At 34.8% G+C, this 72,089-nt stretch overlaps 2 protein-coding genes across 4 annotated transcripts in view; both read right to left on the bottom strand.

Moving 5' to 3' along the window:
- LOC109792158 (beta-glucosidase 12) overlaps positions 1–5,223 on the bottom strand; it is an 11,858-nt gene extending 6,635 nt beyond the window's left edge. The window contains exons 1-4 of the mRNA XM_083062226.1: positions 4,795–5,223; positions 4,244–4,313; positions 875–933; positions 712–787 (exon numbers count right to left, since the gene is read on the bottom strand). Of these exons, the coding sequence (XP_082918352.1) occupies positions 712–787; positions 875–933; positions 4,244–4,313; positions 4,795–5,040 (451 nt within the window). The 5' untranslated portion in view covers positions 5,041–5,223. The remainder of the gene's footprint in view (positions 1–711; positions 788–874; positions 934–4,243; positions 4,314–4,794) is intronic.
- Positions 5,224–29,824: 24,601 nt separating this feature from the next.
- LOC109816788 (plant/protein (DUF810)) lies at positions 29,825–60,018 on the bottom strand. 3 transcript variants are annotated; one of them, XM_020381908.3, is made up of 27 exons: positions 59,805–60,018; positions 59,374–59,457; positions 59,095–59,270; positions 58,926–58,990; positions 58,192–58,522; positions 57,184–57,250; positions 56,929–57,082; positions 54,888–55,055; positions 54,634–54,744; positions 54,256–54,465; positions 53,758–53,859; positions 48,905–49,126; positions 48,227–48,301; positions 48,029–48,109; positions 47,447–47,629; positions 47,194–47,349; positions 46,409–46,501; positions 44,718–44,789; positions 43,858–43,975; positions 43,046–43,230; positions 39,869–39,950; positions 33,428–33,532; positions 33,236–33,342; positions 31,342–31,419; positions 31,173–31,268; positions 31,001–31,096; positions 29,825–30,269 (listed from the first exon to the last, which is right to left on the bottom strand). In XM_020381908.3, the coding sequence occupies exons 2-27, from the start codon at positions 59,379–59,381 to the stop codon at positions 30,096–30,098; spliced, it is 3,315 nt and encodes a 1,104-aa protein (XP_020237497.1). In that variant the 5' UTR covers positions 59,382–59,457; positions 59,805–60,018; the 3' UTR covers positions 29,825–30,095. The 3 variants fall into 3 exon arrangements, with proteins under 3 accessions (XP_020237497.1, XP_020237499.1, XP_020237496.1); XM_020381910.3 differs by having other exon boundaries at positions 59,374–59,439; XM_020381907.3 differs by having other exon boundaries at positions 59,374–59,424; positions 59,805–60,017.
- Between the last annotated feature and the right edge of the window lie 12,071 nt (positions 60,019–72,089).

The raw sequence follows: 72,089 nt of genomic DNA, 5'->3' as shown, positions 1-72,089 counted from the left end.
TAATTATGTCGTTCAATTGATTTATAATTTGATTTTTTATTAACTACAATTTTTTTGGACATTTTTTTAAGACATGATATAAATTTTACTATAAATTATATTTTTGTAATATATATATATATATTACAAAAATATAATTTTAAAAAATTAATAGAAATCAAATCATACAGATTAATTAATGAGCTGTTGATTTATTTCTTGATCCATTAATTAGTGATTCATTGATTTGATTCATGATCTATTAACCTAATATTTTGATGAATTTGATAACCAAACATCAATATATAATCCTTAAGCTTAATTTACAAAGATACACAATCAATTAATAAACTTTTTTTACTTGCATATTTATTTTATTGTTTTCCTTTGATGTTTTTCTTCATTGTTTTCCTTTACAAATTCTTATATTTACTTTCATGCAATTAATTTTGTCTTCTTATTTGTTCACCTAACTAAGCGTTTTCCGAACTTAGGAGTCCATTAGCCAAAAATTATATTCCCCTTTTTGCTACAAATTCATCTTATCATTTATTTTCAGATTGTTGAAGCAAGTTAGCTAAATTTTCAAATTAATTATTCTCACGACAACTCAATCTAAGATTTAAACAAACGGACATCTATTTGTACAAAAATATCTTTTTTGGTTGCATGATTAAGGAATGCTAATGAACAAAATTTCAAAAAATATATATATAATTCCTTGTTTCTTACTAGGAAGTATTCTGGACCAAGAGATTGAGAACCTATAAGCATCCATGTTCATTTCCTTCATGATTTCAACGTCTTCCTGTATTATTAGTTATGAAAAGAATCTCAATGCTTTAATTTTATCACTTTATTAGGTAATGTATCAGAATGATCCTTTTTATCATACCTTATAACGATGATATTGATCGCTGGAAACGTCTCCATTACTCCTGTCTAGTATCTTATCTGTCACATTCAAACAAAATATGAAAGATTTTATAACCAAACACATGTCTCTAACAAATCAAGGCTATATTAGGAAAACTAAATCAAAACTATATTACAGTATTTATAGAAAGAAAAAAAAAACTTTCACTATCAATGCATTTAAATTAAACTCAAATAAGAATGACTAAGGACTTAATTCATATTTAAGTTTCAAGGTTAAATAAGTTTTTCGTCTTTTAACTAAACCCTAAACCCTAAACCCTAAACCCTAAACCCTAAACTTTTTATTAAGTATTATATCATTCAATAATTTTATATTAAATGTGAATTTTGAAAATTCAACCGTTAGATTGAAAGTTCATATCTCTTATAGCTTATATATACAAAATTTTATATTAATCCAAAATGATTTTATACTTCATTCTTTTAAAAACAAAATTGACTTAATATATTCATTTCAAAATATGTTAAAATATAAAGACTTTGATTACCTTCAAGTTCTTGTTCAATTTTAACAAAATTTGATATATACATATAAAATAATATGAACTTTCAATCTTACGATTAAATTTACAAAATTCACATTTAATATAAAATTATTGAGTAGTGTAATACTTAGTAAAAGTTACATTAGTATTATTATAACTCTCTTCTAATTTTTAGTCCCTACAAATATTTTACCGGTTAAATGTTGACATGTCTAACAAAAGTATATGTCAACACAATACATCAATCACGTAGTATAAATATACGTGACATATCTATAAAAATGACATGTAATACCGTGTAATATTTATGTTGTGTAATTGTCATATGGATGACATATGTCATGTTTATATGTAATTTTTAAACAAGTCAACACTTAACAATTTTAATTTAGCACAGGAGTTAAAACAACTACCGACGAAAAATAAATGAGTGATTAAAATTGGGAAAATTTTTTAGAATGACTAATAATTAAATTATAAAATAGTTAAAGCACAAAATGTCGCACGTTGGATCTCTAATCGGTTTTCACAGTATGCAAAGTGTCCTATTAGATAATACTTCTTAAAAGTCTCACATTACTAACCTGAATCTTCTTAAAGTGAACATCAACCAAACTAATGTTAATTAAAAAACACCTAACCTTAACAAGAGTTTCATCCTAATCTTCGATCTCTTTCAAAGTTTGAAGCATCTTTGAGCCAATCACAAGTGGCACGAATTTTGGCCTTTCAATGATGAAGTGGCAACACCAACCACACTATACTTCATCTTAAAATTATTGTTCACCAAAAGAGGGAGTTAGATTCAAATTTTGAAGGGAAGATGAAGGCGAGGATAAAGCAAGAGGGGGTGGAAGGTGGGTCGAGGATGAGGAGAAGGTTGTAAGTGGTGGAGGTAAGAGAAAACAATGTTCAATATGTTTCCCCTTTTCAGAGAACAAACCCCTTCAATATAATCTACTCATTTGTTTTCCCTTACCTTTCAATTTTGTCCCTCATAGTTTAAAAGAACATGTTGACTATTATTAAAAAGGAACTCATTTGAAAATTATTAACTTTTAGAGACAAAAATAAATTTTAATAAATTGGTGCAAAGACTAATTTTAAAAGTTTAAAATGTATGTTGATTATTATTTGACACAAATTAATTTCAAAGTAGTTATATTAACTTTTCGGGACTAAAATAAATTTTAATAAATTAGTGGGAGGACCCATTTGAAAGTCTTCAATTTAATCTATTTGATGTAATAACACTTCAAATTGGTCTGGTTGAATAAACAGATAGTTGTTAGTGTGACACTTAATGATGTCAATTAACAATTATCCACATTCTCATATGGAGACCAACTTGAATAACTTTCATGAACCTTTTTTTTTTTAAAAAAATAAATATCTTTTTTTAGGAATTAAGTAATAATTGTGACTTTTTTTAAAATTAAAAAAATAAATATCATTTTCTAGGAATTAAGGTGTAACTGTTTCACACTTGAAAAACCAAATTGAGGAATCTAAGGGGAAAAAAAGGATGAAAGCAATTTTTTTAATAAGCACCCCAACAAATTTTGTAATTATATATAAATCAAACGTGTTTTGAACATAACATTGGTCTCGTAGGAAAGTTACCCCGTTCCCCCTTCTCTCTCCCTAATATATAATTTGAATCACAAACTAAAATCATTAGTTAAAATAAGTGTGTTTAGACATAAAATTGGTGTTATAGCAAAGTCCACCCCTCTCCCCCATTTCTCTCCCTTTTATAAAACTGAGTCACATACTAAAATCAATAGTTAAAATTTTTGTTTAAACATAAAATTGGTCTTATAGAAGACCTCTTGATAGAGCCTTGGTGTGCTTAGACTCCATGGAGAATTTGAGACACTTCTTGAAATTTCTTGAGGATCTTGAAGGATAGAGTTCAGTCAAGAAGGAGTGATATAAGGATCAAGGTGAACCAAGCTTCTTAAGTAGAAGAAGCTCAAGCCTAGAACTACAAAGAGAAAAGCTCAAGGCAAGGAGGAGAAGGAATTCTCCTTGGTGACTCCAACTAGAGAGAATTTAGATCTTAAAGAAGATGAAATTTGATCTCATTCAATATCCAAAGTGATTCAAATTACACAGTCGTAGAGAATGTATAAATCTAGGAAGATTATGGAAGAAGTTAGTCTAACCTTAGGTAAAGATAAACCATGGGATGGTTTAAATTAACCTTTAGACACCCAAAATTCAAATTTGGGTTCGGCCATGTACTTGCTTCATTTGGATGTGATTTAGCTTGCATTTGAGAAGCATCTGAGTCATGCCATGTGCGCCACTCCACTTGGTTGGTCACATGATTCAAGTGCTTTCAAATGTAACCTAAATTAGATGCAAATGAAGTTACACATGTGCAAGCTTAATCCTAAATCTATAAATGGCCAAAAATTATAAGACCCAAATTTCCTATATTACTTAGCCAAAATACAAGACTCACAAACAAAATTACAAGCCCAATGACCCAATCCTAATCTACATGAGCTTTCAATGTATAGCCCAATTAAAGAATATTATGGGCTTTTCTTGATAATTGACTCATTCCTCCTCCAACCTCTTGACCATATCCGTAGTAAGTGGGCCCTTGACCAATGTGCTTCCATCACCCCTCCACTTTCTGTCTCCTTATATAATCTAAATTATATACTAGGGCAAGAAGCAGATCGAGATTGGGAAGCATCTATCTCTATTCTATCCGAAAATTTATTATATATTAGAAATTAAACTCCTTTTCATATTTATCAATGTAGTTTAATTAGACACATTTTATAGTGGACATTGATTGTATTATTGACAAAGGGAAAAAAGACCTGGGTAATTATGAGTGTATGTATCCCATATACTTGGTCCTCTGCCACCAACATTTGCTGCACCTTCACACTATAGACACAGCAAATATATAAATATAGAATCCGGTTATGATTGAATAAATTTATGAAAAAAATTAAATAAATTTCTCCATCAATTAAAATCAATTTATACATAATTAAAATTGTTCTATTTAAAAAAATTAATATAAAAAATATTTTCTTTTCAATAATCATAATATTAATATAAAATATTCATCATCAAAAGACGTAATTAATCTCTGTTAGAGACCATACATAAAAAGTATTTTTCTTTCAACATAATTTATTTTATACTCAAACTAAAATCTTAAACAGTCTAATTAAGAAACACAAGTCATTATCACTTATGTCAATCAATATTGATATACGAAAAAAATTCTACAAATTAGTTTAGATATAAATTAATTTTAACTTATAATAAAATTTATTTTATTTTAGCTTTTTCTCCTAAAAGTAATTAAGTGTTGTTAAGTATGTTTCAAAGTTAAAGATTATTGGAAAATTTATGGTACCTGGTAAGCAGATGATGCTGTTCCAAATATAAAACCTTGTGGGAAACTGCTCCTGTTGAGGGATGAACTGCTCCTAATATCATTGTTGAACAACGTTGCACCTTCGACAGTGACTGTTGCTGCTGAGGCAAGAATCAGCAAAACACCAGAGAGGAGATGCAGACACAAGGCCATAATTGCAAGCTTCAGACCCACCAAACAATTTTCATAATTTTTGATAATCATGATTTGCAAACTGTTGTGCATCAAATGCCCCTAAGAGTTAAGCATTATGATGAAAAAAGGATACTTTATGTTAGCTTCAAAAGGATTAAAGGATTAAAGGACCAAGTTAAAGGATGAGCCCTAGGCATAAACTTTAAAGTCTTGAATCTATACTTAATAATACAAAGGATTGGTTTATTTGGTGTTATTTTTTTTCTTTTTAATTTTATCTTCAATACTAAGAAAAATTTTAAAATCATACAAATTATTTTTTTTATTTTCTCTATCTTTTAACAAAGGTATGTAGAAGCTTTTTTCTCACTAATATATTATAATAATGGCACGATTGATTTTCACGAGATGCACGAGGTTTGTTTTTCTTTGTATTTGTGTCGTGGCAGTTTAAATTAATCTATGAACCAGCCATGGCAAAACGTGGCATGTAGCCCACGTGTCGGATTCGAATCATGTTACCCCTCAAACTAGTATTTTCCAAGTCAACACTAAACAAAATCTAAGTGCCAACCACGAGTTTAAGTTGGATTTGGTTAGAAAAAGTTGCCTAATTCACATATGAGAAAAATTAGTCTTGATTTACTTATAAGTAGCTAAACAAAGTCATCACAATTTATCATGAGTTAATATGTGAAAAATTAGTTTTGATTCACTTATAAGTAGCTCAACAAAGTTATCACAATTTATCATGAGTTAATTTGGGATAAGACGGATTATCTCAAAAGTTGATTCATCTAATATATTTTTTTTATTTTTTTATTTTTTTAAGATTCTTAAATGTTAATTCTTCAATAACCACAATAATAAAGATTTAGAAAATGAAACACAAGAGTTTACAAATTGCTTTCAAAATGATATTTACAATTCCAAATCCATATAAAAATTTTGTCCTAAAAGTCTTCTGCCCCGATGTCACAATATCAAAGCATACCCCTAATTTAACTGTTGGCATTTTATATGCCACTCGCAGCCGAATCTTCTTCACCTAAAACATCCACAAAATTGTACGGTGAGAAAAGAAAGCATTTATATGTAAAGTACATACAAACACACAACATATCATTTCATTATAACTCGATACTTAACAAAATATTCATAAACATTTCAATGTATCATAACTTTATCAATCGTGCATCATCATCACGTCACAATTTGCAATCACAACAATCATCACAAATCTTGCAATCAACCCTATGCCAAGGTCACACCTATAACATCTCTTGCCCAAGGTCGTGCCACCCCCGACATAAGTATTAATTGCCTCACACATCCCACCCTATGCCAAGGTCACGCCTGTAGCATCTTTTTGCCCAAGGTCGTGCCACCCCCGACATAAGCATGAGAAATCACACATCCTACACTATGCTAAGGTCACGCCTGTAGCATCTCTTTGCCCAAGGTCGTGCCACCCCTAGTCATAATGTAAGGAACTACAATCACATCACATCAATCCATCACAATCCACATAAATCTTACAATTAACACTATGTCAAGACCACGCCACAACTGACACAAGTAATACGGGTTAATTGCCTCACTCATCCCACACCATGCCAGGGGTACGCTCGTCCTTGTAGCATCACTTACCCAAGGTTCGTATCATCCCTGGTCATTAGTGCGAGGAACCACAATCACATTACAATCCACACAATCTCTTGTAATTAACTCTATGCCAGGGCTGCCATATTTAACATAAGTGATGCGTGTTAATTGTCTCACTCATCTCACACCATGCTAGGGGCACGCTCGTCCCTGGAGCATCACCTCCCAAGGTTCGTCTCATCCCTGGTCATTAGTGTGACGTACCACAGTCACAATCATAATCATATCCACACAACATCTCATCTCATATCACAATTCCATACTACATACTGATAAGTTCACACAATGCAACGATTCACATACCCATCAAGCAATTCACCATGAATACTCATTATAACAATAATATAACAATAATATAAAACTCAATTAATTCTCCATTTTAATACAATATTAAATCAATAGAATTACCAATTTAATATAACATTCATAAATGTAATAATAATCAATAGAATTATCAATTAATATAATTTTAACGTAAACGGTAAAATCCTCAATATTCCAAAATCTAGCTCATAGGCACTTTTCTACCATTTCGTTCTCTTTCCCAAATCATCATTCTTACAAATAAATCATATATTCATAGTCCTAAATATATACAGAATCAAATGAGACCAATAATTCTCCAAACAGAAATAATTATAAAATTTCTCATAATCCTAAGGGCTCTTCCTCTACCCAATTCCCTCATGTAACTCTACGTATAAATAATCTCCTTTTTTTCCCGTACCTGGATAAACAGCAATTGAACTAAAACAAGGATCTCTTGGTCTCCTCCTCTAAGTGTCCCTTGGTCTTCAGAGAGAAAAAGAGGGAAAGAAGAGAGAACAGAAGAGAATAGGAAGAGAGAATGAGAAATGTGAGAAAATGAGAGGTGAGGCCTCCTATTTATAGGAATTTGCCTCACCCAACCCGGAACGGCCCGTTCCAAAAGTGGAACGCCCGTTCTGGGCCCGAAAAATCTACGCAAGTTTTTGCACTGGAACGGCCCGTTCCAAAACCAGAACAGCCCGTTCCAGGACTCATCCAGAACGACCCGTTTTCCTTCCAGAACGGCCCGCTCTTCAACCAGAACGGCCCGTTTTGGAATTTGGAACGCCCGTTCTCAACTACGTTTTTTAGGAAATTTCTTTATTCCAGAACGGCCCGTTTCACTTTTGAAACGGCCTGTTTCGGGCAACGAATTGGGCCCACGGTCCAGTAAAAATTGGGCTGTTACAATACTCCCCTCCTTTAAGAAATTTCGTCCCCGAAATTTTTGCAATGGTAGACTCCTCGCTTCTTACTTTCCAATTCTTATGCAACCTCACTACCTTATTGATGTACAACTCTATCAATTTCACCAAAGGATATCTAAGGGTAAGACAAGTAAACTTGGCGAGTCTATCCACTAAAACCCAAATAGAATCGATCTCTTAAGCGTCTCAGACAAACCTACAATTAAGGTTTATCCACTCACTATTACAGTTCCAAAATGGGACGTCTAAGTGCTACAAAATTATTAAAGACTTCTTGCATACTAAACACGAGCATACAATTTCTCTACTCCTCTCTTCACCTTAGGCCACCATGCTTCTGCTGCACCACTCTGATACATCCTCCTAAGGTCCCGATACATCTCAGTAGCTCCTAAATGAATGCCCTTCCTCTAAAATCATCTTTCTTAATTGAAGGTTACTAAGCACCCAAATTTGTTCTTGCACCTCAAAGCAACATCGATTCTACTCAGAAAAGTTATCTATACTCCTACCAATCTTTTCCACTTGGTTCTCTAAGAAAGACTCTAACTCCTAGGCTTCTCTAATCTCATCCATTAATTCACTAGTCACTTTTAACATAATCAATTCAATGCTCCTAAGGATAATCTCACACACAAAGCGTAAGTCTCTAAATTCCTCAATCAAATCCAACCCTTAAATCATCAAAAATGATATACCAGAGGTCATCATAATCAAGGCATCTGCCACAATATTGGTTTTACTTCTATGATCATCTCTAAAGATTAAGCACCTAAGCGTAAGTTCACTATGTATACATATCAGATCTTTAATTTCACCACTCCATCTACACCCAAGTCAAACTCTTATCCATTACCTTATCTTATAGCCTCATATCTTGTCACCAAAATTATGCTTCTCCAATTTCCTTCAACAATCCATTTGTTACTCAAGTCATACTTAGTCTCACACTACTAAGGGTAACCTTATAAGCTAAACTTAAATCTCTAATTTGAGCCAAAAGGATTCATCTCTATAATCATAAGGGAAGATAAATATAAAGGTTTCCTACACAAAACATCGATCACCACAATGGCTTTACTCAAATAACAACTAAGTTTGAAATATTAGTCCTCCAGAAATTAAACTATCTCTTTTATCTCATAATTAACTCCTTCAGTCAACAGATAATTAAGGCTCTAATTATCAATAAATACCTCAAACTTAGAATCATATTGGCAGTGTCTCTAAATATTACAACTACTAACTTAAAAAATCATAGGTAAGGTAATTCCTCTAATGAGTTTTCAATTGCCTAGAATCACAAGCTACTACCTTTCCTTCTTGCATCAACACTCCACCCAAACCTATCTTAGAAACATCAACCCATACCACAAAAGGCTTACTAAGACCGGCCAAGGCTCACACTAGTGCACTAGTCGATCTTTCCTTAAGAATTTGGAAACTACTCTCACACTTACTATCTCACACAAAAACAACACTCTTCTTACTCAATCTGTTCAAAGGTAATGCTATCTTAGAAAGTTACTCAATAAATATCCAACAACAATGAGCTAATCCAAGAAACTCATAACCTCGTTAATAGACTCAAGTATCTCTCACTTAAGCACAACTTCTATCTTAGATAAATCTACGTTATACCTCCGCAAGAAATTACATGGCCTAGAAAACTCACCTCATACAGTCAAAAATCATACTTAGATAATCTATCTTAAATTTATCTTAGATATATCTTCACACTTAACTCTTAATATGATGATATCACATCCTAAGGTCAATCTCATTAATACACAAACATTCACTAATTGATCCATAAAGTCATCTATCCTCATATCAACATACATGCATATCAAATCTTATTAGAATACTTACTTTAAACCTTCATATATACCATCCCTAAGCATATAAGAATCAATCATCGTTTACACCATATAGCATGAACCAACCTTACCACATAGCATCATATCACCTTAAACATCCTCTCAATGACAACACCTCAGAGAACATCATATCCAAATCAGTTTCTATCCTTGTTATGCCTAATAACTCAAAACATCATGACAGCATATACCTCCCTTCAAAAATGTCAAAGCAAATGACACACAAAGAGTTATACTCATCAAAATGATCTCAAACCTATTTCAAAAGAAATCTAAGGGAATAAGTTATAACTCTCATGAAGTCATAAGACTCTAACAAAAATCATCTTCTTAGCTAAAAATTCAAAAACCATAACAAATATATTCAGCGCTTACAACTAGACTTTTGATCACCAAAGCAGTTATAACTGAAGTTCTAGACCTCTGTTTTATCTTATTCTAGTTTCATTGGGAAGATAATATCCAAAGCCACCACTTTCATGAAGACCACAAAATCTAATTCTGTCAATATGATACTCATATTGGCACAACAAAACTGTAGCGAAAATATCCCCTATACCATACAGCGATAGTGTACTAACATTCTACAAAATACCTCAACCATTCCAAACTCACTCCTTTCCACCTTAAACTCATATACAAGCTTTCCACTACAATCCTAACAGCTCACATATTCGGTACAAAGGACTTAGAGAATAAAATTCACATGCTACCTAAACCATAAAAGGTTAACATGTAAGCACCAATACTTAAGGAAATTTCCAACGTTCCAACCTCTCATCAAAAATATCAAAACTCTAATTCTCAGATACAACCTCCTTGGATTCAATCGCTACCACTATAGATTTCAGAAATTCCATTAACCGTAAACTCTCGACAAATCAATGTCTCACCCAAATCTAAGGTCCCAATAATTTCTAGTTGCTTAGCAAGGGTTCATCCACTACTACTGGCACATATGCTCGTAATACGAGCGATAGCATTCATCCACTACTTACGTAAGTAAGAAGTATCAAAACCAATGAGTAATCATGAATAACATCAACTAAGCAATATCATGTCTTTCCAGCCAAATTCTGAAAAAACAATACACAACTAAACACAACACCAACAACACAAGGGAAACATCATCATTATCCTTCTCATAATACAAAACATTATTAGAGTACACACAATTAAATAGCAATCAACAAAATCAATCATCATACCAACATATCAATAAACTCCACAATCAATTCATTCTATCATACATCTACCAAACAAGCATAATAGACTCATAACTCACGGTCGATTGGATCGACCTGCTCTGATACCACTAAATGTGACACCCTTACTACCCCCAACACATACTGTAACTTTACAAATAAATGTTTTAAATCTCGGTAAAAGGGTTCACATGAGAAACTTCAAAAATCGTTCTTCAATAACCACAATAATAAAGATTTAGAAAATGAAACACAAGAGTTTACAAATTGCTTTCAAAATGATATTTACAATTCCAAATCCGTATAAAAATTTTGTCCTAAAAGTCTTCTGCCCCGATGTCACAATATCAAAGCATACCCCTAATTTAGCTGTTGGCATTCTATATGCCACTCGCAGCCGAATCTTCTTCACCTAAAACATCCACAAAATTGTACGGTGAGAAAAGAAAGCATCTATATGTAAAATACATACAAACACACAACATATCATCTCATTATAATTCGATACTTAACAAAATATTCATAAACATTTCAATGTATCATAACTTTATCAATCGCGCATCATCATCACGTCACAATTTGCAATCACAACAATCATCACAAATCTTGCAATCAACCCTATGCCAAGGTCACACCTATAACATCTCTTGCCCAAGGTCGTGCCACCCCCGACATAAGTATTAATTGCCTCACACATCCCACCCTATGCCAAGGTCACGCCTGTAGCATCTTTTTGCCCAAGGTCGCGCCACCCCCGACATAAGCATGAGAAATCACACATCCTACACTATGCTAAGGTCACGCATGTAACATCTCTTTGCCCAAGGTCGTGCCACCCCTAGTCATAATGTAAGGAACTACAATCACATCACATCAATCCATCACAATCCACATAAATCTTACAATTAACACTATGTCAAGACCACGCCACAACTAACACAAGTGATACGGGTTAATTGCCTCACTCATCCCACACCATGCTAGGGGTACGCTCGTCCTTGTAGCATCACTTACCCAAGGTTCGTATCATCCCTGGTCATTAGTGCGAGGAAGCACAATCACATTACAATCCACACAATCTCTTGCAATTAACTCTATGTCAGGGCTGCCATATTTGACATAAGTGATGCGTGTTAATTGTCTCACTCATCTCACACCATGCTAGGGGCACGCTCGTCCCTGGAGCATCACCTCCCAAGGTTCGTCTCATCCCTGGTCATTAGTGTGACGTACCACAGTCACAATCATAATCATATCCACACAACATCTCATCTCATATCACAATTCCATATTACATACTGATAAGTTCACACAATGCAACGATTCACATACCCATCAAGCAATTCACCATGAATACTCATTATAACAATAATATAACAATAATATAACAATAATATAACAATAATATAAAACTCAATTAATTCTCCAGTTTAATACAATATTAAATCAATAGAATTACCAATTTAATATAAAATTCATAAATGTAATAATAATCAATAGAATTATCAGTTAATATAATTTTAACGTAAACGGTAAAATCCTCAATATTCCAAAATCTAGCTCACAGACACTTTTCTACCATTTCGTTCTCTTTCCCAAATCATCATTCTTACAAATAAATCATATATTCATAGTCCTAAATATATACAGAATCAAATGAGACCAATAATTCTCCAAACAGAAATAATTATAAAATTTCTCATAATCCTAAGGGCTCTTCCTCTACCCAATTCCCTCATGTAACTCTACGTATAAATAATCCCTTTTTTTTCCCGTACCTGGATAAACATCAATTGAACTAAAACAAGGATCTCTTGGTCTCCTCCTCTAAGTGTCCCTTGGTCTTCAGAAAGAAAAAGAGGGAAAGAAGAGAGAACAAAAGAGAATAGGAAGAAAGAATGAGAAATGTGAGAAAATGAGAGGTGAGGCCTCCTATTTATAGGAATCTGCCTCACCCAACCCGGAACGGCCCGTTCCAAAAGTTGAACGCCCGTTCTAGGCCCGAAATATCTACGCAAGATTTTGCACTGGAACAGCCCGTTCCAAAACCAGAACAGCCCGTTCCTGGACTCATCCAGAACGGCCCATTTTCCTTCCAGAATGGCCCGTTTTGGAATTTGGAACGGCCCGTTCTCAACTACGTTTTTTAGGCAATTTCTTTATTCTAGAACGGCCCGTTTCACTTTTGAAACGGCCCGTTCCGGGCAACGAATTGGGCCCACAGTCCAGTAAAAATTGGGATGTTACAAAGTTCACCAAAAGATAAGTCAGATTTGAATTGACCACCTATTATCCAACCCATGGTGTGCCAAACTGAGCCGACTCAAGTTATCAATTTTGACAACGATAGTATTACATCCCTACTAGTGGATCTATTTATTTTATGTAAATTAAAAAATACAAATATTAAAAAAAATTTGAGAATGAGCTCATTTAATTATAAGCATTGAGATAATAGCCTTGATCCGAAATCCCATTAGAAAAAAAAAATAATAAGTACATAGAAGACGAATGTCTTATAGTGAGGTGGAAAAAAAATATAAGATAGAGAAAAAATTGTTGAGTGACTTGAGTTTGCAATGCATTAGTCATTGACAATGGTTAATATTGTGACACCTTCTACTCCGTATGTCATAACATTTAAATAATATAAAACTAAATAACTTTGATATAATAATTAAACTCAAAATCCATACAAACAGAGAGAATTACATTGTATCTTAAATAATTAAAATAACATAGCTGAAGAATTGCAAAGGAATTAAAAATTGATGTTCTTCATATGAATCAACAAAGCAAAGTCCTAAGTTAGTCCTAACTACTTTTCATTGTCACACAGTATTAGGGGTCAATCTCACTGCCTCGCATACAAACCTAATCCAAAGTGAGATTTCTCACTCTCTCTTTAACTAGATAAGCATTATATGATGGATACAAGGGTGGTTCCCTTCTCTTTCAGGTTCTCCGAACTCAAAAGCCTAAGTCTTTGGGTGAAAATAGAAAAGTGTAAAACTAATCAAGAAAAAAATGTTTTTTTTTTAAACTCAACCCCCTTTAACCTCATAGTTAAAATATTTAAACACAATTACTAATTCCTTTTCCCTCAATTAATTAAATAAAATATTAAAATAAAACCTTTAGTTAAAATATCTTATATTATATTCTAAAATATATTAAATAATTAAATAAATATTAAACAACTCCTATTATTAAAATAAAAATATCAAAATTATTAATAAAATACTTATATTATTTTCTATGAAAAATGAGGTATTACAAAAAGTACACAAGGAAACTTCGAAAGAGGAGAGACGATCTCGTTAACAGATGTTCTTCCAAGATTAGCAAGAAAATCCATACACCTTTTACCTTCTCTAAATAATGAATGCACAAATTTTACCCTTTGATCTTCTTCTACACCCAAGCCTCTAATCTTCTTGTGAACAAATCTAGGGCTCTAAAATATTGTACTCTCCGATCTTAAAATATCACATCATTTGAACAAATCACAAATCTAAGAGTATTAAAATAGTAGTGTACTGTCCGTACTGCAAAGTCGAGCTCCGAGCTCGGCATCACAACGCAAGATGACCTCGAGCACGCGCTACGCGACGTCAGCTCGGCATTTAAGTAGATCATAACTGATCTCAAGGGATCTCGCTCCAGACGAGATCCCTTATCTAATCTTATCATATCTTATCTCAAGATCTTATCATATCTTATCTCAAGATCTTATCATATCTTATCTCAAGCCCAAGGCCCAAAGCAACCCTACTTATACGAGATCCATACTCCCACAAACACTAACTTTAGCATCGGAGTCTCTTTTGCAGGTACCACCCCCATCTTGGAGCATCAACGTACCAGTGAAGGAGGCTCGCCGATCTTACCTGGCAGATCAGCTCTACAGCAGATTTCCGGTAAGAACATTTGGCGCCCACCGTGGGGCTGATCAAGACCAGCTCTTAGCGGCCATTCTTATGGTTTTCACTAGAAGCCATAGCAGACACGTAACAGACGACCTAGATCGCTCAACTACCATGGATAGCGATGCAGCAACATTTAGGAGGCTGATCGACCAGGTCGAACAGATGCGGCAACAACACGCCGCCGACCTACAAAGCATGCGTGCCAAGCACGAAACTGATCTAGCGGCAATGTGTACCGCTAATGAAGCCGGCCTAGCGGCACTACGCGCCGAGAACGAGCGCATTCGCGCCCAACTCCCTCGGCGTCCCTCAAATCAATCCCCTCCGCAGAGTAACCTGAATGAGGACGCAGGGCACTCGGTTTCACAACCGCCAACAGCGGCTAGGGCACCGACTCCCAAGCCTCCCACACATCGGTCTCACGCGCCAACGAACAGGTCAGCGCACGACGTCAGCAACGCCCCCGCCCACGGCACAGGGAATCAGACGACCTTCCACCGCCGTCCTTTCGTGGACGGTATCATGGAGACACCTCTCCCCTTTGGGTGGAAGCCTTTCCACCTCGATCGCTACGACGACACAACCGACCCGGACGAGCATATCGATCTATACACCACCCAGGTAAACCTCTATACTAATGAGGATGCTATACTGTGCAGGGTTTTTCCAACCTCGCTCAAGGGGGCTGCACTCAACTGGTATACCCAGCTACCCGCCGAGTCAATTGACAGCTTCGGCACCCTGGTCAGACAGTTCACAGCGCAGTATGCGACAAGTTGGCCTCATCACATAACGTCAGCTGCTCTGGCCAGCCTCAGACAGAGCGATGACGAACCACTACGGACGTTCATGGAACGCTTTGTCAGCATCTCGGTGAAAACTCAAAATTTGAATCCCGAGGTCGCCCTACACGCCATGCTCATGGCACTCAAGCCCGGACCATTTGTCGACAGCCTATGTCGTGAAGATCCTCGCGACATGGACGAGCTACGCACCCGTGCTGCTGGATACATCCAGATGGAAGAATACTCCGCCTTCCGCGACCAGGTTCGCAGAAAACCACAAGGAAAGCAAGACCAAGGTCAGGCCATAAACATTTAAAGTTCGCGACCTTGATTGGTGGGGTGAGAGAGGCAAGAATAGATCCCTCTGAAAAGAAATTCGGAACTTGAAATGTCACCCACCTCAATTTTTATTTCTCTTAACTTGTAAATTCAGGTGATGTACTCTTTTTCCTCCTCAGCCTCTTTTCCCACTAAAGAAAAGGGTTCTTGGCCAAGGAAGGTTTTAACGAGGCACACCTCAGAAATAATCAACAAAGCAACTCCATTCCCATACATTTTCTTAAATCCGAGGTCGAATACGAACCTCGACACTTCCGTTAAAGGTCGAGTCCGAACCTTAACCAAAACAATTTGCCTAAATCTGAGGTCGAGTTCGAACCTTGATATGCCAAGGTCGAGTTCGAACCTTGAGATCACATTTTCTTAAATCAAGGTCGAATTCGAACCTCGACACTTCCGTTAAAGGTCGAGTCCGAACCTTAACCAAAACAATTTGCCTAAATCCGAGGTCGAATACGAACCTCGACTCTTCCGTTAAAGGTTGAGTCCGAACCTTAACCAAATCAATTTGCCTAAATCTAAGGTCGAATACGAACCTCGACGAGTCTGAAACTTGTCATCTACGAACCTCAACACTTCCGTTATGGGTCGAGTCCGAACCTTAACCACATCAATTCACCCAAAACCGAGGTCGAATATGAATCTCGGAAAAAATATAAGGTCGAGTACGAACCTTAACATCCGAGGTCGAATACGAACCTCGCCAAAATTCGTTTCACTCCAAATTGAGGTCGAGTATGAACCTCGCCAAAATTCGCCTTACTCCAAATTGAGGTTGAGTACGAACCTTGCCGAAATTCGTTTCACTCCAAATTGAGGTCGAGTACGATCCTCGCCGAAATTCGTCTTACCCCAAATTGAGGTCGAGTACGAACCTCGCCAAAATTCGCCTTACTCCAAATTGAGGTCGAGTACGAACCTCGCCGAAATTCATTTCACTCCAAATTGAGGTCGAGTACGATCCTCGCCGAAATTCGTCTTACCCCAAATTGAGGTCGAGTACGAACTTCGCCAAGATTCGCCTTACCTTGCCCTTGATCTAGGCTCACCAAAGGGTAGACAAAAGGTGACTTATGATAGGAAAAGGAAGATAGGCGTGAAGTATGTTTAGGGTGGCGGAAGTGTTTTAGGGTGGTGGTGTATGGTTGCTCAAGTTGGCTCACTCCAAGTGTAGGTGGAGGCCACTCTAGGGTTTCACTCTCCAAGGTGGAGAATGAAGGAAGCTAGCCGAAACTAACCTAGGGACTAAGGATAGGATTTGAGGCAAGAAAATGCTCTCTCAAATTCATATAATCCAAAGTATTTACAAGTGGTGGGGTGTTGGGTATTTATAGGAGGGGAGGCATCTAGGGTTGCATTTGGAGCAATGCATGGCCGAAATTCACAAGGCAAATGCACTCCAAATGAAATGCCAAATGAACCCTAGATGCTACTTGGTGGCCAAGGATGGAATCTAAGGGGTTAGATTGGCTATTTCTAGGTGCATGATAAGTCCATGCAACCTTTGCCCTCCACTTGGGCCTAAGCCTTTCTAACACCAAAAATAGGTCCAATGCTCACCAAAAATGCGTCACCTCCTCATGTAACACCCTAGCCCAAAATTAAAACCCTAATCATCTAAAGCACCCCATAATACAAGGGTAAAATGGGAAATACAAGGAAAATAAATCCTATGACTAAAATACCCCTAAATACAAGGGTAAAATTGGAATAAAGCAATAAATTCTATACTACTCAAATTGGCCATAGCCATGAACCATGTGATGGGTCTCACATGAAGTGAAGTACCAAGGATGGTCCTCCATCATACCCTCCTTCTTGAGAAGGATTTGACCTCAAATCTTTAAGCTCTTCCATTCCATTGATCCTTCAAAAGATGTGAAACCACAATTAGGGAAGTAAAAAAATACTAAAACTTTAGCGATGCAATCCTTAAGTACACAATTTGTTGAATGAAAGTGCTAGGGAAAGGAGAGAGCCAAAGAGGCATCACCATTTAAATTATTGGCCCCATGCAATTCATTCACCAAATCATCTATTTTAGGGATTGGGTGCCTTTTATGCAATGATGGCTTTTAAAAAGGTGCTCATCCTCCATTGCCATCTTTCTTTGGCACCAAAAGAAGGAGGATGGCACAAGGGTTAAGGTTCTTTTGAACCTAGCCCTTTGTCTTCAAAGGAAAAATTCTTTTTTTCTTTTCTTTTCTTTTTGTTTTTGTTTTTGTTTTTCTCTTCATCATCTTTCTTAGCCTTTAGTTTGAGTTGGTCCTCATTCACTTGAGAGGGTGATAGAGGACACCACACAAACTTCTTACCTAAGTGTTGGAAACTTATTTTATTGGTGAGGCCATCATGGATTATGTGCTTGTCAAATTGCCATGGCCTCCCAAGCAAGACATGACTAACCTCTAATGGCACTATGTCACACAAAACATCTTCTTTATAGTTGCCAATAGAGATTGGTATGCTTACTTGTTGGTTAACTACAACACCTCTCTCCTCATTGATCCATTGCATTCTATAAGGTTTAGGATGAGGTTTTGTAGTCAAGGCTAACTTATCAATCAATCTAGTACTACAACAATTTGAAGTTGACCCACTATCTACAATGAGAGAACAAGTATTTTCTATAATTTTGCATTTTGTTTGAAACAAGTTCTCTCTTTGAGATTGTTCAATGTCACTAGGTTGATTGTTAAGAAGCCTTCTAACCAATAGTAAGTCTCCTTCACAAGGTAAAATTTCTTCCTCGGAGTCTATGGCTTCTTCTTCACTACTAGAGGAAGATGAAGTAGCTTCATCAAGGCTACTATAGTGATCTTGGGCTTTTAAAACCATGGTTTTCTTTGTAGGACATTGAGAAGCAATATGTCCTCTTCCAAGACACTTAAAGCACTTGATTTCACTTGACTTAGACTCTTTGGAAGGTGCTTTAAAAGATGAATTTTCTTTTTATTTTTCTTTTTCTTTTTCTTCTTTGGGATAAGGTAGGGAAGAGTGGCCCTCCTTCTTAAAACTCTTGGAATAAGAGGGAGTGGAGTCTTTTCGAAAAGGTTTTCTTGTAAGTTGATGCTCCACTCTTGAGCAAAGTTGAACAAGTTCATTCAAATCCCTATAAGGTAGAAGTTCAACTTTGTCTCTTATCTCAAGATTAAGACCACTTTGAAATCTAGAGATTGTGGTCCTCTCTTCCTCCCTAATCCCAGCCCTCATCATTAGCAACTCCATAGATTGCCTATATTCTTCCACACTAGAGGACCCTTGTTTCAATCTTTGTAGCTTGTCCATAAGCTCTCGGTCATAGTATGGAGGAATATGTCTCCTTCTTAAGGCACTACGGAGCTCATTCCAATATTAGATTGGGGGCTCATGATTTATTCTCCTTTCTTTTTCTAAGGAGGTCCACCAATACATAGCATGCCCTTGGAAGTTAAGGGTTGCTAAAGAAACCTTCCTATCTTCACTTATTCCATGGCAAGAGAAAAGTTGTTCAACTTTCATTTCCCAATCTAAATAACTTTCAACATTATCTTTGCCATGAAATGGGGGAAGAGTGATGTTAGGTTCCCTATTGGAAGACTCCCTATTTCTATGATACCTTGGGGGTCTTTGATAGTAATCATCATTGTGATGACTACTAAAGAAGATATCACTTGGAGGTTGGGTATGATGCCCTTCCTCCTCATGAACACTTGCATGCATATGCCCCTTTCCTCTTGAGGGTTGAGGAGAAGTGACTCTTGGTCTTGAACCACTAGCCTCTCCTCCCACAACTAGTCTTTCAAGCAATCTTTTTATTTCTTCATTATTTCTTTCAAACTCTTTTTCTTTTCTTCTCAATTCTTCCTCTCTTTTTATATTTTCCTCTTCTTTTTTTCTTAGGTACTCTTCCAATTCCCTAAGTTCATCCTTAACACTAGACCTAGTACTACGAGAATTATGACCATGGACACTAGAATGATCACTCATCTTTGATCCAAAAAGGTTTTCACAAAGTTGTTTTCAAAAAGGGTTTGAAATGGTTTTCACAAAGAGTGAGTGATAAAAAGGTTTTCACAAAAAGGGTTTTCAAGGTGCAAGATAGGTAGGAAAAGGCCTAAGTGTACAAAGTGAACTTTCAAGGGGAGGTGGACTACAAAGAATCACTTAATATAACCAAGCCCTATCAAGTAAAAATCACTAAGCCTTTTCTTCTTTTCTTACAAAACAATTTGGCACAATAATAAAGTGTATGTGTGCACGTTACCCCTAGTAGGCAAAAGCAAGCCTTCTAAACGGATTTGGAGACAAAGATAAAAGCCTAAGCAATTATACTACCAAAAACTATAAAACATGCAAAAGGAAAGCACTTAAAACATATTCTAGTCGAGGTCCTAGGTGAAGGTTTTCAAATCACCTTCAAACTACACGAAGCTAAACCAAAATGAAGAGGTTTAAGACTGGCCAAATTACAAACCAAAAAGAATGAAACCAAGGCCCAAAAACACACTAGGCCGAGAAGAAGAAAAATTAAGCAAAATTATGAAAAACACAAGTCTAAGTCTTCAAACTCCTCCACTTGGGTTCCTTCACAAAGAGCAAACTTGTTAGTCCTCTCCAAGTGTTTGATTACTCTTTTTAGTGTAGTGAAATCCCTCCAAAGGCTAGGTTTGGATTCGGTTCACTCCTCCACTCAAATCCACCAAAGGTGTGCTAGTTTGCTAGGAGAAGTTCTTCACCTACAAGTAAAATGAAACCAACCCAAAGAGCAAGAGTCCAAGAAATAAAACTGAAAAAGCACAATTAGGAAGGCTAAACTCAAGGAGAATTGATGGAGACAAAACAAAAGAGGCCAAAGAAAGACAAACTAAAAATTAAGACTCAATCAAAAAAAGGAAGCACACAAAAGATTAATCCTAGAAAGGCACTAGAGTGGATTAGTGTTTATGCTCACTTGATTAAGTCCTTTAGTGATTCGGTCCAGCCAATATTAAGGTCTCAACAATGGTCCAAAAATGTCACAAGTCCAACTCCAAATGCTTAGGTAAAGGGTCCAAGTCCACAAGTCTAGCAACAAGTCCTTTTTGGTCCAATTTTTTTTTGATACTTTTTCTTCTTTTGTTCTATTTTTCATGTCAATTTCTTTTATGCTTCTTGGGTCCAATTTCTTTTCTTTAATGTTCAGCCCATTGTTGCTTAGGTTTTGCACTTGTGGGTGGTGAAAATTAGGTCAAATTTTAGGAGAAGAGATGAAGACAAGTGGCGTGATTTTAGAGGTGTGTAAGGTATCTTTTGAGTGGAAAAAGATGTGTACTATCTAGTACAAGTTGTTTGCACCAAATTTTTCAGCACACCTCTTAGATTCTTTTAGGGTTTCTTTAGGCATAGAAAGATGACCAACTCAAGTGAGAATGCAAGGAGAGTGGGCGGTTATGCATGTGCAAGGAAATGTTTACACATGGAAATCAAAAATCACATAGAACATGCTAGGACTAGGTAGCATGCATGAATGACTCCTAAAAAGAAAGCTATATGTCACGCCTACTATGTCATGCAATATGGCATATTTTTTTGTTCATGTAATCATGCAAAGTGTTTGGCACATACATGGAATTTATGTAGACAAAATATAGGAAACAAAAATGACAAAACTTTAGGTGGATTCAAAAATCAAAAAGCATGTTCATGGCATGTTCATATGAGACTCAACCAAAAATTTAGAAAAGCATGGCAATAACCTAACAATGAAACCTAAAAAAATGGCAAGGAAGGCTCACAAGGAACAAGGTGTGAACCCAAAACTATTCGGCCACACAAAGAAACAAGGAGGCAAGAAATGACCGAATAGAAAAAGACAACAAGAAGACAAGAAGGACTAGATTTTACCCTTGATGAACATGGCTCTTGATACCACTTGATGGCTTCCTCCTTCCATGGTTGATGTAGAGTATGAAGGGGAAGACCTTGCCCTTGATCTAGGCTCACCAAAGGGTAGACAAAAGGTGACTTATGATAGGAAAAGGAAGATAGGCGTGAAGTATGTTTAGGGTGGCGGAAGTGTTTTAGGGTGGTGGTGTATGGTTGCTCAAGTTGGCTCACTCCAAGTGTAGGTGGAGGCCACTCTAGGGTTTCACTCTCCAAGGTGGAGAATGAAGGAAGCTAGCCGAAACTAACCTAGGGACTAAGGATAGGATTTGAGGCAAGAAAATGCTCTCTCAAATTCATATAATCCAAAGTATTTACAAGTGGTGGGGTGTTGGGTATTTATAGGAGGGGAGGCATCTAGGGTTGCATTTGGAGCAATGCATGGCCGAAATTCACAAGGCAAATGCACTCCAAATGAAATGCCAAATGAACCCTAGATGCTACTTGGTGGCCAAGGATGGAATCTAATGGGTTAGATTGGCTATTTCTAGGTGCATGATAAGTCCATGCAACCTTTGCCCTCCACTTGGGCCTAAGCCTTTCTAACACCAAAAATAGGTCCAATGCTCACCAAAAATGCGTCACCTCCTCATGTAACACCCTAGCCCAAAATTAAAACCCTAATCATCTAAAGCACCCCATAATACAAGGGTAAAATGGGAAATACAAGGAAAATAAATCCTATGACTAAAATACCCCAAAACACAAGGGTAAAATTGGAATAAAGCAATAAATTCTATACTACTCAAATTGGCCATAGCCATGAACCATGTGATGGGTCTCACATGAAGTGAAGTACCAAGGATGGTCCTCCATCAGAACCCGAACCTTCACGGAAACACTTACTCAACGAAAAACCAGGGTCGAGTTCAAACCCTGACTTGGCCAACACAAGGCAAAGGCATCATCGCATACAAAATAAACAACAGACATCAAACGAGCGCCTCAAAACGGGCAAAAGGCAAGAATCAAGAGCAAACAAACGAAGCAAGGTCGAGTTCGAACCTTGATATGCCAAGGTCGAGTTTGAACCTTGTTATGCCAAGGTCGAGTCCAAACCTTGAGACTATATTTTCTTAACCAAGGTTGAGTTCGAACCTTGATATGACAAGGTCGAGTTCGAACCTTGTTATGCCAAGGTCGTGTCCGAACCTTGAGACTATATTTTCTTAACCAAGGTCAAGTTCGAACCTTGATATGCCAAGGTCGAATTCGAACCTTGATATGCCAAGGTCGAGTCCGAACCTTGAGATCATATTTTCTTAACCAAGGTCGAGTTCGAACCTTGTTATGCTGAGGTCGAGTCCGAACCTTGAGATCACATTTTCTTAAATCAAGGTCGAATTCGAACCTCTACACTTCCGTTAAAGGTCGAGTCCGAACCTTAACCAAAACAATTTGCATAAATTCGAGGTCGAATACGAACCTCGACATTTCCATTAAAGGTCGAATTCGAACCTTGATATGCCAAGGTCGAGTCCGAACCTTGAGATCATATTTTCTTAACCAAGGTCGAGTCCAAACCTTGATATGCCAAGGTCGAGTTCGAACCTTGAGATCACATTTTCTTAAATCAAGGTCGAATTCGAACCTCGACACTTCCCTTAAAGGTCGAGTCCGAACCATAACCAAAACAATTTGCCTAAATCCGAGGTCGAGTTCGAACCTTGATATGCCAAGGTCAAGTTCGAACCTTGAGATCACATTTTCTTAAATCAAGGTCGAATTCGAACCTCGACACTTCCGTTAAAGGTCGAGTCCAAACCTTAACCAAAACAATTTGCCTAAATTTGAGGTCGAATACGAACCTCGACACTTCCGTTAAAGGTCGAGTTCGAACCTTGTTATGCCAAGGTCGAGCCCGAACCTTGTGACTATATTTTCTTAATCAAGGTTGAATTCGAACCTTGATATGCCAAGGTCGAGTCTGAACCTTGAGATCATATTTTCTTAACCAAGGTCGAGTTCGAACCTTGTTATGCCAAGGTCGAGTCCGAACCTTGAGACTATATTTTCTTAACCAAGGTCGAGTTCGAACCTTGATATGCCAAGGTCGAGTTCGAACCTTGTTATGCCAAGGTCGAGTCCGAACCTTGAGACTACATTTTCTTAACCAAGGTCGAATTTGAACCTTGATATGCCAAGGTCGAGTCCGAACCTTGAGATCATATTTTCTTAACCAAGGTCAAGTCCGAACCTTGATATGACAAGGTCGAGTTAGAACCTTGAGATCACATTTTCTTAAATCAAGGTCGAATTCGAACCTCGACACTTCCGTTAAAGGTCGAGGCCAAACCTTAACCAAAACAATTTGCCTAAATCTGAGGTCGAGTTCGAACCTTGATATGCCAAGGTCGAGTTCGAACCTTGAGATCACATTTTCTTAAATCAAGGTCGAATTCGAACCTCGACACTTCTGTTAAAGGTCGAGTCCGAACCTTAACCAAAACAATTTGCCTAAATTCGAGGTCGAATACGAACCTCGACACTTCGGTTAAAGGTTGAGTCCGAACCTTGTTATGCCAAGGTCGAGCCCGAACCTTGTGACTATATTTTCTTATTCAAGGTCGAATTCGAACCTTGATATGCCAAGGTCGAGTCCGAACCTTGAGATCATATTTTCTTAACGAAGGTCGAGTTCGAACCTTGATATGCCAAGGTCGAGTTCGAACCTTGTTATGTCAAGGTCGAGTCCGAACCTTGAGACTACATTTTCTTAGCCAAGGTCGAATTCGAACCTTGATATGCCAAGGTCGAGTCCAAACCTTGAGATCATATTTTCTTAACCAAGGTCAACCTCGAACCTTCAAACAACAAATTTGGGAGCTCCTCAGAAGCCCCTTCGCTCTTACATCACTCGGGGCTTGGGGGGGCAAGTGTACTGGCCAGCCAAGTTGCCGACTTGTCCCTCACCAACCCATTGACTCAATCAAAGGTTTACCAGCCTGACCAAACAGTAAACTCATCATTACCGAGTTCCTCAGCTCGGCCATGAAACATGGACATCGGAATACCACATCGGCCCAAAGAGGCCACGTCATCAAACAGATAAAAATACAATCTTGTTACCATGCCGCCTGCACGTTCTCGAGAACGAGGCGACAGTTGCAACACATGGCATCTTGACAGGCAAGCATGCGCGAAAGGTCACTCCCCTCCAGCGAGCTCGGTCTTAACTCCTCGACCTACGGTCTTCGGAGCTCGGGGGGCTAGTGTACTATCCGTACTGCAAAACCGAGCTCCGAGCTCGGCATCACAACGCAAGATGACCTCGAGCACGCGCTACGCGACGTCAGCTCGGCATTTAAGTAGGTCATAACTGATCTCAAGGGATCTCGCTCCAGACGAGATCCCTTATCTAATCTTATCATATCTTATCTCAAGATCTTATCATATCTTATCTCAAGATCTTATCATATCTTATCTCAAGATCTTATCATATCTTATCTCAGGCCCAAGGCCCAAAGCAACCCTAATTCACACTAAGGTACGTGCATTACTTATACAAGATCCATACTCCCACAAACACTAACTTTAGCATCGGAGTCTCTTTTGCAGGTACCACCCCCATCTTGGAGCACCAACGTACCAGTGAAGGAGGCTCACCGATCTTACCTAACGGATCAGTTCTACAGCAGATTTTCGGTAAGAACAAGTAGTAACTGATAATTACTTTTTGTTTAAAAAGAATAATTGTTAAATAATTAAAGATAAATAATATAAAAAGAGTAAATTATGTTACCCTCTCATGATATATAAGAGCATTACATTGCTCCCCTCTTATATTAAAATATATAATTTAGTTCATTTAATTTAACATTGTTAATGTAAATTATACTCTCCCCTATAATATATGTAAGTATTATACTATTCATCATTAACATATTAAAATATAAAATAAGATTCACTTCTATCCTTTTCAAATAAAAGTAGTATGTTATCATTCTCCTATTATATTAACTTAACATCGTTAAATAATAATCATTATAAAATTTTAAAAAAAAACTTTTAACATACTTATCCATAAAAATATACTTTTAATCAAAATATATTTTAAAATACTTCTAATCCATTAACCATTATCATTCATTTAGTTAATTAAAAAATTATAAAAATATAAGTAAAGTTAACTTGATTATTAAAATGATAAGTAAAATAGAAACTATAAAGTAAATTATATATGTATACTTTTACATACACTCAATATATATAATATAAATTAACTTATATATATAAGTATTAAATTTTGTAATAATTATATTTTATTTAATAACATATTTTAATAAAAATATAGTTATTTAAAAATTATATATTTAATATACATATTTTACATTACATTAATTAAAAATAATAAATAATACTTTACCATAAAATACTAGTTTATCTAGATATTGTTAAAGTATTATTTTAGTAACATTAATTAATAATGAATTTAATACTGGATAAAAAATACCTTAATACTTATATATTTTCTTTAATATATATAATTAATACTATATAATAAAAATATTATTTTATTTAAATATTTGTAAAAATATTACATTAACAACATTAATTTAATAATATCTTCAAACTTGTTTTTGAGTTTATTTTACCTAGTAAAGATAATAATGAAAAATATCTTTTTAAGATTTATAGTTAATTTTAGCAAGTTTTATTATAATTTTAAAATAATAATTAAATATGTAAATCAAGAGATAAATGGTTAAAATGTAACATATTTGAATTTGTTCAAGTGTTTTGGTAATAATTGTTTTTTTTACCAGAAGTTAATCGAACTTTAATGAAAAATTTAAAAAATAAGTAAAGTATCATACATTGAAATTTGTTGTGCGAGGAGACTTTAATTTTTAACATAAGTGGGAGGTAATGTAATATTTGTATCTCTCATGAGAATGAAATGTAATTTATTCTATAAAAAATTAAATTAAATGAAATAAACTAAAATTTATTTGAAAAGTTGATGTGACATCATTAATTGACATCTATTTATTTTATTGGTACACATTAAATTTTTTTTAAAGATATTGTAGCAACTCCAATTTAAATTAATTTATTCAATACATTATAGGGATGACAAATAAATTTGTACCCATAAATAATGTCTAAATTCATCCCAATTTCAACGGAGAATACCCGATTTAATCGGATATAGATACAGGTACGAGTAATATCCGATTCATCAAATTGGATTGCGAATGGGATGGATATATACATACTCGTCCCGTACCTGTACCCCTTAAAATTTATAAATATTTAATTTATATTTTTTTAGATTTTACTTAAAATTTATATAATTTCTTACTCTATTTTTAATTTATGTCAAATAAATTTTAATTAATGTAATTTTGTAATTATTATTTTATGTTCAAATTCTTGTTTCTTTTTTTTTTTTATATATTTTTTACAAAAAAATAATATTTAATTAATTTTTAAACGAATATGGAGCAGATATTTAATACCTGACGGATACGAGGATGGAGACACCAATTTCATACCCATTAAGTACGTGAACGGGAATGGGTATATGGAACGGGAACAAGAACGAAAATGGGGACGGGTATAGAGAAACTCATACCTATCTCACCTATTGTCATCCCTAATACATTGCAATTTTACATAAAATAATACCTTACCAAAATAATTCTTTTACCCTTTAAATAATCATAAAATTATTTTTAATATTTAAATAATTGTTTGTTTAAAACTTAAAAAATAAATCAAAAGTTGTTAATACAAATAATTCGACATTTATTCTCCTTAACCAAGAACCAGGGTTTGATCCCCACCTTGAGTGTAGAATCAGGGTTTGATCCCCACCTTGAGTGTAGAATCGCAACTAAAAGTATCACCTTAACCTTAATATAAACAAATTCGGTGAGAGAGTTTTATACCTCTAATTATATATATATATATATATATATATATAATTTAGAACGGGCCGTTCTGGACTCCGAACGGGCCGTTCTGGATTCAGAACGGTCCGTTCCAAGACTGAGAATAGAATATTCTTTATTAATTTTATTAAAAATTTTGAAAAATATTTTTTTATGGTAGAAATTTTAAAATTATTTATTTTTATAAAATATAATTGTCTTATAAATAGACTAATAATTTTTTCTTTTTCTCTTTCTCTCTGAAGAAATATTTAAGTGTCACTTTATAATTTTTTGCAACTTATTTAAAATTAGAAGAATAAAATGATAAAAATTAATAAGACAAACATAATAAAATTATTAATTTATTTTCTTTTAGTGTCCTCTAAATTTTTACATTCATTTAAAACAAAAATATTTTATATGTTAATTTGAATTAATTTAACGAAGTATCATATGATTTTTAATTTTTTAAAATTTTTTATAAATTTGATCTATACATGAAAAACTTTTTAATTTAACAATTAAATTCTTAAAAATTTGATATAGAACATTAATTATTAAATAGAATAAATCTATCAAGACTTACTCTTGAAGTAAGTAAATTTTTTCTTCATTAAAAATGAAGATAATTTTACCACAAAATAAAAAATAATTAAACAATAATTGTTTTAGTGATACATTGCATTGTCCTTAATTTTACACTGTATAGCTTAACTGTTTAGCAATTGAAGTTATCAATTTCCATTGACAATATTACCAAATTCAGTGTTTGAAATGCTTTGTATCTTGGGTCTTTTTCCTTCCATGATTCACAACCGTGAACAATAATCATTGATTGTTTATGCTTAGCAGTCTGGAATTAGAACGACCCGTTTTGAAACCAGAACGGGCCATTCTGGTTACACTTTTAGTGAGTACATTTTGCACCCGGAACTTTAGTTTGTAAATTTTACATCTGGAACAGGCCGTTCCGGGTGCAAAATGTACTCACTAAAAGTGTAACCAGAACGGCCCGTTCTGGTTTCAGAACGGGCCGTTCTGGTTCCAGCTGTTTTAAAAAAAAATTGGCATCCACGTGGCATCCACCTATGCATCTACGTGACATCCACATGACCATACAGTTAACTCCGTTTAAATAATTTGGACAGAAGTCCCAAATTGAAACCAATTAATTTATTAGGGACCAAATTGAGACCAATTAATTTATTTGGGACCAAATTGAGACCAAAAATAAAAGTTGGACTAAATTGAAACAAAAAATTATTATAAGAGACCAAAATAAGTTTTTAGCCTATAATTTAAAACCAGAATCGAGTTAGGGAGAGCCAAACCAACTTCCTATCGGGTGGGAAGATTTTCCTTAACTTGCACTGGAGGAAACTTCAACCTTTAAAAATAATAGTTGTATTTTTTGTAACTAATCCACGGGAGTGTTAGTTTGGAAAATAATTTTTTCTATTATTGAAATAAAAAATTTATTCAGTTCATTTGTTTCTTTTTAATGTTCTCTCTCTCTCCTTTTTGAACTATTCTCTCTCTTTTTCTTTTATCACTTTTAAAATTGAGTTACAAACCCAAAAATAAAACAATGTATATTGAAGCAGATGGAATTTGGTTTATTTGATTTTTTTTAATTATTTTTAATACATTTTCATTTTTAACTTTCTCAAGTTTTGTATGTTTATTATTATTACCCAAACAAAATTTAGTGTTCACATTATACATTAACTTTTATAATAGCTATCTTAAAAATTATATCTATCATGATTCTTTATTGATTAACAATGTAAAATTTTACACAAATTCATAAACATCAGCTATGCTATTTACGAAAAATTATTTGCTCAAACACTGTGTACATTGGCTGCATATTAAATTATAAAAAATAATTTAAAGCACCATAGTTTTAAACAGTTTTCGTACATACACAAATTCCTAAAAGATCGCACTTTCTTTCTACTAAACAATTATTTTCACAGTTTATTTGCTCATTCAAGTAGAATAGGCAAAAAAAAATTGCATTATTCGGAAGTTAGGTTACATTCAGTTGAAGTTTTCTTAAAGAAAAGAATCACAGCTTCATTAATTGAATTCTTACAGTATTCACATGGAGGAAATTTTACAAATGAAGATCAAGAACATTGTAGTTAGATTAAAACAAAAATGAAAGGAAAATAAAACAGTTATGCCCCCTAAATATACACCAAGGGGGTAATTTTAATAATTCCAACAAAAAAGGCACATTGGCATCAATGAATATTCACATAAAGCTAGCACCAAAATGAAAATTTTGCTTCTTCTCTTTTGTTGTACAGATTCCTCCTCTAAGCAGAAGAACTGGGTATTTTGTATTGTTTCTTCAGAAACTGAGACGCTTCTGAGTCACTCCTGTGGCATAAAATTCTTAATAGAGTTTTGGAATCAGTTCCTAGTTTGCTTTTGCCACCATGCATTTCTATGCCACTAGCAGATTTCAAGTCTTCAATCAACTCTCGGGTCTGCAAAATAACACAGATCAGTACATACTTTCGCAGGAATCATTGTTACAAGAAAATATTTTCTATCAGTGACAAATAGCCACTCTCAAACTCGAATAAATGAGGGTTGTGTTAGGCATTGGACAACCAACATAACATTAATCGATATAAGAGCTCATCTATTAGGATAAAACTCTAATACCATTTTAAGAAATGAATTATGGGCCTAATCTAACCTGACATAACAGGTGAAAATTGTTCTCTAGATATATATACTATTATGATTTTATAACTAATCAGTCGAAGATCTCTAACATAGGATAAAGCTTTTGTTGTAATAAATTATAGGGTACATCATCCAGTGAACAACCAGTTTACAAGAGAATTTAAATATAATCATGAGTTTGACAATGAAATATAGCAATATGAACACAATCAACACCAAACAAGACCTTATGATATGATATTATTTGTTAGATTAGATAAAATTTTCCAGAAACATTTCATAAAAAAGAAAATAAGGAAAAATAAAATAAACTACTTCATAAACTAAAATTAGCTTTTGCATAGGTTAATTTGTAAAAACTCTCATTAACTTCTTCAAAAGTTTAGTTTTTAATTTTACATCAAGCTAGTTTTTGTTTATGAAAATTTCTTATTTCACTTTTTCCTCCTATTTTTTTTATCTCAAGAACTTATGGAGAAATTTATTCGCGCACGTCCTTGGTAAAAATTTAAGTAGATGAACTAACCTCATAGCCATGCAACTTGATCACATGCCGAACACGTGCAACCTGATTCTCGACAACACCCCGAGGAAGGCCGTCACCTCCGGATATAAAGAATTCCTACAAAAAGCAAAGATCAGATTAGTCTGTAGCAAATTGTAGATGGCATTTGATTCACTAGAGTAGGATAATCTACCTTTAAGATCTCCAGATCTTCCTCTAACAATTTTGCATCACCAGGAAAGAAAACTCTTAATGGTCCCCCATCTAAGATAACACGGAGTAAGCCATCCTGGAATGCAGGAAAAATGTTAAAATCACAATACTAGAGATGAATTTATCAAAAGAAAGGCCAAGATACCAACCAATGATGCCTGAAGAAGACTGGTCACTATGCGATCCCTGAGAGGCTCCACAACAATATCACAAAGTTGGCTAAGTTCCTACAATAAGTCAAAAATGACAAGCAAATGATCAATTACACATGGTAAAAATTTCAAACTTTCAAGTGAATCCACATATAATGTGATGATTGGTGAGTGATGCTTGTTAACAGACGTTTAAAAACCTTTCAAGTGAATCCGCATTTAATATTTCAAGTGGTATTATAATTTCTACATTTAACAACAAATTCTGAAATTAAAATTTATTTTTATAATTATGTATATACACGTGATCAATAATTTTTTAGCCTTCACAAAAATGAAGCCCTCGGCAAAGGCCTCACTGATCTATGTGCCTGATTTTACTTTACTTTCATTTATCAAACATAAATAACAATCTTGTGTACACAATGCATATGTACGAAGTATTTGAAATACGGGAAAGAAATACCATTCAGGTAGTATTTCCAAAGGAGTTGCAAATGGATCCGTGGGTTCCCCAATCATTGATGGTTCTAGAACTGCTAAGCCTACATTACAGGTAATAGTACCTAGAATTACTACTGGAAAAATATATAAAAGATCGTTGGGCCATGCGGGTTCTCCATAATAATTATGACCCATTCCTTTAGCCAATTTAGCTCTTAATACAGGATCATTCAAGTCAGGTTTTTTTTTTATTGGGATAGGTGAATTCTTATAGATCCATCCTCCGAAAGAACCAGATATGATAATTTTTCATCATCCGGCTCGAGCACTAATCAAAGATTTTTTTAAATGTAACATCACACATTCATCATGAACTCTTAGAATTTGGGCTTAGGGCATAACTCAATCTCACAAAATTGCTTGCCTAAGCCTTATAAACTCTCTATAAGTCATATCTTAAGTCGATGTGCGAAACCATCACCCTTGAGGCTGCAATTAATTAAATCCCCAAAAAGACCACAATTAAAGCAGGAGTGGCAAATGCAGGTAGCCCAACAATGGATCTAAGACATAATCTTAGAATTTAGGTGTAGGGCTTAATTCAATTCCAAAAAATCAGCTTGTAAAATAAAAATTCTTCAAGCTCTAGTTATATTTAAGCCATATCTCCAGCTGATGTAGTATTAAACCAGCATCGCTGAGGCTGCACTTAAGGCAGCCCTCAAAGTGGCCGCAATGGGCTAGGGGTGACCAAAATTAAGGCGGCTATCCAACATCAACATAGCATGAATTAGTCATGCAAAGCATAACATTGCATACGCAAGACATTTTTCAAGACTGCTAAATTTCAGTGTGAATGAGAGAAAATGATAACTGCAGTTGGCAACTGATGAACTGAATTGCAACAGAGAATAACTGGGCTCAGCTATTTATAGCTCCCCCCAATGATAAGAGAGTGTCTGTGAGGATGAGCCAAACAGTGACAGATTTAATCACCAGATCACAACCAAATTGTTAGTGAATCCCCTCGTCTACAAGTCTAGCTTTTGTTCTTATTTACTGTACAATCAGGTACTTCACCCTAAGTACTCACTTACAGCCAATAGATACCCTGCCACAGGTTTGACCGTGCCAGACTTAGATCTAGTCTGCATAGGGCGAGTATTTTGTGTTCTACAAGGATCAGCAACAGGTGAGACATATATTATAAGTTTTATGGAGATGCCACAAAATTGTGGCTATAAACATAAGCCTTAGTAGGCTATGCCTACAACCATCTCTGTGTACACCCAAATTTGAATTTAGTGGAAGAGTAGTTAAATGAGATTGATGCAACCTAAGATTTTACTTTTGACAGCATATAATATTCAGAGACTGTATTTGCAATCGAAAGCTATCTAACCCGTATAATATAAAAATGACATCTTCCTAATGAGACAAACGTTACCATATCAAGTGGTTCAATAAGTGCATCCAATCTAGCACCTGAGACACTGGGTTTATATAAGTTGTCCATAAATGGAACTCTCAGATCACAGAAGATGATTTTAGTTCCTGCAAGTTGATAATTAACCCAATAAAGTGATTAGAGAAGTTTCGTTTGTGAGAAAAGAAGAGAGACAGAGTTCCATATTCTCACCTGTGTACTCACAAATGCGGTCCATAGCAGCATTTATAACTTTTCTACTTCCCTCAAATGTATCCTTTTGAGAAAAACTTTTAGACTTCTCATCCAAGGATTTCTCTAATGACAAAAGGATTGTAGTACAAGTGTCAGAAATTAAACAGTTTTCAGTACTCTGATCAATTATTATTATCATCATTTTGAGAAAGAAAGACATAAAAGGAGGAAACAAATTGAATATTGACATGTTCTCATATACATGATAACAATAGGTCAAAAACAGTATTAACTACAAATTTATTATGCATAATCATGGTTTATCAATGTATAGCAAAAATCACATGTTTCATTGATAGATTGAATCATATCACTGCAATTCTGAATCTCTTTATTTCAATAATAGAAATTTCATTAGACAGAAAAATTGTACAACTTTAAACTTTTACAGAAATTAGGGAACAAGACACAATACCAAAAAAGCACAAAAAGTACTTTATGATGAATGCCCCTCACCACCTCACTGTCCATACAGAGCCACATGTTTGTTTAATCCTACCCAATTACAAGCAAAATAAATGTTCATGCAAGGAAAGGAGGAACTGTGTTCCAAAACTTGAAAGGGAGGCCAAATATAGAATTGGCAGGCTAAGAAGACCTGTCAACAAAAGAGTTGTTGGAAAATCATGACATTATTGGAGTATAATTTTACTCTTTTACTTATATGTACAACAGTAGTTCAGGATTTATAGAGAAGTTTCTGTTTTATTATTTTCTATTGTATTTGTTGGATAGAAATCCCAAAATTTATGGGATATTATTATGTTGCAGAATTTCAAGGATTAGGATCTATGATTTATTCTTTATTGTTGTTACTGATTTATAGGGATTACTATTTAATTATAGGAATTGCCTATTATTTGTTTCCTTTTTTATTTCCCTGTTTTACCTATTTATGTACTAGACCAATCATTTGAATAATAAGAAGAAGAATGATTTCTTCCACTTCTGATAATATGGTATCAAGAGCCAATTCTTCTTCATCGTAGATGAAAATTCAATAAAGTTTCATGGCTGATGCGCCACCCACACAACCATCCACACCAGAAAATATTTCGCCTTCCAATAGAAACCTAAACAACCCAGCCCATATGGCTTCATCTTTCCAACCTATTGACCTAAACCCCTCAATTCAAATAACCCAACACAAATTAAATGGGTTAAACTTTCGAGAATGGTACCAGTCGGTCCTTCTTGTCATCAAAGGGAAAGGAAAAATGGGCTATCTTACAGGGACTTCTGCAGCTCCACCAATGACTGATCCTTCCTACAGTAACTGGGATGCAGAGAACTCCATTGTCATGGCTTGGTTGATAAACTCAATGGAACTTAAAATTGGCAGAACTTACCTTTTCTGCAAAACTGCCCATGAAATATGGACCACTGTTCAGGAGATGTACTCAGACCTCCAAAACTCAGCTCTTGTGTCTCGGAAAAATGATCTAAAGACTATCCGTCCTAAAGAGGCCAAGACATGGTGTGATCATTGCCAAAAACCTTACCACACCAAGGAGACATGCTGGCTCATTCATGGAAAACCTGCAGATTGGAAACCTAGAAGTCAGCGCAAAGCTGCTGCCTCTGTTAATGTTGCTGAATCTTCTGCAGATTTAAAGAAACAATATTCTGCTATTTTTTCTGATGAGCAAATGGATATGCTAAAGAACCTACTCTCTCAACTCAAACCTGAAGCTTCTGCACCAGAAAACTCTACAGCAAACATTGCTCACAAAGGTAATGGTCAGTTTTCTTTCTTGTCTAGACAGGAAAATACAGGAGAATGGATCCTAGATTCTGGAGCTACTGACCATATGACAGGGTCATTGGCTGACTTTACGTCATACAAGAAAGTTGATAAAGGTGTTACTATTACAGTAGCTGACGGTAATTCATCAATGGTAGCTGGTACTGGTGACTTAAACCTGTCAGGACTAAAACTAAAATCTGTCCTTTATGTTCCTGAATTAAAATACAGTCTCATATCTGCCAGTAAATTGACTAAAGATCTAAATTGTGCAATAATTTTTTACCCTTCTCACTGTATTTTTCAGGATTTGTCTTCGGGGATGATGATTGGCAGTGCTAAGGAACATAATGGTCTGTACTTTGTATCTAATTCACCATCAAAGTCGGATTCTCCTCAAACCATCTCCCTATCAACCGTGTCAGATTCAAATGTTTTTCTATGGCACAACCGTCTTGGTCACCCTAATTTCAATTATTTGAAACACTTGTATCCAGATTCATTCATCAATAAAAATATTTCTTCTTTTAGGTGTGAACATTGCATTCTTGCAAAACAATCTCGAACTAATTATCCCTCTCATCCCTATCAACCATCACAACCCTTCCACCTCATTCATAGTGACATATGGGGTCCTTCTCGAATTCCTAACATAAATGGCGCTAGATGGTTTATCACCTTTATAGATGACCATACTCGTGTGTGTTGGGTGTACCTCTTGAAAGAAAAATCTGAAGCCAGCACAACCTTTAAACAATTTCATAAACTTGTCACCAATATTTTTGGCTCCTCAATTCACATCCTTCGTACTGATAATGGGCGGGAATACTTCTCTAATGATCTTAATGGTTACCTACATGAACATGGCATATTCCATCAAAGTTCTTGCAATCATACCCCGCAACAAAACGGGGTTGCTGAAAGAAAAAATTGGCACATTTTGGAGGTTGCTCGTTCTCTTATGTTCACCACAAATGTTCCCAACCATTTTTGGGGAGAAGCTGTGTTAACTGCTACCTATCTTATCAATCGTCTTCCCTCCAAACCTCTCCAATTTTTAACCCCTCTTAACTGTCTAAAAAGTTTTTTTCCTTTAGTCAGAATGTTGGAGTCTATTCAACCAAAAATATTCGGCTGTACAGTCTTTGTTCATAACTCAAGTCCTACAAGAGGAAAACTGGATCCAAAATCTCATAAATGTATATTCCTTGGCTATTCTCCCACACAAAAAGGGTACAAATGTTACTGCCCAAAATCCAAAAGGTTCTACATATCATGTGATATCACTTTTCTTGAAAATCAACCTTTCTTTCACAATGATTCGTTTCAGGGGGAGAATATGATTGAACCTCATCATTGGGATCCTTCCATCTCTCTTCCAATTTCTCTTCCTTTACCTGAACCTATACAAAAAGAATCTGAAACAGAATCTACACCAATAACCAGTCAAGGGGGAGAATTAGAAAAGAGGACTCAAAATGAGTTCAAATTTTTTCCAAAATTCTACACTAGGAGACATAATGTTCCTTTGCAAGGTCAATCTTCAGACTTGGAGCCAAATCATGTGGAAGCAATAGACTGTAACACTGAAGGTAATTGTGCAGTTGAAAATCTTAATGTTGAAAATGATACTATGGATGAATTTGACTTGCCTATTGCATTACGAAAAGGAGTTAGATCTTGTACAAAGCATTCTATATCAAATTTCCTCACATATTCTAACCTATCTCCGAGATATAGAGCTTTTGTTACAGAATTGGATAGAGTTCAGATCCCAAACACTGTCTTTGATGCTCTTAAAGACGAAAAATGGAGAGCTGCTGTCCTAGAGGAAATGGCTGCACTAGAAGAAAATAAGACCTGGGATATTGTCAAGCTGCCCAAGGAGAAGAAAGTTGTGGGCTGCAGATGGATATTTACCACAAAAATGGGTGCAGATGGGAAGATAGAAAGGTATAAGGCGAGGCTAGTGGCCCAAGGCTATACCCAAACCCATGGTATAGATTATGAAGAAACATTTGCACCAGTTGCAAAACTTAATTCTATTAGAATTCTCATTTCTCTCGCAGCAAATCTGGATTGGAAACTACACCAATTAGATGTGAAGAATGCTTTCTTGAATGGGAAGTTGGAGGAGGAAGTTTATATGAAATTGCCCCCTGGATTTGAAGGAGAAAATAATGATGTTGTGTGCAGGTTAAATAAGTCCCTGTATGGACTGAAACAGTCCCCAAGGGCCTGGTTCACAAGATTCAGCACTACTATGAAACAACTTGGCTATGTTCAAAGCCAAGCAGACCACACCCTTTTTGTAAAAAAATCCAAAGATGAAAGAAGGGCTATTCTTATTGTGTATGTAGATGACATGGTAATCACAGGTGATGACAATCAAGAAATTGACAATCTCAAAAGTTGTTTGCAAGCAGAATTCAAGGTTAAAGATCTTGGGCAGCTTCAATACTTTCTTGGGATGGAAATAGCTAGAAGCAAGAAAGGTATTTTCATCTCACAAAGGAAGTACACTCTTGATTTGCTTCGAGAAACAGGGAAATTGGGGTGTAGACCTGCAACAACTCCCCTAGATCGAAATTGGAAGCACAAGATTATTGAAGATGATCCTCTAGTTGAAAAGGAGAGATATCAACGCCTTGTAGGAAAACTAATCTACCTATCTCTCACTAGACCAGATATTGCCTACAGTGTTAGTGTGGTAAGTCAATTTATGCATTCTCCTAGGAAGAGGCATTTGGATGCTGTAAATCAGATTCTTCGTTATCTCAAAAGTACTCCTGGAAAGGGATTACTGTTCAGAAAAAATGAACACAGAAGTGTAGAGTGTTTTGCAGATGCTGATTGGGCAGGTTCAATTGAAGATTCAAAATCTACCACAGGATACTGTACAAAAGTATGGGGAAACCTAGTGACATGGAGAAGTAAAAAACAATCGGTTGTTGCAAGAAGCAGTGCAGAGGCTGAATATAGAGCAATTGCTCAAGGAGTTTGTGAACTGATTTGGATAAAAAGATTATTACATGATTTATTTATTCCCCTTCAAGAGCCTGTGAAACTGTACAGTGATAGCAAGTCAGCCATAAACATAGTACATAACCCAGTGCAACATGACAGGATGAAACATGTAAGAATTGACAGAAACTTCATCAAGTCAGAAATGGAAAATGGTACATTTTCTCTACATTATGTTCCAACCAAATTACAAGAAGCAGACCTGCTGACAAAGGCTTTGTTGAAGTCAGATTTTGAGTCTAATATTAGCAAGCTAGGAATGACTAGCATCTATTCACCAGCTTGAGGGGGAGTGTTGGATAGAAATCCCAAAATTTATGGGATATTATTATGTTGCAGAATTTCAAGGATTAGGATCTATGATTTATTCTTTATTGTTGTTACTGATTTATAGGGATTACTATTTAATTATAGGAATTGCCTATTATTTGTTTCCTTTTTTATTTCCCTGTTTTACCTATTTATGTACTAGACCAATCATTTGAATAATAAGAAGAAGAATGATTTCTTCCACTTCTGATAATAGTATTGTTAGTCACATTTATTGTTTTCTATTATAGGCCAATAGCTGTTACAGCCCAACACCTTCTATTAGAAGCTGTTGTCTCTATAAACAACTTGTACTCTCTATTCAGTCATCGGAAAACATATTTTACATTTCAGAAATATTCTTTCTTTCTCTCTCTCTCAACTTCTCTCTCTATATTTCTATAAGACATGGCAGCAGGATGTGGTGACAATCACACTGGAAGAAGAGACAATGGAAAAGGTGACCAATTGGAGTTCTATATTTTTGCAAACCCGACAAAGAATTGTGGCGGAACATGTAATGGAAGATGGTACTGCTTTGATACCATGTTGCAAGAGAGAAAGCAGATGGAAGAGATGCTGAAACTGTGTCTTGACTACACGACAGAATATAGATTTAATGCAATAAATACAAATATTAGAAAATATTCCTATTTACATGAATATGATACAATAGACCTATAATAAAAAAAATCATAATTAAATAAGGAAAAAAATCATAAAACAAATAAAAATAAAATTCTCACAGATTATCTAGGATACTCTAAAATAGATATAAAAAATATATTATCAGATATTCCTCAGATATTTTAACACTACGCTAGTCATCTTCTTCGTTGGTTTGTTCCACCACAATGACTTCTCTAGCATGCCCTAACACAAAAGTCCCTCCATTCTATGATTCTACAGTCTCAAATTATATTATTAAGGGTTTATTTGTAAGTTAAACTTAGTAAATTTTAGCTTGAGGGAAAGCGTGAGAATGTGTTAAAATATATGAAAATTATATCTTTATCATATCCTTTAGGATTAATTTCCTTAATTTTACATCATTTCTTAGGATTACTTTTCATATTTCCTTATCTTATCATGATTTGTTTCCTTAAATAGTTAGATTACGATATGATTAGTATAAATAAGAGCTAATGCTCTAGTTTTATGAACTACTGAAAACACATCAAGACACTGTGATACATCTCAGTTAACATTTATTCCGTGTTTCATTCTCTTTCATCTAAGTTGTCCCCCTCTATATCTAAAAACACTATAATTTTAGTAGTAACCATACAAAATAAATACAGATATAACAGTTCAGCACATACTTATTAGTTTTTCCTGGGACCTTTTACTTGTCCATCGCTCCCAGACGTTATCTTCCAACTTATTCAAATGATTAATTGCATACTGTAAATGGCAGAAAAAACTTACATTAATGTCATAACATAATAAAAAAAGATTCAGCATATGCATCACAAATATAAAGAGAGATATTAAAACAGAAGATTATTTAGGAAGAGTTTTGGCATTCTCAACAAGGACTTTCCCAACAAAGTTGCTACTAAATTTGTTTTAAGGAGAGAATTTTCTCAGTCATCAAGACAAAATACATTTCAATTGATTCAGCGTTACTTTTAGACTCTGCAAATAGTCAAATTTATGTTTTATCTGTGTGTACATTGTAATTTCTATTTCTGCTACAGTCTGTTAGTTATTTAGTGTTGCTGACTCAGCAATGAGTCGTACAGTTCAGATATAAAAGGTTACCCTCTCTGTATGTTTCTTCTAACGAAAGATTTACAATTCAGTTTAGTTTTCTCTGTCTATTTCTCTGATTCTCTGAATTCTATTAGTAACTTTATATACCCAAATTCCTGCTCCTCAGTAAATCCACCAAAGTTTTCATTCCACCTCAATATCTAACTTAGCCAGTTATGCAATGGTCTAGACCACAAACTAATAATTTGACAACACACAAGAGAGGTGGGGGAAAAAACCCACCAACGCATTTTCCAATTATTGAGATTGTGCAAGAGAATATTGTTTAAAACAGTCCTCTAAAACCAGTACATCATTCACTTAACAAAACAAGTGAATGATTTGCTACATTCTTAAGATTTTGCCTGAGAAAGAAGATAAAAGGGCTTCAACTAGCTACATTTATTGTTTCTATATCTTCAAAGGGATTTATTTGTTCTTTCAATTTAAGGGCCCTGTGTTATGATTTAACTACTCTGACCAGAATTCTTTCAATTATCTTCAGATGATTTGTTAAACAAAAAAAGGATTTTATTTATTGAAAAAAAAATTATATTCTTTAAGTGTTTGGTTTCTTTTCGTTTTCTTCCCATTTCTTGTGTTAAAATTTCCCCCTTTTACTTTGGTCTTTAACAGAGTCAAATGGCATCATTTACTGTAATTCATACAGCTGACCTCAGCTAGTGGGCTAAGGGCTATGGCTTTTCTGTTGTATGCAATCCTTTATGATGCAGATATTAGTAATATCAAGAAGATATAAGCAAGAGAATCCTCAAAAAGTAAATAAAAGACCAAAAATAAAAGGATAGATAAAAATAACTAACAACAAACATATAACACAGCATGCCAATCTCTTTGTAGATACCCAAAAAAGGAAAGAAATAAAAAAAAATAAAACAAAAGAAATATACAACACAGAAGCCCAATCTCTATACATCTATAACAAAGACACCCCGCCCTAAAGAGATCATGAGCATAATACCAAAAGGAAGCAAAAAAAAAAATACTACTCAATCCGTTGTATTTTTATATTAGTTATTTTATATTTGGGATTTTAGTTGTGTCCATTTATAGCAATTTGTTTGTGAATGTTCTTATTCTTAATTGAGCTCCATTTATTTTATTAGTGGTTGGTTATCTAACTTCGACCTGAAGTTTTGACAATTCCTATACAAGCAATGTATCCAGCACTATTAGAAAACCCATAAATATTTATTTTGAAAGAAAAATAGCAGCCAAGAGATGTTAAGCTTTTATCAGGTGTGATATCTTTTTCTGATAGGTCTCCTTCAGAAGCAATCTTTTCAATGCATGGTGTGACACTAAATTTGGACACCTCAGAGATACAAACCTTTGTTCACCACATTGTAAGAGACTAACCCCTTCCACTAGACTCCATCCTCATTGGTCTCAGACGTGATACATAAGAACCCCATATTTAATGTATACATCTTCTATTCTGCTTTGGTTTATCCTAAATAAATCCCTGATACATGTACCAAAGTAGTATTGATTTGTTCAACTTCACAAGGTCTGAATACTTGCACTTGTTTCAAGTCATGCATCTCATTCTTTTCATTCACCCATACCCACCTTAAATTCATTATTTCTTGCACAGTTGTACCAGTTTCAAAGTTTTAATTATATTCATGCATAGTTCAAAATAAAAATTAAATAAAAACCTTCAGTTTGAACTACATGGATTATGGATTCAAATCTTGCTCCCACACCCAATTATCTAAACCATATAATATCGGTTAAGCTTATCACAAATAAAATAATTTAGACATTGACAGTATACCTTTCAAAATGTTAATGTCAAACTACTATCAAATTTATAATCCATGTTTTTGACAGATTTTAATGGTTTATGATACACAGTGAAGACAGTACCAAAACTACATGAACTTCTTAAACAACTGTTTTCTCATGATCAGATTTCTAACTATTTTAAAAGCTCCAAAATCAAATTCAGCATTATCTCCTTAAGACTTAACAAGTTGAATATGATATTTCAGAAGAATGGTACCATCTATGAATTACTATGAAAAAGGACAAGGAGGTTCCATCCAACCACATATTTTTCTGTTCGAAAAAGCATGCCATTCTTGATCCTTTATATGGATTTCAAATTTCAATAAATGTTGATAAAGGAAAATGTGCTAGAAAAAATTATGAGAAATAAATACAAAACCTTCAACCCCGATTGGAATATGAAAATTCCAAAAAATAATATGATAAGGAACAATAGCTTAATAAAAAAGGTAGCTTGAAATGAGAAAAGAAAAAGAGATATGGCGTGTTTCGAAAAGCTGTGAAAAGTAGATTATTTCAATAATCAATTATGTGTATAATCGATTATAATCCGAATGGATCTTTTTTTTGGATAAATTTTCTGAAAAGTGATTTTTAGATATTTAATTTCATTTGGATACAATAAAAAATAAAAATAAAAATCAGCTTTTATGCAGTAAATCAGTTGTAGGAGAAAAAAATCTGTTGAAAAACAATCATAAGCTTAAAATTTTCAGATCAAAGAAAACAATTTATTTTTCAGAAAAAGTTGTTAACAAATTTAAGCTGGTGTCCCATCTCCCAAACAACCAGCTTGTTTTTTTGAACAGCTTTTTTCATTGAAAACAGCTGAAATGATGGGAAAAAAATCTTTCCCAAACATGATAATACTCAACCACAGACACTAGAGTGAAAATAATTCAGGTACAATCAAGTTTATGCAAACTCACGTATAATGTATTTAATTGAACACAAAGTATTGGAGTTGCAAGGACACTAATTTGGATGGGCCTTGACTCATCAGGCTCGGGCACACGAGCATCAAATAGTTCCTTCTTTACAAAAGCCTTTATTCCAGCTTCCTTTTTGTACCGCGTGAGAATAGGCACAGGTGGTATTAAATCCTCCTTGCTGGCTGTGTAATTAAAGGGACACCTTCAGATTCATAAGAATTTAGTATCCATAGAATATGCATAATCTTAAAAAAAGGATGGAAAATTGATGTATACTTTTGAAAAAACATTAGAAACATATGCACTGAAAGAGATGTGAGGATTACATCATCTACTAAGAAGATATAGTTAAGAAATAGTTAACAGTAAGGATGTAAGAAATACAATAACCCAGATTATATTGTAACTTAACCACCATGTTTTAAGATACATCAAACAAACTTCAATACATCAATCTCGTATAGTTATCACGCTAGTAAGACACTACGTCATCAGGTGAACATGATCAGAACTTTGAAATTTTGATAAGACAGCATAATATTTAAAAGGTAGTTAAATTTATTTCTAATTAAAATGAGAATGCTTGAAATTGCTATTCAGGGATTTTGGATGCCCTTATGTCAGATAATCGATTTTAGAGATAAGGACGCAGAAAATTCTTTAAGATGTCATTATATAACATGAGTTGATCCAGATCCCTATGATGGAAATAATTTTCAGAATTTCATGGAGAACAGATCCCCAATCCATCATTAAATTAAGTCCTATGAAAACTGTCAGCAAACCAAAAATATGAAGTATATACTCACCCAAGTCATTAACAGCATTATTTGCATACACTTGAAGAGCATTGTCAATGCCACGAAACAAGCTATTCAATTCTGTAAACCTCATTGGAACTTTAAGACCAAAAAATTGATCAACCGTCTGCACCAAATAGGATATCAAATTATTAATAATATTGTTACAATTATATTTATAATAACAATAAAGCTCATTAGTAAGTGGCTTTGCTGCAAAATCTGTAACCAAAAGAAAACACTATTTTATATGATACATTTTCTGGTCAGCATATTGTATAGCTAACCACTTCTCACTACACTGAAGTGACAATTAACCTCAAATCCTAGTTGGGTAAAATTCCACTTTCACACAATCATTAAAGAACAGAAAAAGGATCTAATAAACTTGATCTCTTGTACTTTTACAGGAGGAAGCAATACAAGTGAAAAACTGAAAATACGTAGCATATTTCTATAATTTTAAATGTCATTTAAGAAGGAAGCATCTATTCAATAATGAACTTAACTATGTTTCCTGTTGCAGAATCAAGGCTCGAAATGATGTAAAAGATACTAAAAAACAATATTCCTTTGCCCTTGAACCTTTTCAATTTTTAACTTGGCTACATTTTCTACCTTTCTTTTCTTTTCTTTCCTTTTTTTTTTTCAGGTGTAGGAAATTATATTTTTTTTTCTTATTACATATAATACAAAAAGGATAAGTGATGCCGAAATGGCAAAAACACTTGATCCACATACAGACCAGTGGTAGTGACTGTTCATGATCCTGCCATCCAAATTGTAATATATTTAAATTGGTAGATCATGAAAAACTATTTTGTCGCACAACCTAATAGTAAATCCCAGAAAGACTACCTCATTCTTACCTCCTCTACAATCCTGTATACTTCCACAATAGAACCAGCATGTCGTTGTTGAGGAGATATCGGGTCCCAATGCTGTGAAAGAATAATAACAAATTACTTAAACATTTGTTCAGAGAAGAAGCTTAGTAGAACTGTAGAAGCAGCATAGAAAATAGAAAATTAAGAGAATTGATGGTTAAACTATAGCAGGACTGCAGGAGAAAAATATTATTTTAAAAGCATATTCATATCTCGATTTTATCTTTCAAACTTTGTTAACAAGTAAAAAAGATGTAAAATTGTTTTTAGTAATATATCAGTATATACATAGAGAGAGCATAAGATTAAAGAGTAAATAGTCATTTTGATCCTTGAAAGTTGTGAGCATTGTTGCATTAGTTCCTAAAACTAAAAAATGTCAAATACATCCATAGAATGTCAAATTAGTCCCTAAACTCAATAATTATTGTCACTTTGATCTTTGAATATATGTCAATATTATCACTTGAAAGTTGTGAGCATTGTTGCATTAGTTCCTAAAACTAAAAAATGTCAAATTAGTCCCTAAACTCAATAATTATTGTCACTTTGATCTTTGAATATATGTCAATATTATCACTATTGTTTAATTTTAGACTAATGTGATTATTAATTTGTACTTTCAGAGATTTATTTGACATTTTTTTAATTTAAGAAGCTAATATTTATATGATGGCATCTCCCAAATTATGAGATCAAAATGACTGTTAACTTAATCCTACACAAATGATTTTTTCATGGTGTGTGAATACTGTATTGAGATCAGTTAAAATAACTGATCTCTTGGGTTAGTTCTCTGTTTCTTAATCAGGTGGGTTAGATTTCTGTTATGTTGTAATCAATTAAGTTAACATTCAATTAGGTTAGTTTGTTGTTGTAATAACATCCCTATATATACATAGGATGTAACAGAAATATAGTATGAACAACAGAATATCCTTTCTCAAATCTGTTGGCAATTCTTTCTCTCTCTCTACTCTAACACATGGTGATTCCTAATCCTTTTTAGCATCAGAAGGGTTTAGGATTTAAAACCCATCTCACTCAACTAATTTCACTCAATAAACCCACCTGTTTTGAGCTTCACAGAACCCATTTCACTCCCCCTCATCTGTGAGAATTCTGCAGACTGCAGGTCTGTGCTCAGTACTCGTGCCCTGTTCTTTTTTACTTCCACTATAACTTCTTTCCTTAGTTCTCACTTCATTCCTCTGTGTTGCGCTGCCTCTACATCCTGTTTATGCTCCTTGACTTTTGTTATTATTTTGTTTATCAGGCTATAATAATGATTGCATGTATAGACTACAAGTTTTCATAATTAATTATGAATATATTTCTAAATTTTAATAATTCTTTTTTACTTTCTTTTTATAACTTATCTGTGCAACGTTAATTATTTGCAGGGAATCCATTATGGTAAGTATATTGGCCATCCTCATTGTCTGCTACCACACTATACCAGTTTTCGGGTCAGCCACTCTACACCACTATCCAAGATTTGACTACCATGATGCTAAGTTAGCCAAAAATATTGTTGAAAGTCTAAATATACAGCAGATATTACCAAAAAAAATGAACAATGAAAGAAAGTTCTATGTTCCATCTTTTCACAAATAGATATATATTCAAAATGCCTGCCATTTGACAGTATAACACTTTTGATAAAGGTTTACCTCCTGTTGAATAACCCGCTCTACCCAACCTAAAATTCTTCCAAGCTGTGAATTGACCCAACGTAACACCAAAGTTCCAGATTTTGTCTCAATCTATAACAAGAAAAAGGGGCAAGGACAAAAGTTTAGAATAAATAAAGATAGGAGGATAGATGACAAGATTATATGCTAAATTTGCCAAGAAGTGGACAAATGTAATACTATTTGAAACATAAATGTGGAAACACTTGGTCACTACTAGATAATCCAACTTATGCCAACTAACTGTCATATACCTAACATGGCTTTGACCAATAAATCATGATTGATCTAAACATCCTTTTATTTATGTTGACATCTTCAAATAAGTATAAGAATCAAGTATATGTAGGGTCGGCCCAAGTATGAGGTCAATAAGGCCCTTGGTTTAGGCCCCCTTCAAAAAAAATTATTTTGCATTATTTATATAATTTCTTCAATATCCAAAACTCAAAACTCACTTTTTGTATTCTTAAAACGTCGCTCTAAAAGGCCCATCTCTAAAAGAGGTACAAATATAATTATTTTTTTCAAGGTCCATCTCTAAAACATTTTTATTTTTTTTTATTAAAAGATATTATTATTAATTTTAAAGTCTCACTTTAAGATTTGTTTTAGGCCTAACAATGTGTTGGGCTGGCCTAGAGGATATGACACATGTGAACAGATTCTTATGTAAAACTGATAACAAGATAATTGAAGTTGATCAAGTATGTCTGATCAAATATACAACTTTGTATACCATAAAAGCAATTTATTCACCTAACCTGGTATAGATTTAATTTCTTCAACAAGATCTCAGCATTTTCTTCATGGCATGCAGATGTAATAAGTGCCATTATGAACTGTTCTAGACTTTCAGCTGCAGGGAATACAGAAATGACATCCTCACTTAAATGTTCAGCACCATCCAGAAAGGGTTTCTGAAAATACAAAAATAAAATAAAAAATTCAGTCATTCTGAGGATATATTACATAATGTGATCATAGGAAATATAAACAAGCCATATATACACTCACCAGTCTGTGGCCATAAAGTTTGTGAACTAATGATGCAGATACAACAGCTGCTTGAGGATGCCTCTGAGATAAAACAGGCAAGAAAGTTACTGAATCCTTTTTTAGGAGCTTCTTGAGTTCTTCTGCAAGCAATGCCAAGGGATGTTCATTTGACATGTCTACTCTTTCAACAACTTGCACTGTCTGCAGAAAGTAAAGAGATTCCTTACAGCTAGGAATAAAAATGGAATACAAAAACAACAAAATCTTCTAGCCTGTAGTTTGTAATTAAAAAGATATAAGTAAAAGCAAATGTTCCCATGCACATTCAAAGCATGTGGCAAAATCAAGAAAAACGCATTTAAAACAATTTAGGCACACATTAGCATCCAATTTCTATGATATATATTTAAAGCTAAAGACATTCTATCAAAATGTGAATATATAATTAAGTCGTGCTTAAAAAAAGTTCACTTAAACATGTAAATAATCAATAAAATTGGAAAATAATACTGACTACCATTACCAAAATAGGATTTCAATGAAGATAGAACTCAAAAAAGAATTATAGACATTCAAACATCTTTGCAACCCAATACTTACCCTTGAAAATACATTCTTAATTGATGATGATATATATATCTCTATCTGATCACGATCACTAATTGGCAAAGAATGTGTGGTCTGCGGGAAAAATGGTAAAAGAAACTTCTGATAAACAAAATTTACTGCCCGACCATAATATTTTTAACAAAATGATCTATCCAAATGGGAAAGATGTCATCAAACTGAATTACACACAGTTTCTGGTTCTTCCAGTAGAAGCCTCCTCGTAATCATTGCAACTGCTACAATCTTTTCCATCGTTGCTGAACCCTAAAACATATTTGAGAAGTTTTGCAACACAAGATATCAGAATTAATTGGTAAAAACTCAAAACAAAGCTTTGAAGAGAAAAGAAGAGGGGAAAGGACTTCAAGAATATTTTTATAAAAAAGAAAAGAAAAACAAGGAATAGAATGCAATCACGGGTTACAACAGTTAGTAATCAGTTAGAAAATCCAAATACATGATGAAATGATATATGTTGGAAACAGATGCGACACAATAAATTTCTCTTCCGTATATTAAATTCAATGTCCTTGATGGTTTAAACTGACCAGAATCCTCCAAGTGTTATTACAGAAACAACCAACAAATTCTGGTGGTTTAGTACTTCCACGAATACAGGCATGGATTTGAATTTTAAAAATAATATTGGCTCTGATTTGTGCACTTATTTCATTGCAATCAAGATCATAATACTCAAACACTTACTAAAAGGAGGATGAGGAATGCCACTAGAACAGAAAATTTCAGAAAAGAACGATAATACAAAATATTACTTCACAAAAGCTCTGTGGCAGTCAGACAAATGCTATAGAGAAACATCCAAGTATCTGATCCAGTAATACCTAACAACCTAACAGTTGAACAAACCTCATTGAAGTGCATATGGTAATCTCCAAGCTGCTTGTCAGTCCATCTCTGAATTGGTATTAAGAAAGACTGTAAGAAAGACATATCTCGTTCACTTTCAAACTTGGAACGCAAGCTTTTCAAGTGCAACCTCTCTTGTTGACCCCGTTGCTCCATCAGTGGTATTTTATTTAATTGCTCAAGTGCATGCAGCAAAACCCCGTGCTCCCTTGTGATAACATACTGTATCCCCATAATAAAGTAAAGTAATTTAACATTAAATTAGGATGATAGAAAGAGTCATGTCACATTATTCAACAAATATAAGCTAAGCAAATAGTACAGGAATCACAAAAGAAATAAAAACAAAAAATAAAACAGCCAAGGAACAACAAAAATTAAGCTAAATGGCATGTAGTCCACATATCCCAATGGGTGGGACTTTTACCAAGCAAGCTTAATCTTGATTACCAGCAAATTAAAGACTGCTTGTCTTGATGTAATGAAAGAGCCACAGGCGTATTAAAAATTAAAGAGGCAAACAACCAAGGCAAATAAATTAATAGCTTTTTCTAAATTTAAATGTTTAATAGAAATATAAAACAGCTAGTAAACATTCTGAAGTTAGATATTTTTCATATTTCTTTTTAAAGCTGTTGGAAAGAATGTATATACAGTAATCATTTTTATAGTTGTACAGGGACGTGTGTTGTAACAATAAGACCACTATCTAACTTCTCTTTGATAAAGTGTCTATCTATGTCTATGTTTGGTCTTGTCATGTTGAACTAGATTGTGAGCAATGTTGATGACTGAATTGTCACAAAAACAACTTCATAGGTAGCTCCATTTTAATTCTGAGGTCATCAAAATAATCTTCATCCATAGCCCTTCACATATGCCCTATGCCAAGCCTCTAAATTTAGCTTTTGCACTAGACCGAGCAACTACATTCTATTTCTTACTCTTCCAAGTCACCAAATTCCCCCCTAAGAACATGCAATATCCAAAAGTAGATCTTTTATCTGTGGCCCTACATAATTTGCATCAGTATAAATCACCATAAACATGGTGTCTCATCTTCTGAATAGCAATCCCTTCCTAGAATTGATTTCAAATACTAAGGGATTTTGTCAACTGCCCGCATATGCCTTACCTGGAGGTCATGCATGTACTGACTAACTACACTCACAGCATTAGCAATGTCTAGTCCAGTGTGTGATAGGTAAATTAGGTTTCCTTCCAATTTCTAATACTGAGACTTTTCCAATAGAGGACTTTCTTCCCTTCCAATTTTTTGATTTTGTTCAATTAGAACTCCTAAGGTCCTACATCCCAACTTTCTTGTTTCATTAAGAAGATCAAGGACATATTTTCTTTGAGAGATGAATATGCTCTTCTTGGAATAAGCAACTTCAATTCCCAATAAATACTTCAACTTCCTCAAGTCTTTCATCTCAAATTGTGTTGCTAGCTTCTTTTTCAGGGTCAATTTTTCTTCCCAACATTGCCTACAAAAATCATGTCGGCTAGATATACTAAAAGTATTGTGAGATTTCCATTTGGGAAGTGTTTTATGAATATTGGGAAAAAACCCAAGTCCCACATCGATTAGAGATTAGGCAATTGAATAGTATATAAGTGGAAAGCAACCCTCACCTTACAAGCCGGTTTTGTAGGGTTGAGTTAGGCTTAACCCACTATTCTAACATGGTATCAGAGCCATTTAGATCCACTTTAAAAATGGGCCACCCACCAGTGATGCATGTCTCATAGGCATGAGGGGGTGTATTGGGAAAAACCCAAGTCCCGCCAATCCTAGATCATTAAAAAAGGGCCACCCACCATTTATCCACGTACCAAGCCCAATAGTGCTGGACGTGAGAGGGTGTATTGGGAAAAAACCCAAGTCCCACATCGATTAGAGATTAGGCAATTGAATAGTATATAAGTGGAAAGCAACCCTCACCTTACAAGCCGGTTTTGTAGGGTTGAGTTAGGCTTAATCCACTATTCTAACAATGAACAAAGTATGATCACCTTGGTTCTATTTGTATCCCAAGGAAGTCTTTGTCTAGGTAAATCCCCCAAACCATACTCGAGGTGACTATTTGAGTCCATACAAGGCCTTTCATAATCTACATACTTTGTTTTCTCCATCTTAAACTCCAAGTCCTGGGAGAATTTCCATGTAAACTTCTTCTAAATCTCCATACAAGAAGGCATTTTTTACATCAAATTGTTGTAAGTCCCAACCAAACTGAGTTGCCAGAGAAAGTATAACCTACACTGTATTTATCTTTGCCACTGATGCAAACATCTCCTCATAATCTATCCCTTAAGTTTGGGTATACCCCTTTGCTACCAATCTTGCTTTGTATCTATCTACTGTCCCATCAACTTTGTGCTTCATTTTGAATATCTATTTGCACCCTACAACTTTCTTGTCTTTAGGTCCATCTACAATCTCTCACATTGAGTTTTTGTCCAATGCCTTCATTTCTTCTTTCACAGCTAGAATCCAGTGCTCTTCTCTTATAACCTCCTTGATTGAAGTTGGGATATCTATTGAATCAATTGCAGGAATGAAACTTTGATGTTAGGCAAACAAATGGTCAATACAGACATATTATAAAATAGGACATTTAACACAAGTTTTTTTTTTTCCTTTTCCTCAAAGAAATAGGAATATCATCAACACTTACATCCTCCAAATTACAAGGACCACTCACCTTTAGGTCAAACGATTCCTCTTGTTGTGGAACCAACATGAGTTTTCTCTTCCTTTGATATTTTATGCTAAAGAATTTATCTTCATTTTGGACATCCAATAGAGACAAAAATGGTAATAACTCTAAGCAAGACTTGTCTTTGGGTTCTAAAATTCTCTCCCCCTAAAGCCGAGGAGACAAAGAAGGACTCAATTTCATGGAAAGTGACATCCATGGAAACAAATTATTAACGAATCTGGGGATGATAACATTTGTACCCCTTTTTATTTTACGAGTAACCAACAAAGACACATTTAATTGCCCTTGGATCTAATTTACCTCAATCTGGACAATGCAAATGAACAAAAGCAACACAGTCAAAAATATGATAGGATAAACTTGACATTAAAGGTGAAGAAGGAACCAATGACTGTAATGATTCAATAGGGCTTACACCATAAGGACTCAAGTGGGTAACTTGTTTATAATATAGGTGGTAGTTACGACAACTTCTCACCAGAAAGTGTTGGGAACAAAAATTTGGAAGAGTAAAGCTCTAGCAACTTCTAAGAGATGACGATTTTCCCTTTCTATAACCCCATTTTATTCGGGTGTATTAACACAGGTAAGTAAATGACAATACAATTATTAATGATAAATTTGGACAAATAATGATTCACATGAGGAGGCTTCCAACTACATGACTCAGGTCGTTATGATTGTCGACAATGGATGCTCCTTTCTGGCTAACAACTAACTCCAACAGCGGCAACAACTGTAATTTTGTGATTTTAGGGCAGCAGAAACAAAGCTCTCAAGATCGGGAGCTCTGATACCAAGTTGAAAGAGAAGATTCTATAACTTGTGTTACACTCATTACTTCTTATCTTACCCTATTATAAAGATACATTTGTCCCTAAATCAGGTAACTGTGAAATAAACAAAAATAAAGAAAACAAGGAAATATTACAAAATAATATCAAATCTCCTAAGATACTCCTATTTACAACAAAAAGAGTAGGGATTTTTAGTAAAATTTGCCCCTAATAAATACTATTATCTTGGAGAAAATGTTTTTCTTAATCTATAAGTGAAAACCTTAAACAAGTAATGAATGACACAAATTAATAGTATAAGAATACTAGTAGGGTTTGGTCGAAAGATAGACCAAAGACTCCTCGAATCCCTACCAAAGACTTTAAACAAGTACTTCAAGAACATAGTAGAAGATTATAGGCAGGGTTTGGTCGAGGGGTAAACCAAAGACTCCTCGGATCCCCACCGAGGACTATCCGCATAGGTACTTCAAGGATACAGTGAAAGTAGGAGTCAAAGGTAATCAAATGGTTATTCGGCTTGCCATGAGGGCCTGGGCCCAATCAAAATTAGTATAAATAATGACGTGTTGAGGTACTTTTAGATTGCATTTATTACAGCGTTAATTGTGTCATCCTAACTGATACCAAGTACTTACTTGAGCATTGGAGTGGCTTTTGCAAGTACACTCCCTTTCCCTCTTAGACAGGTAGAGCCAAAGACATTTACCCAAATTGAATAGGTAAGGTTGAAAATATTTACCCCATTCGGATAAGGCAGACTGAGGATGTCCACCTCTTCAGATAGGTAAAACCGAAGACAACAAGATAGGCATTAAGGAATGAAGACTTGAAGGACAAAGGATAGGAGCTTTAGGAATAAGGATAAAATTACCCTTGTACCCCTATGCAAGTACACTATTATCTTGGAGAAAATGTTTTCTTACTCTATAAGCAAAAACCTTAAACATCAATGAATATGCAATTGAGGGAGTAATAGGCAATTATCCTACAAGGTTAGATTAGGATCTAAAGCAATACACATTAAAGTGCTTATTTCAGTAGAGAAGCCCGAGAAAGAAAAATTAGGTGAAATGAAGCATTCTGTAATCTGTATATATGGAGAATCAAACATAAAAGAGAAACACAAAAAAAAGGCCACAAAGTGGTAATAGGCAATTAGTCCTACATGAGACAGACATACAATATCTTTCAGGGGTTTTACTTTTTTGTTTATTGTAATTACAAATAAGTTGAGGAAATTAACAATAGTACAGTATAGCACTCCAACTTTAAAATTGACAGTGATTCTTAAAAATAACACTAAAAGAAAATGTGATGACTATACCTGACGAAATAAAACCCATGCATAGCAAGTGTAATGGATTGTCTCCGTGACTCCCAAAACTCTCCAAGTCGACTTCAAAAGTTCAAGAATTTCCTCCACTTCCTAGAAATTAGGAGAGCCACAGATGACAAATCAGAATCCACAAAAGTGATATAATCTATTTGACTTAGTAGCTTCTCCAATAAAAGTTTCATTATAATCATTTCTTGATAAAATAGAATTTATTGTTAGCTGCAGATTGCAACTAAATACATGTTCCACAATTACCCCCTCTATTTCCTTTCCTTTCACATTAACAAAAATTATACACATCAATTGCACATCCCAGGTACTCAGGAGTCAGGAACCACAGACCACATCACAATTCACAAGTTAAAAACATAATATTCAGAAAATAAAATAACCAGAAAAATAGCTTAGCAATAATAACAATTTAAGGATGTAATTGTAATGGCTCAACTCGTGCTATAATGGTCTTGGAAAGTAAAAGACACCAACCTCTGTCAGCCTTCCTTCATCTAGCATGTCAAATACACTTAAAAGTAATTTCTCATAGAGTCTGACATTTAAGTGGTAACCATCTGCCCAGTGGCATATTTCACCAGTTAAGTCACCCCGAGCTGGCCTCTCAGCAAGTGGAATGGCAATCTCCCTTAGGGATCTCAAGCATTCTGTTCTTTGAAGTTCACCAGTTGAAGATTGGAGAAACTTAAAAAAAAAAAAACATAAAATAAGAAGAGTAAAATGAAACAAGATTATTAAAATCAAGTTAGCCACAGCCAATCAGGCATGATACAAAGGTAAGCTGCTTCTTATGACCTAATACTAGCGCTAACATAGTGTAAAATATGAACATCCAAAGGGAGAATCATCCACCTCAGCTTCTTCAATCTTGGCCAACAGAATTCTCAACTCATTTGTCTTGCGACCAGATTCACCAAATCCAACGGCAGGGTGATTAACAAGCCCTTCCTCTAAAACTTTTAACTGCACTGACACAAATATGGAAATGTTCAACAACAATAAAAGAAATTATTAGATACCAACATCCTCATCTTTCCATCAACAAATTTACAAGTAATAAAGTATATGTAGGAGAGCAGATAATATTCTATAAGGGATTTTACTACCTGCCTCTTTTGCCAACGTATAAAAGCCTTCTTATCAGAAAATTCTGATCGTGAAATACAGCAAAGCAACTCCAAAGGAACCAATAGAGTATCCATCCTTTTCCCCGCCTTTCCCACAAGAGCATTTAGCAACCCTTGTCTTGTTCTAATATCCATTGCCTCGGATATCTGCATCAAAAATGTACCAATAAATATGCAGAAAACATAAGCAAACACAAATTTAAGATTTTGTAGGTTTTCATGGTTTGCAAACATTAGCTGTCTCATTCCAGCTAAATAATAATAAGATTGCTAAAATATGTCATGTGTAGGGAATAAGTATTAACATAGTTTTCAGCGAAAAACAGTAGAAGTCCAAATAAAAAGAGTAGATCAGAAGGAGCGAGACATAGCAGTAACACTAGAGGTAGAGGGAGACCAAGAAAAGCTATATGCAAAACTATTAATAAGGATTTAGAGGTCAATGGTTCGTCCAAAGACATGATTCACAATTAGAGTATAGAATTTTACTCTGTATTTTCTCTAGTTTGTATTTTCTGTTTGTGTTAGTGACAGGTGTCACTGATATATGCTTTCTGTCAGTTAACTGTACTCTAATGTAGCTTCCTCTGTACACTTTAGCAACTATATAAATAGTTGCATCTCCTCTTGTACATTTCAGGAAAAGATTATCAATAATACATCATTCAAAATATTCATAATACAACATTAGGCGACATTTGGTCTATGTAGCCAACCCCACCCAGTTGAAAAAGGATTTGTCACTATATAGTTTTGGAGATCAATTTGTAGGCAAAGAGCTCACATTTAAGAGTACAAGTCCAGAATAAGGAAACTAAACAGAAAATATATTGAACTGATCACAGATTCAAAACCTATCAAATTCCAAAGAGCCTTAGCTAAAGCAACACAGTCCCTCAAGGGACTGAATCCCAATTAGTTCACTTCACCTCCACTTTAGCTACTAAAACTTAGACCTTCTTTAACCAACAACAAAACACAGGAAAAAAAAAAAAAAAAAAAAAAAAAAAGGAACAAAAAATAAATTGAGCTCTTATCGCCCTATTATAATTAATTTTCTGTATATACAATTGACAAGCCTCCAAAGTCCATCTCAACGGCAGCAATAACAACAACAAAGCCTTATCCCATTAGGTGAGGTCAGCTACATGAACCACACATCATTCAGCACAATTAAAAACCAAAGGTTTAGAAATGTTATTTTCCATGAGATCTCCCTTGATTACTCCCTCCAAATTCCTATTTAGTCTCCCTCTTCTCCTTTTCACAAGACTAAAACCATGCAATTTGTTCTTCTCATTGGTGCCTCTGGTGGCTTTCTTTGTATGTATCCAAACCACCTTAATTAGCTTTTATCATCTTTTCCTCAATCAGTGCCACACCAGTCTTCTATTACTCCCACCTTTCTCTCATGTTGTTCTTTTACATACCAACATTCATTACCATATAATATAGCCAAACATATAGCAATTAGATAAACTTGCCTGAGTTTGGTAGGGATTTTCAATCACAAATAAACCCCAACATCTTTTCCATTTTAGCCTTCCAGCTTGTATCCTGTGTGTGACATCCTCATTAATTTCTCCAGCATTTTGTATTATTGATCCCAAATATTTCAACTTAGAAATATCTGGCACGATTCTTCTCCCATTTTTACTTCCAAGTTATATACTTATATTCCTCTTGTCTCTTGCTAAAACTACAATGCATATACTTTGTCTTACTCCTACTTAAGCACTTAAGCAGAAAACCTTTGCTTCTAAAGTCTATCTCCAAAGTCCATCTCAATAAATGCAAAATTCAGCCTCTAAACCGCCAAAGCAAAAAGAGGAAGCCACAGTATCATAAAGGTTTTACTAAAATATGATATTCACTAGAGAAATCAGAGGCTGTCAAACATTATAAGAGTACACTACACTATGTTGCCAAAAAAAAAAAAAAAAAAAAACAATGGTACAAAAAATCAGTGGAAGGACCAATGGATTAAAGTAAGTAAATGGAATCTGAATCCCTATATAACCTCCATTTGAACACGCATAGTTTCCAACAAGCCAACTAATCCAGGAGCATTTTGAGACTGGGATACAACACTTCCACTTTTACTGCGCCCAAGCTTCCTAATCAAGCTGGATTTTTTTTCTTTCTTTTTTTCTTTTGATGGGACAATCAGACCCCTGATAAACAAGAAACAGATCAAAGTTTTCACATAAAGAACAGAATACACATAAACAAGGAAAAGACATCCCCTCGGAGCAAACATATATTGACAGCATACCCTGTGGCTCCGGCACAAGCCAAGAGGATCTCATATGCAGTTTCACGAAGATCATCATCTGAGATGCCTGGAATCAATAAAATCAAAAATTAGGAAAATTCATGATCCCTTCATTTTAAACCTTTCAATTCAAATTTGAGGCATAAATCATCCAAAAGTTATATTTTAGTATTTTTCTATAAAATAAGAAATCATTACAAGATATTGTGAAGGATGAGAAGTACAACAATGGAGGATAAGTAATCCTGCAAGAGCTACAAAACAAAACATACAGAACCATCATCTGAAAAGAGACCTCCAATCTCTATGGATATCTATAATAGAAACACCCCCCTAAAACAACCATGGGCTGACACCATATAGAAGCCAAGAAAACTACTTTGTGCCAAAAACTTATGAGAAAGAAGAATTTCCTGGTTAAGATGTGCTCTAGAGTGGTGAGCCATACAAAGGCAATCATAGAAATTTTGGACACCTTCGTTATACAGTGAAGAAATCAAAGATTTGGAGAGTTTGAGAGAAAGGATTGATAAACTATGATTTTACTATAAATTTCTGATTCTCTAAACTCAGAGATCAGTATTTAGATGATACAGCGAATTACAACAGAAACTACGAAAACTTGTAACAGAAGCTACAGCTAGCAATAAGAAACTAACACTGCCAAGCTGGCAACATCTAATACAATTACAATGTATTGTACAGAACAGAAAAGAAATAAGCCACAAAACTATATGTAATTTATATATTCCATCATACAGGTTTCCACCATAGCAATGGCTTCCATGACCCAGCAATCATCAAATGGTGACTTCATCACAAGATTCACCTAACAAGAATTGCTAAAACTGCTAGTTCATTCAATTTTCTTAATCATATACCTCCCTGTTTCCATGATATTCCACATATTTCAAATCAAATTACTATTCATCTGATAATATCAAGGCAGCTTTGGTGTTTTGAGGATTAAAGAACTTATCTAACAGATAAGTTTTCTAGAACAATCACCTGTGGAGAAAGAAGGCAATTTCACTGCAAGATCAGAAGCATCATTAAGAGTCCTTTTAGCCCTGAAGCCTTCAACCACCGCAACATCATCATCATCCTCAAAGTCATCAATGTCATCCACAGTTAGCTCCCTTTCTTGAGTAGAGTCAAAAGACTCCGATCTTGAGACATTAGAAACAATTGGGGATTGTGGAAAAACAGGAGGAGGGGTGGAAACAGAGACGGGAGGCACCACAGAAATAGGAACAGTCGGTGGTGGCCTCCGTGGAGGTGAACCAGAAGACTCGGGATCCGTGACCAAAAAAAATTCACCGACTGAACCTGTATCACTCTGTCAAAGCCCGGAGCATTTCAAATTCAAATATGATCCTCAGAAACAATTAAACAAAAGCTTTGAAAGAAATGTGGGAAAATCAAAACTTAGAAAGCATGTCATGTCAGTAAATAAATTAGCTCAAGAGTTTTAAAGATGCACCATATTCATTAGCAAGCATTATAAAAGGGCAGGGAAGGGTTAGCAGACCAGTCATAACATGTTTAAAAAGACCAAATGAAGCAATGACATCTAAATATAGTAAGAAACTAAGAATTATTTTAGAATAAAATTGTCATCTGAAGTGCAAATCCAAATCAGTAGTTCATTTATAATATTAATACTTAAATGGACATGCTTACACAAATATACAATTGAAAAAAATAAATCATGACATCAAAAAGAACATATCTTAACATACCATTTGGGGCAACCCAGTATGATCATGATAATCTCTAATTGCTTCTGAAAGTTCAAGCATTGTACCTGCATTGAAGGAATTTTCAATTCAGACAAGGAAAACAAAACCAAAAAGAGAAGGAACTCAACTCACTCTTGATAAGCAAGACAAAGGACCGAATTCAACTCACTCTTTTTCGCACAGTTGAGGACATAATCAACACTGACTTGATCTAGATCCACATCATCTAGTGTAACTGCACCAGGTGGCATTACAACTTTCTTGATTAAGCTCCCTGAAAGTATAAAATCAAGAAGCACTCTTCTGTCCCTCCTGTATCTCTGGAGAAGCTCTATGGCATTCTCTCTGAAATTCATCAAAACACCACAAGGGTCACGTGAGAACTCCACTTAGCACATGCTGGGTACTAGAAATCTAACAAGTAATGAGGGAACAAAAAGACACTTACTCTTCCATTGGTAATATATTAAACTTCAACCAACTTCAGATTGCGCTATTTCTGCAACACAAAGTGCTGAAAACAACTATAACACTGAAAGCTAAAAGATATTATGAAGAATACAAAACCAAAAGGTCAAAAATTATTGGTAAACTAAAATCATGCATTTACAGTGTAAATCAAGGTCATTCCAAAAACAAACAAAAAAACAAATGCAGAAAAAAAAATCCATATTAAACAAAGTATGAGATCAGATTCAACCCAGTTCAGATTGTCCAAGCATTTCACTAAAAAGCAAGTGAAAAACTATAAGTTTCAACTGAAAAACAAGGACCCAAGTTTAATTTTTCTGTGGGGTGGTAAAACACGTCACAAGAACCCATTTTGATATTGAAGCAGTAGTTACCCTTTCTTTTCACTCGAACCAAAGAGAGGGTTACCTGAATGGATCTTGAAAATGCGAAGAATGGAGAAGAGAGAATGAAGAAAAGTCAAAAGGGTATGAGAATTGGATGCGAAGATTGAAGCTTTTTGGTCGCTTGAGTTGAGCTGTGGTGACTCTTGTGACTGAAAGCAGAGCTATCTAAGCTGAACTGTAGTGCGAGAAGAAATCAGAAAAATTGAGTTTCAATTCTCAAATTTGGGAACGGATCCGGTCAAATAAAATTATAATTATTATAATTTTATTATATAATATAATATAATTATAGTTATTATATTAGTATATATCTTAATATTATGTTCTATTATTATATATTATTTTTTAGTTAGATTTAGAATAGAAGTTGAGCGGTGATATTTAACCATCTCTCTAAAGTGACCCAAGTAGTTTGAGTTGCTTTTTCAACATTTGAACTCTTTTTTTAACAAACCCATGAGTTAGGTTGGAGACTTCGGGAACGAGTATTTTCAAATTGCTAAACATGAAAATCACAAAACTTAAGTACAGGTTTTTATATATAATTGGTGTTATTTTTAATTAGAGATAAAACTTTATTTTTAATAATATATATGCATAAATATATTTTAATAAGATATCAAACACATCTAAAAAATTATACCTAAATTTTCTCAATATGATAACAGTAAAGTTGATGGTCTAAAATTTTACTTTTTTCTTTTCTTTATTTTTTCACAATTTCTCATTTGTCCTTCTATAGTTTCTTTTCCACCACCTCAACCACCTAACTACAAGCAACCACATATATGACACCACTTTGAAGAAATCTCCATAATTTTCATTATTCGCACCATTGTACTTTTTCATTGCCCACGCACTCCCAACATAACAATCTCTAGATCTATGATAATGATGTTGTGGTGAACGTTATGTCTAAGTTTACTTCTTTATTCTAGATCTGAAAATGATGCATGGTCACTATGATTTGCAGTAAGTCGCGAAGGGTTTTACAATGAGTTATTGTGAATTTTAAGAAGAGAGCTATGGTTGTCAATGGAGATTTTTGTATTAGGTTGTAGTGGTTAATGACATCATTAATGTTGTGAAGACATTGTGATTATTGTGTTTAGGGGGAGGAAGAGAGGCAGAATGAGAAGAGAGAGAAAGCATGGACAAAACAAAGAAGAGAAGAAAAAAATAAAATAAATCATAATCATTTAATTTTATATTATTTTATCTAACGAACCACATTTGTTTCCCACTGTGGGGGACATTTCCAACTCCCCCATACTAGCCTCAACCCTATTGTTTTGAGTCTTATAACAAAAAAAAAAAAAAAAAAAAAAAAAAAAAAAAAAAAGTCACGTACTTGTTTTGAAACATAGGTGAAGGCAAGCATGGGAAAAAGGTGGAAAGTCTCCCACCATGAAAGGTTTTTAATATCATTTGATATCCCTATTTTTGAATCTATAGTTTAGATCTTTTTTTTTTATTCTTTTCTCTTTTTCCCAATTTGTCACTATATAGTGTCCGTTTTCAACTTACCCAAAACAATGCCCTCTTCCTCTCTCTGCTGCCATCACTACCCCTCCCTCTCACCCAGTGTTCTAAATTATGGACCGTATCACGTATTGCGGCTGTAATTAGGGATGGTAAATAAATCCGTACCCGTGGGTAATACTCGAACCCGTCCCGACTTTGACAGGGAATACTCGCTTTGACCGGGTACGGGTACGGGTACGGGTAAAATCCGATAAAAAAAACCAGGTACGGGTACGGGGTCGGGTATATACTTACCCGCCCCGTCCTCGTCCCCGTCCTCGTCCCCATCCCCGTCCCCGGTTAAATACCCGTCCCGATTTTATTTTTTTAAAAAAATTAACATTTTAAATAGTTGTAAAATGTAAAGGCCACGAGGCTGCAAACACTTAGGTTAGGGTTTCAATTTTCTGATTCACAATCCAGTGTCCAACAAGCAGTTTTGACAGCGGAGACGCTGTCGCCGTTGCCGCCACAAGCGAGGTACTCTTCCTCAACCACGCCAAACGCTAGTCCACGGTAAATCCCCAACCCTCTCTCGTTCATGGTAAATCTCCAACCTATGATTCTCCGAGCGCGTTTTGGGATAATATGGTTTCTTCGCTGCAGGGTGGAAGTACGGTGGAGTGGTTTGGGTTCGTTGCAGCTTGCAGGGTGGATCGACGGTTTCTTCGCGACTGGTTTCACAAAGAATAAGCCAGGTTGGATGTTGTTCCTTGATTTTTTACAATTTAGGTAGTTTTCCTGTGTTTGAAGAGCCAAATGGGCAAATCGGGAATCAGGGGATTCATATTGTTGTTCTTTCTGTGGTTACTATTCACAGTTCCTGTTTTGATAGTGTTATAGTTGCAGCACCAAGCGTCGTTTTAAGGTATTTTTGTGTAATATTGTTTAATTTCATGTTTTTTGACAGAGCTTTTTTGGGATATAATAGCTTAGGTGTCATATGTTTTCCGATTTGTGTTTGTAATGTATGAAGTGATTGCTATGGTGTTTTCTTTTAGGATGAAACTTAGATGCAGTTATATAGGTACTGTCGGTGCTGGTGTTGATCTCTGATCAGAATTAATTTTTTTTTATCTAGGTAATATAATTAAATATTTAATGCAGACCATGGTAATATACATTTACGCAAAGTTTGTATAATCAAGGGTGGAACGACAATGCCATAATGGTATGGTCTTCCATGCAAAAGAAGTCATCTATGATAAACTCTCAAATTGAGACAAAGTAAAGTATTTTTAGTAGGGCCACTAACAAAAATCAAATTGATGATATAAAGATAAGTTAAAAAAAATTTAATTTTTTTTTTAAAAAAAAATATTTTTTTACGGGTACGGGTACGTGTATACCCGATACCCGACGGGGACGGGGATGGGACAAAATTTACATACCTGACGGGTATGGGGACGGGGACGGGTATGGGTTTCAGTCGCGGGGATGGGGACGGGTATCATGAAACCCGTACCCACCCCGCCCCGTTGCCATCCCTAGCTGTAATATTGTGGTTGCAGCCTTATCTGCAACGGCATCGTACCACAATTGCAGTGAGACCGAAAATCACACATTTTTTTGCAATGTAACGGTGTTGCATTCGCAACACAGTCGCAACACACCGCAATATATCTATAATACGATAAATTGATACTATAATTTTAAAATAAATTAAATTATTCATTAAAATAATAGAATATTTTTTAAAAAAAGAATTAAAATGTATAAATCCTTAAAAATAAAATATATATAGATAATTATAAATTTTTTATATTTAGTGAAAATAATTAATAATTTCACACCGCAACGATCGCAATCCGTATCGCAATACTTGCAATACCGCAATCGCAATAATCGCAACCGCAATAATCGCAACTGCGGCCGCAACCGCAATTTAAAACCATGCTCTCACCTTAACCTCCCTTTGTTATCATTGCTACCAAAGCATGTGGAGATGATAAGCTTCGTGGAGTGGCAAATATAAAGGGACACCTAGCAGCTTTATGCGGCAAAGCAGGATTTGACATTAGTTAAAATGGATATTATACATGAGTTGTAGGACTAATGTAGATGCAACAATGTAAAATATAAGTAAATTCTACATTGGTTATAATTTCTATATTGGTTAAATTTTAACCGATGTAGAAATATAAAAATTCAAATTCAAAGCCTCATATGAGAACCACTACCATGAATAACAAATCTCAGTAAACAACTTCTCCACTATGATGAGAAGGTTTTTTCTTCACGTCCTTATAGCAAACTCGATGTACAACTTCCATATCATGATAAGTAGTTTTTTCTTCACACCTTGAGAACAACAAAATACCCCACTTCCTTGTCGCTTCAATAGCACCAAAGCACTTCCCTCATTTTATTTTCAAAAAAACCCCATTCTGTTTTTTTTCCTTAATGCTCCAAAAGCCCCTCCCCCCTCCCCCTCCTTTCTTTATGTTTCCAAAGCCATCAACCCCCATTTTGGAAGCAAAACTGACAAAAGTAAACAGATCCATAGAAGAAGAAGAAAAGTATGAATAGCAAATGACCAATTAACAGCATACTTTATTAATGGATGGGTACCAATTTATATACAGCAAAAAGAATACCAGAATGCAGTAGTTATAACAAAATAAGAAAAATATCGGAATGCAGTAATTGAAACAGAATATTATCTAATCATAACAGAATACAAGATAATTAATTTGTTACTGTTGAGAGCCCCCCTCAAGCTGGGAATGTATATTCATCATTCCTAGCTTGGAACAAAAGCCTTGAAAGATGGATGGAGATAAAGCTTTAGTAAAAATATCTACGAGCTGCATGGAAGAGGAAATAGGCAGGATCTTTAGGAGGCCATTGTTAACTTTCTCACGGACAATATGACAATCTATTTCAATATAAAGAATAGCCGGCTGGACAAAAGGCACATGAATGTCTTGAAGAAGATAAGTGAGCCACTGGAGTTCACACGTTGTTGAAGCTAGAGCTCGATACTCAGCTTCAGAGGAGCTGTGAGAGACGGTAGATTGTTTCTTCGAGCGCCAAGAAATAAAAGAGTCGCCAAGGTAGATGGAAAAACCCGTGATTGAGCATCAAGAATCACTACATCTGGCCCAGTCAGAATCGCTGAATGCTTTGAGTTGAAGATTGCCAGTGGCAGAAAGAAAAACACCAGAACCTGGGGTGCCCTTGAGGTAACGGAGAACGCGAAATGTAGCTTGAGAGTGAGCAGTAGTAGGATTGGCCATGTATTGGCTTAATTGTTGAACAACATGGGATATATCTGGTCGCGTATTTGTTAGGTAGATAAGACGTCCAACTAAGCATCAATAGGAAGATGAAGATGAAGCAGATAAGGGGGTACCCGAGGTGGCATGTAGACGAGTAGAATAATCCATAGGAGTTGAAGTGGGACGAGAACCAAGCATACTGGAGTTAGAGAGCATATCTAATGTGTATTTTCGTTGATAGAGGTCAATGCCGCTACGGGACCGAGCAACTTCAATGCCAAGAAAGAACTTCAAATTGCCAAGGTCTTTTATTTTGAAAGTTTGATCAAGGAGATTTGTGATATGGCATATCTCATCAAGATTGTTCCCTGTTAAAACAATATCATCAACATAGACAAGAAAAGTTGTAGTTGTGTTACCACTGAAACGTAGGAAGAGAGAATGATCAGCGAAAGACTGTTTGTAGTCATGAGAAAGAAGAAAAGAGGACAGGTGAGTGAACCATTGTCTGCTGGCTTGTTTGAGCCCATACAAAGATCGTTGAAGACGACAAACTTGATTAGGATTCTCAGTGGAAAGACCCAGAGGAAGCTTCATATACACCTCCTCATGAAGCTCACTGTGAAGAAAAACATTGTTTACGTCTAGTTGTTTTTGATAGAAAAGAATGGCACAATCCAAGAGGGGGGGTGAATTGGATTCTATGACCCTTTAAAAATTTCAGAGTATTTAGGATCTTTATTTCACTTAAACTTTTCTAAGACTGAATTTTCAATGAAGTTTCTTTAAAGACTTGTTAAAGAAGAATGAATTCTATATGCCTTCTTGATTACAAAATAATGAGGTTCAAATGTAATGCTTTAATTCAGTTTAAACCACCAATATTCACACACACATGCTAATCAAGAATCATCTTCTTTAATGTACAATCAAGATATTACTCAAAGTAAAAGATAAAGGTAGAAGAAGATTGCACAAGTCTTTTATCCTGGTTCAGCCACTCCACATGTGACCTACATCCAGTCCTCAATCAGAACCTGATCAAGATTTGTTCCACTATCTTAATGAAAAAGGTTTACAAGCATACCACACATGCATATACTTCAAAACTCAAGATAACCACTTTCTTGACCCCAAGAAAGCACCCCTTGTAGAAACCCACTACAAGAATCCTGACCACTTGAGAAACCCTTCTCAAGATTTTACAAGTATTCACAAAGAATTAAGGAACGAATTCACCTGGAATTCAGAAGCAAATCTTAATCTTCCCCTTTCAAGAATGTGATGATGATGATGATCCTTTCTCAAAATTTTTCACAAACATTTTTCTTCTTGGATTCACAAAGAAAACTCTCCAAGATGGTCACAAAGACTCCACAAAAACGCTTTTCTAAATTTGATTCTCAATTCTAACTTTGTTCTAAAGTTTCAAAAAGTTCAAACTATTTATAAAAGTTTCAGAACCAGATAATCAATTATTTTAAAGAATAATCGATTATTTTGTTCTTCAGGTTTTCTGGAAACCAACCAAGAACAATATAATCGATTATTTTGCTGGATAATCGATTATTCCAGAGAGTTATTTCTGGGATAATCGATTATATTTAATGATAATCGATTATTTTGAGTTAGTTTTCAAAACTTCGTTTTAAGTCTCAAAATAACTTTTTAGTCCCTTTAACTCATCATCATACACTCTCTAATCAGTTTAGATATAGATTTAGCTTATGCACACAGCACACACAACAAATAAACTCATTCAAAACAATTTATATACTAATCCCTATTACATAGCACTTTCTTTGACTTTGTTTTTGTCTTCTAAGTTGTTGTTGTTTGTTGTTGTCCTTGACACACATTTTGTGATCATCAAAACTCTCTTAAGCTTCAGAGATAATCTTGATCTCATCAAGTTCAGGCTCCCCTAAGCTCAACAGTTTTAGATGCCAATTATTGAGAGTTGCTAGAGCTAGCAATAATCGAACAGTGGTGAGTTTGGCCACAGGTGAAAATGTATCGAGAAAGTCCAATCTCTCCATTTGTGTATAACCTTTCGCGACTAGACGCGCTTTATGCCACTCAACGGAACCATCAGCATTGTATTTGATTTTATACACCTAGCGACACCCGATTGCAGTTTTATGAGGTGGTAAGGTAGTGAGAGTCCAAGTATGATTCATTTGAAGTGCATGTAATTCGGCTTGCATTGCTTTAATCCAACAATCATGACGTGAAGCCTCAGTATAGGAAGTGGGTTCAGTAGTGGCAGAGATAGACATGATGAAATGGTGATAAGGTGAAGAGAGACGAGAATAAGACAAGACAGAGTTGAGAGGATACCGAACGCTTGGCGAGGTGGCAACATTGGTTGAAGTGAGAGCACTATGGTAGTCTTGGAGGTAGGTAGGGGATGTTTGACTCTTGTTGAACGGCGTAAGGTAGGGGGAGAACTAGTAGTAGTGGTAGTAGAGGGTGATACTGGTAAGGAGCTATGTGAAACTGGAGAGGGGAGGTCAAGGTATGTGTTATCATATGTGAATGGTATAGGAGAGGGAGAAATATTATTTGTGTTTTGTGTTTCAGTGAATGGGTATGGGAAATGGTCTTCGTAAAAGATGGTATTTCGTGATACAGTGATATTATGGGAATGAAGATCATAAACAAGGTAACCTTTGGTGTGTGGTTTGAGGCCGAGGAAAATGCATGGATGAGCTCTTGGGTCAAGTTTCTGTCTATGAGTTTTGAGGGTGCTAATGTAACATAAACATCCAAAAATAAGAAGATTGGAGATGTCACATGGGCTGCCATAGAGTTTTTCATAAGGTGATATGTTTTTGTAAAAAAGGAGTTGGGATGCAATTAATTAAGTATGCAGGGTGAAGTAAAGAAAAACACCAAAAACTTTGTGGAAGATTAACGTGAAATAAAAGAGCTCGTGTGACATTTAAAAGGTGTTGATGTTTACATTCAACAATCCCATTTTGTTCGGGAGTTTCAACACAAGTTGTTTGATGAATTATTCCCTTTAAGGCAAAGAAATCATGCATGGCAAATTCAGACCCATTATCAGTTCGTATGATTTTAATCTTGCTGTTAAATTGTGTTTCAATGTATGCAATGAAATCTGTAATGTTTTTACGAGTTTCAGTTTTTGTATGCATGAGATACACCCACGTAAAACGGGAATGATCATCCACGATGGTGAGGAAATAACGATGGCCATGCATGGAAAGTTTCGAGCACGGGCCCCATATATCCATATGCAAAAGATCAAAGCAATTAGATGCATGTGACTTGCTAGCAGGAAAAGACAACTTCTTATGTTTTGCATAATGACATGTATTGCATGTAAAATTTTTGTTACTTTGTAAAAAAGGATAACAAGATTGCATGAGTTGTAATCGTTCAGTAGATAGGTGACCCATGCGAAAATGCCAAAGATCTATAGGAATTATGTTACATTTTGGGTGAACAATAGTAGAGTGTATGGCATGTGTTGTGATGTGGTTGGGTGTAAGAAGATAAAGCCCGTCTCTCACTTCAACTGTACCAATCCTCGCTTGAGAGTTCGTATCCTACAAAATACATGAAGTGGAAGAGAAAATGAGTTTACAGTTAGTGGTGGAAGCAAGCTTAGATATAGAAATGAGGTTGAAAGTGAATGAAGGTATATAAAGAACATTAGACAAAATTATGGAAGCTGATAGATATATGATGCCTGAATGAGTGGCATGAACATGATGACTGTTTGGTAGTTTGATCGAAATAGGATCGATTTGATTGTAAGAATGAAAATGAGTTAGTGAGGAGGAGACGTGATCAGTCGCTCCAGAATCCAATATCCAAGAAGTGGGTGTGGGTGTGCAGTTGATAGAGGACAAAGATATACCTGAGGGTGGTGTATGATGAGTGGAACATGAAGAAACAGAGGCAATTTGGTTGACATGAGATGGGATAGATGCTGAATTTCCAGGAGATGATTGTTGGATTAAAGCGAGCAATGCTTTATACTGCTGGGGTGTCAAATGAACCTCTTGAGACTCATGGTGCTGCGTTTGGTCATCAATGACTTTGCTATCAACTGTCACTATGCTGTTCGTGGTGTTCTTTGTATTAAAGAATTTGTGTCCAGGGGGAAATCCATGTTTCTTATAACACATATGAATAGTGTGGCCATTTCTTCCGCAATGAGTACATGTTTTTCCATTTTTGGTATTGTTTCCTTTGTTCTTCCCATCATAATTGGGAGGAACCCCGTGTTTTCTATAGCAACACTCTCCGTGTGTCCAGATCGTCCACAAAAGTTACAAATTGAGGAGGTGGAATTTATAGCATTAATCGAACTTTCTTTAGATTCAACATTAATATTTGTCATGAAACTGTTACCTAATAGTTGTCGTTCTTGTTGTGCAACATAAGAAAATATTTTCGAGATTGCAGGCATGGGGTCCATAAGCAAGACGTGTGATCGAACATTGCTATATTGCTCGTTTAAGCCACGTAGGAACTGCATGGCTCGATCTTCGAGTTTGTGTTGTGCAATGGTGACGAAAACAGAACAAGAACACTTCACAGTGCAGGAACAGACAGGGTCGGGCCTAAAATTTTCTATTTCATCCCATATAATGCGTAATTTTGTAAAGAATTCAGTGACAGAGAGATCACCTTGCTTCATTGATGATGGTTCTTACTAAAGATCTGAGATCCGAAGGAGATCTCCTTGCGAATATCGGGATTTCAAATCACGCCAAATTTCTTCTGCATTATCCATCCATAAGACACTTTGCCAAATTGAAATGGACACTGAATGAACAATCCAAGAAACGACCATATTATTGCAGCGACGCCATGCACCATACATTTGATCTGTCTTGGGTGGTTCAGGGGAACTTCCATCCACAAATTCTACCTTATTCTTAGCACTCAAGGCAGTTATCATGGATCTGCTCCATGAATGATAGTTATTGGAATCTAAAACTGGGGAGACAAGAGCAATTGTTGGATTCTCGCTCGGATGGAGGTATAAGAAACTGTCTATGCTAGGTGTTTGTTCACTCACCCCACTCATTGTTGATAAGAAAGAATGAAAGTAATAATTGAAAGATGGAGAAGGAAGATTGAGTGCGCAGCAGAACTCTTCATACAAAGAGCTTTGATACCATGACAAAAGTAGACAGATCCATAGAAGGAGAAGAAAAATATGAATAGAAAATGACCAATTAACAGCATACTTTATTAATGGATGGGTACCAATTTATATACAGCAAAGGGAATACTAGAATGCAGTAGTTATAAAAGAATAAGAAAATATCGGAATGCAGTAATTGAAACAGAATATTATCTAATCATAACAGAATACAAGATAATTAATTTGTTACTGTTGAGAAAAATACTTTTTTTCTTCAACACCTTAGACACTTTATTCTTTGTTCTTCACACACCAAAGCAAAAAACCTACCACTTCCACACCTCTAAAGACACTTACTCTACTGCCACAAACACACGTCAAAGAGAAAAAAGTTGGCTCATAGTGAACTATAGAGAAGAGAAAGTCTTGTAAGAAGCTTTAGTGAAGGAGTCGATGAGGTTCGTTGTTTTATTATTAAGATAATTGTTATTATTTATGGAAAAAAGATAAACACTAAAAAAGGGTTGAATAATGTGTATATAAAGCTCGCACGTTTTTCAGAATGAATTAGTAACACTAGTCAAATGACAAACAAAGAGTAGTCAAATGGAATACTAGTATTTTTATACTAGTTTGTCTCAACCATTAAGACTACGTCCAATTCTGAATTTAACCATATTAAGTTCTATTATCTTTAAATAAAATACAAGTATTCTTTCAACAAGTCATTTCTAACTCAACCCTAGATATTCTTTGACTTGCCTCTTCAAGCAACTATCCAAGTATTCTTTTAACAACACGCCTCTCCAAGCTTAACAACCAAGTATTCTTTTATAATCAAGGCTCTCTAGGCTCAAAACAAGTATTTTTTTCCAAACAAGTCGTTCAACCTTATAACAATGTTTATGAAGGTTACACAAATATTATGTTCATTTCACTTAGACATTATACAACCAATATAAAGTAGTAAAATTTTTACAAGAAAGAATGAATTTGTAGAATGTTTCTTTCTATACAACTCTTTTTTGTGTGTTATGCGTCTCTTATATATGTTTATATATCTCTCTTCTTTCTTAAGCTTTGAGTTTTCTTATATAGTAACCTGGAGAAGATGATTGTTGTAATATTTTAAGTCCAACTCACAGTTTTGTTTTGTCTGTCTTCATCGTCATTCCTTGTGATGACAAGTAACAGTTTGACTCATTTAATGTGAACATTAAATGTATTTCACAAAATGGTACCCCTTATTTTATTAAGAAAGTTACTTATCAACTTTTCATATCAAACGGAACTTGCAAAGGTAATGTCAATGCAATGCAATAGTAGTAGGGACTTCATCTTCTTTTCTCTGTGGTTTTAGGGATCTTTATCCTTGGTCTTAACGAAAAGTATGATTTTATTCTCTTTAACAGATTTATGAGCTTTGAGATATTCTTCTAATTCGATTTGTTAATGAATGAAGCATTCAATAAACTTTTTACGTTAGTCTCAATAAATGATAAGCATTTAATGTATATGAAATAGATTGTTAGCTTTGTTTGATTTACATTATCTTATAGACGATTTATGTCTTACACTTCATCTTATAAGTATTTTCAATGATATTTTCATAGACACTTTTGAAAACATTTTCTCTTATAAAAATATTTTGTTTATTAGCATTAAAAACTCTAAACTCAAAGGATTCAAGATCATTTTTTGACTTAATATTATTTCGAAAAGTGATCAAATTAAAAAATTATATTGCATGAGTTATTATTGGAACCGAAGTAAAAAAACAACCTATTTTCATTATCAATTATAATTTCAATTAATGTAAAAGGAGTTTTGTCACATCAACTATTTTTAAATCAATATAAAAACTTACTTTTATTTATAAAAATGTCATTGTATCATTTTTTATATCACTAATACAAAAGGGGTCTTTAACGTCGGATATTTTAAGGATTTTACGTTAGAAACGGCTTCGACGTTAATGTGGGAGACGTAAATTTACGTCGACTGTGACAGACGACGTAAATTTACGTCGAACATGCCCTATGACCGACGTAAAATAGGGCTTCAAATGTTAAAAAATAGACGCAAGAATTTATGTCGGACACACCATGTTTGACGTAAATTTACGTCAGCCAGTGCTATGTCCGACATAAATTTACGTCGGCTATGGTGTAGTCCGACGTAAATTCTGGGATTTTTTTTTAAAATTTTTTTTGTTGTTTTTTGATATACCCAAAACCTGCATATAGTCCAAAATACAAAACCTAAACCAGGCAGTCCAGAATACAAATTCAAATTATATTTCAAAATTGAATGACAAAAAGAAAATAATATATAAATCTTAAAAAGCATAAATTATGACAATGTAAATCCTATTATCCTAAAAAAGCTATAAAACATATGTTTGTCAATGCTATCAAACTAGAAACATAATATC

Source organism: Cajanus cajan, chromosome 8, assembly GCF_000230855.2.
Source record: "Cajanus cajan strain Asha chromosome 8, NIPB_CcT2T_4, whole genome shotgun sequence".
Lineage (NCBI taxonomy): Eukaryota > Viridiplantae > Streptophyta > Magnoliopsida > Fabales > Fabaceae > Cajanus > Cajanus cajan.
The sequence above is the reverse complement of the archived record's forward strand: the minus strand, read 5'-3'. Positions and strand labels throughout refer to the sequence as shown.

Coding starts and splice junctions, on each gene's coding strand:
- LOC109816788 (XM_020381908.3), bottom strand. Junction 53,860..54,255: donor ATGAAGGAAGGCTGACAGAG/GTTGGTGTCTTT, acceptor CCTAATTTCTAG/GAAGTGGAGGAAATTCTTGA. Junction 31,420..33,235: donor TTATTGAACCACTTGATATG/GTAACGTTTGTC, acceptor GACTTATTGTAG/GAACTTAGCCAACTTTGTGA.